At 34.6% G+C, this 72,089-nt stretch overlaps 2 protein-coding genes, 1 long non-coding RNA gene and 1 other non-coding gene across 4 annotated transcripts in view; all 4 read left to right on the top strand.

The window, feature by feature from the left end:
- Positions 1 to 12,511, top strand: part of LOC123564623 (leucine-rich repeat protein lrrA-like) — a 21,162-nt gene extending 8,651 nt beyond the window's left edge. Inside the window, exons 5-8 of the mRNA XM_045358337.2 lie at positions 2,430 to 2,570; positions 4,450 to 4,813; positions 5,370 to 5,483; positions 6,311 to 12,511. Coding sequence (XP_045214272.2) covers positions 2,430 to 2,570; positions 4,450 to 4,813; positions 5,370 to 5,483; positions 6,311 to 6,507 — 816 coding nt within the window. The 3' untranslated portion in view covers positions 6,508 to 12,511. The remainder of the gene's footprint in view (positions 1 to 2,429; positions 2,571 to 4,449; positions 4,814 to 5,369; positions 5,484 to 6,310) is intronic.
- Positions 12,512 to 26,074: 13,563 nt separating this feature from the next.
- On the top strand, positions 26,075 to 28,472 carry LOC123564622 (chemerin-like receptor 1). Its single transcript, XM_045358336.2, has 2 exons — positions 26,075 to 26,233; positions 26,544 to 28,472. The coding sequence occupies exon 2, from the start codon at positions 26,544 to 26,546 to the stop codon at positions 27,579 to 27,581; it is 1,038 nt and encodes a 345-aa protein (XP_045214271.2). The 5' UTR covers positions 26,075 to 26,233; the 3' UTR covers positions 27,582 to 28,472.
- Positions 28,473 to 40,203: 11,731 nt separating this feature from the next.
- Positions 40,204 to 43,234, top strand: LOC123564621 (uncharacterized). Its single transcript, XR_008369948.1, has 2 exons — positions 40,204 to 40,343; positions 40,666 to 43,234. It is a non-coding gene; the product is annotated as an uncharacterized LOC123564621 (long non-coding RNA).
- A 1,378-nt stretch (positions 43,235 to 44,612) lies between these two features.
- Trnag-ucc (transfer RNA glycine (anticodon UCC)) lies at positions 44,613 to 44,684 on the top strand. Its single transcript has one exon. It is a non-coding gene; the product is annotated as a tRNA-Gly (tRNA).
- The last annotated feature ends 27,405 nt before the right edge of the window (positions 44,685 to 72,089 follow it).

Below are 72,089 nucleotides of genomic sequence, written 5' to 3'. Positions count from 1 at the left end.
TAGAAAGATTATTGGCCAGTAAAATAACTTAACAGTTGGTGAATTGTCACTTGCACTGTAATATGACAAATATTTGTCAGTTATTCACTCTTCCAGTTAACAAATAGTCTTACATTGTATAATAGGAAAGGTCTTCATCATGTTTTCCTTGTTTACAGTACTTTATTATGTCTCCCACCACACAGTGGTGTGGGAGACATATTGATTTACTCCAGTCTGTGTGTGTGTGTGTGTCTGTCACAAAGCTTCTCATTGGATCTTCACCAAATTTGAACAAAATGTGTTTGACCATAAGTTCTAGCCAAATCCGCTTCGGCACTTCTGAATTATGGCCCTTGAATTACTAATTGGATCCATTCGTCTAGACCATCCAGAGAAACTAGTCATTTTTAGCTCGACTTTTCGAAGAAAATGTAGAGCTATTGCACTCGCCCCGGCGTCGGCGTCGCCGTTGGTTTAAGTTTTTGATAAAGTCAAATATCTCTGTTACTATCAAAGCTATTGACCTGAAACTTAAAATAGTTATTTACTATCAAAGTCTACACCAGGAGAAACAATCCCAATAACTCTGATTTGAATTTTGGCAGAATTATGCCCCTTTTTAACTTAGAATTTTTGGTTAAAGTTTTTGATAAAGTCAAAGATCTCTGTTACTATCAAAGATATTGATTTGAAACTTAAAATACTTATTTACCATCAAAGTCTACACCAGGAGAAACAATCCCAATACTTCTGATTTGAATTTTGACAGAATTATGCCCCCTTTTAACTTATAATTTTTTGTTAAAATGTTTGATAAAGTCAAATTCTCTGTTACTATTAAAGCTTTTGACTTGAAACTTAAAATAGTTATTTACTGTCAAAGTCTGCACCAGAAGGCACAATTCCTATAACTCTGATTTGAATTTTGACAGAATTATGCCCCTTTTTAACTTAGAATTTTTGGTTAAAGTTTTTGATAAAGTCAAATATCTCTGTTACTATCAAAGCGTTTGACTTGAAACTTAAAATACTTATTTACCATCAAAGTCTTCACCAGGAGAAACAATCCACATAACTCTGATTTGAATTTTGACAGAATTATGCCCCTTTTTAACATAGAATTTTTTGTTAAATTTTTTTGAAAAAGTCAAGTATCTCTGTTACTATTAAAACTTTTGACTAGAAACTCAACATAGTTATTAACTATCAAAGTCTACACCAGGAGACACAATTCCCATAACTCTGATTTGAATTTTGACGGGCTTAGGTATTATGTCCTATTTCAAGTCACACTGGAAATTTTTATGACTGCAAGCTCAATTCAGAGGTTCATCAAGCACTCTGAGAATTAGTTCTAGCTGCTCTGATAGTCTATATGACAGCGTCTTGTCAGTGCGGCCCGTTTTGGAACAGGTTTGTCATGCAAAGCATCTCAGTAACTGTAATGATTATATTTTCAGCTCGACTATTCATTGAAATGAGCTACTTGCACACGCCCATAACTCTAGGCGTTCCATTTGCCCTTCCGAATTTTGGTTAAGGTTTTGTATGTAAGCTGGTATCTCAGTAACACTATGGGAATGGATTGAAACTTCACACACTTTTCACTGTCAATGATTACATGCACAGAAGTCCATAACTCTATTTTGCTTTTTTTACAAAATTATGCCCCTTTTTCGACTTAGCAGATTTTTGGTGTAAAGTTTTTGTATGTAAGCTGTATCTCAGTACTTACTAATGGGAATGGATTGAAACTTCACATACTTGTTCACTATCATGATCTGACATGCACTAAGCAAGTCCCATAACTCTACTCTCTTTTTTTTTTCAAAATTATGCCCCTTTTTCGACTTAGCAGTTTTTGGTTAAATTTTTGTATGTAATCTGATATCTCAGTATCCACTGATTGGAATGGATTGAAACTTCACACACTTGTTCACTGTCATGATCTAACATGCACTGTGAAGGTCCCATAACTCTACTTGGCATTTTTACAAAATTATGCCCCTTTGACTTAGCACTTTTTTGTTAAGTTTTTGTATGTAAGCTGGTATCTCAGTATCCACAAATTGGAAAGGATTGAAACTTCACACACTTGTTCACTGTCATGATATGACATGCAGTACAGAGGTTCAATACCTCTACTTTGCATTTTACAAAATTATGCCCCTTTTTCAACTTTTGTATTCATTCAATGACAAGGCTGTTGAATAGTCAAGCGTTGCTGTCCTCCGACAGCTCTTGTTGTTTGATACAGATATGCACCAATGAGGATATATAAAATTCCGACTGAACGCATTGACAATTAATACTGAGAAAGGGTCATTTTCAATCTTTATTAGCTGATAACTGCCCCCGTTGTTGGAAGAAATACATGTTGATAGCAGTATTAGAATTACACTGTCCTGTGATGAAAGTTCAGTTTTGTATGTTATCTGTTGCAACAGAATGATTTTCAAGTACCACTAAGTGATGTACCACAGATTGTGACAAAGTCCAAGTACCCTGAGAGAGATCCTAACTTGAAGGACAACTGGAGAGGGAGACCGAGGCAGGATCTCTCAAACCTCGACAATAAAATCATCAAAGTAAATTTTTTTTGTAATATTGCCTCCTGTATTGCGGTAAAGGTCAGATGCCAGGGGTTGCGAGTCTTTATACATGTACAGTTGAATATCGTTACCTCGATATCGGTTAGCTCGATACTACGGTTAGCACGATGTGTTTTAGTCGGTCCCGAAATTTCCCTATATATTTTAATGTAATTATTTATCATTACCTCGATATGATTAGCTCGATATTTTGTTTAGCTCGATGAGATTTTTCAGTCCCGTAAATTTACTTGTACTGTTTTTACACCTGGTTTTGTCGATATCACAGCTTGTCAAAAATATTCATGTTATTTGTAAGGTGTGAAAATCAACCTATTGTTGTCCGGCGATTTATTAATCATAATCAATTAGTTTGTGTGTTTGTTTTGTTTGTTATTTTAATCTTTAATCCAGTTTAAATGTCAGGAAGTTTGCATTTAATTCCCAATAATTAGTCTTATAAGCGGGCAAGCTGTTTTCCAATATAACAACTAATTTGGATGAAACATTTTCCTGTTTGACGGAGTAAAAATCTGCCATTAAGGGTTGAGTAACAATATGCGTATTTAACTGACAAATTTACATTAGCACAGTCAAAATGATTAAAAATGTCAGTGTTAACACGTATATTTTGAAATATTAAAAAGTTGTATGTATGTACGTACTAATTTATTCAGATTTTTATTTGTCAATAAAATTAAAATCGTATTTACGTTTAATAGTATTTCTTTCCCCTTTCAAACCCTCTGAAAAATGCATTAGATATAATTACAATATAGACGTCCGACACAAGTACAAAGTAGTCCCAGACAGTCGATATTGTTACGTCGAACTTCGGATACGTCATGCAATGTTTACAGTCCCTTGAATATCGAGGTAACGGTATTCGACTGTATATGTGTTCAGTACACTTTGTTTCGGTTGGGAAAATGGCTTGATAGATTATTAACATACAATGTACTGTGCAGTTATATATCTATGCTACAGGTGTTGAGCAGAAATCATGTAGCACCAACTTTTCACTAGTGCCAACATGCAACTGTGTTTTAACAGTGTTAGGTTTCGGGAAGTAACACATTGATTGAATAGTGTTTTCTTTACTTTATTTGTGAAAGTTTGTAATGTATCAAATTTTGATCTTCTTTTGACCATTTTGTTGCATAAGCATCAAGTATTTCTTATGAAAAAAGAGAGAACATAAAATCAAAACAGATCCTATGATATATCTTAGTAGATTTACTGTAACTTTTTTTTCCTGAACAAAAGTTGTATTCCTGTGCCTTTTAAAGACGTGTTTAGGTAGAATTAGAGTAGTAAGTCTATAGTCGAGGATATTATTATGTAAACCCGCCCGCTTAGCTCAGTAGGTAAGAGCGTCGGTCTACGGATCGCGGGGTCGCGATTTCGATCCTCAGGCGGGGCGCATGTTCTCTGTGACTATTTGATAAACGACATTGTGTCTGAAATCATTAGTCCTCCACCTCTGATTCATGTGGGGAAGTTGGCAGTTACTTGCGGAGAACAAGTTTGTACTGGTACAGAATCCAGGAGCACTGGTTAGGTTAACTGCCCGCCGTTACATGACTGAAATACTGTTGAAAAACGGCGTTAAACCCAAAACAAACAAACAAACAAAATTATTATGTAAGAATGTTAAATGTTCATTAGCAGGCAAATTATTCTTTGTGCTGTTTTAAATAATCTTTTATGTTGAATTTCATTATCTCTCTAACTCTAGAAATTTCCAATTTATATAAATTAGTAAATAAAGGTTAGCAATGTTTAAAGGCAACTGTTTGATATATGTCACATATGGTTGAAAATAATTCTAACCAAATATAATTTAACAAAGTACTTTTGTTATACTACCCCTCAGGCTCCAGACTATGGTCCTCTTGACGATTTCGAACCACCGCCACCTGATCTTAACTTAAGCGAGGATTGCCTTGTTATGGCGATGAAAAGGAACATGTCTATATGGAAGAGTCATTCAGACACAAGTAACTCACAGCGTCGGCCTTACAGGCGAAAACATAGAACGAGAATTCAATATGACTCTGACTCTGATAGAAACAATGAGGATGGTGAAATCAACCATCATAATCTTGATATTGATAATGAATGTGATGGTGGTTATGATGATAGTGGAACAGACTATGATAATGCCAGTGATGATGATGATGATGATGTTGATGATGACTTTGAGCCTCCAATTTATGTGCAACCTACAGAGTGGAGTGGTATGTATTGTCTGTTCTTACATTGCTATGTTTCAATTCTTGTGATTTTTACAGAAAAACTATGGAATAAAATTTTTGTGAATTTTAAAGAAATAATGCCTTCTGTTGATGTAGATTCTCCATTTTTCAAAGGTAGAAACACACTGAAGTCTAGGAATTGACATTTAAGTCTTTCAAATAACCAAAAGTTATATTGCAAATGTAAAATTTATGAACATTTTGTTCATATATTAAAAATAATTTAAATTTTGTGTTTTTTTTTTGTGTGTTTCATAAATCCCATGTCATTTACACATATAACAAATCTGGAGTTGTAAAACATGTATAACAGATCTTCAGTTGTGTCAACTAACAACAAAATTCTGAGTTGTTCACAGAGGCAATAAATCCTAACAAGTTTAAACTGTTATAAGATATTTACCATGTGTAGTGTGTTCTTTCTTGTTATTTGGTATCTGTATTCACTGATATTATCTTGTATCAGGAATTTTACAAAGGTACACTCTATACAGGATTGAAGTGATTTGATCACAGTGTAAAATCACATTTGTTTTAGGTATGAAGAAGTCATCATGTGAGCCAAATGAAGGAACACATGTAAATGTTCGAGCCATGTTGGAGGAAACAGAATGTTGGGATGAAGAAGTTGACGCAAATGCTCAGCAGTTTGGTATTGGCCTTTTATATCATATTAAGTTAGTTCTGCTTGTTGAGATAAAGAAATTTTCAGCAATGTAGAATTTGATTAAACCCTGATTTTATGTCAAGCCCAGTTGCAGAAAGCAAAGACAGAGTCGTCCAAATGACTGTTCGATGTATGTGTGTTAGTTAGTGCATGCGTGCGTCTGTCCAGATTTTTTTGTCCGCACAATAAGTTTGACATGCTGGAGCAGTCTTGTTAATATTTGGCATGAATGTTAACCTCAATGAGAAGGAATGTCGTGCACAAACCCCAGGTTCCTATCTCAAAGGTCAAGGTCACACTTTGATATCATAGGTCATTTCAGGTCTTGTCCGGGCCATAAAATCTTTTTTAGGAAGTTTATGAGTTTTAGTGAAATTATTTTGCATATATTTTGTTGTGGGTGCTTTTCTACCAGATTTGTGAAAGTACTGTACATTATTGAAATTGGTGCTGTTGCAGGGGCACAAAGGTATATGAAAAAAACAAAAAAACTTTGTACCAAGATAATTGGCTTCAGGCAATGCCATGTGGTTTGTAGGTGACTAAATTTTGTGGATTTTGGGGTTGAGTCAATCCATTTACATTGTATTAAAATTGCAACAAGGAAATAAAACTATTCATTTAATGTTCAAGAGTTCGAAGTCCGCAAATTTGTATTTATGGCCAAAAGCACAAAATTCTGTATTAACAAACTATATCACAGTATTTTTTAGGTTGAAAATTGTGACAAAATAGGTTTTGATGTTACTAGTAAAACACTTATTTAGTCTAGTACTTTAAATTTAGCTGATAACAGAATTTTGTTTTTTCAGATGAAACTCCAGTATATGTGCATCCCACGAAGCTGTACTACACACCTATTGATAATGGGAAGTTTACATTTACTCCGTTTGACCTTCATGAACAGAGTTATGTGAAGAGACCAGAAAGATACATAGTGGAAGATGGTCAGTTTGAGAACTGTGATATAGATGATACCGAGGATATTCACGTAGATCCACTATTCTGAAGGAAAATGGGAAACTGGAGGTGTTGTCTATCAAGTTGGAACACATCATTGTGTGCTGTTTGGTTTCTTTCCACTATCCTGTGCAAATAATGAATATAAAGATGCTTGTGAACAATATAAATGTGCTTTATGGTCCGCTCTATTAATTTATTCAGCATAGAGAAGAAGAGCTAATGTATCATCAACCAAGCATGTAAGCATAATGTTCTCCATGTTGCTCACAATAAGACTGGTATACCTCGACATATGGTGCTCCGTTCAGTCGTAGCAAAATGTATTTATTATTATTAAGCATGTCAATGCTTCACATTGCTCTTATCAAGAACCAGTATGTCAAGTGTAAGATGTTACGTCATGTAAGTACCATTGGCAGAATAGCAGTAGAGATGCAATATTACCTAGAGCTATGTTTTCTTATGTGTAAAAAGTAGTCCTGAAATTATATAACAGTATTTCCAGCGGATGTATTTCAAGCCACTGGCCCAGGTTGAAGTTTGAAAGTACTTTCTTGTTTAAATACTTACCTCTACAAGTTAGTGATACAGATATTTTGCTCATAAGGTTCTCTGAACTTCAGTCTTGTGATTTATATTGATTTTTAGCTCATCTGATTTTTTGAAAAAAAATGATGAGTTATTGTCATCACTTGAGCGGTTGTCGGCGTCGGCGTCGGCGTCGGCGTCTGCGTCGGCGTTGCCTGGTTAAGTTTTATGTTTAGGTCAGCTTTTCTCCTAAACTATCAAAGCTATTGCTTTGAAACTTGGAATACTTGTTCACCATCATAAGCTGACCCTGTATAGCAAGAAACATAACTCCATCTTGCTTTTTGCAAGATTTATGGCCCCTTTTGTACTTAGAAAATATCAGATTTCTTGGTTAAGTTTTATGTTTAGGTCAACTTTTCTCCCAAACTGTCAAAGCTATTGTTTTGAAACTTGGAATACTTGTTCACCATCATAAGCTGACCCTGTACAGCAAGAAACATAACTCCATCTTGCTTTTTGCAAGATTTATTGCCCCTTTTGGACTTAGAAAATCAGTTTTCTTGGTTAAGTTTTATGTTTAGGTCAGCTTTTATCCTAAACTATCAAAGCTATTGCTTTAAAACTTGCAACACTTGTTCACCATCATAAGTTGACCCTGTACAGCAAGAAACATAACTCCATCCTGCTTTTTGCAAGATTTATGGCCCCTTTTGGACTTAGAAAATCAGTTTTCTTGGTTAAGTTTTATGTTTAGGTCAGCTTTTATCCTAAACTATCAAAGGTATTGCTTTAAAACTTGCAACACTTGTTCACCATCATAAGTTGACCCTGTACAGCAAGAAACATAACTCCATCCTGCTTTTTGCAAGATTTATGGCCCCTTTTGGACTTAGAAAATATCAGATTTCTTGGTTAAGTTTTATGTTTAGGTCAACTTTTTTTTCATAAACTATCAAAGCTATTGCTTTGAAACTTGCAACACTTGTTCACCATCATAAGCTGACCCTGTACAGCAAGCAGCGTAACTCCATCCTGATTTTTGCAATAATTATTGCCCCTTTTGGACTTAGAAAATCATTTTCTTGGTTGAGTATTATGTTTAAGTCAACTTTTCTCATAAACTATCAAAGCTATTGCTTTAAAACTTGCAACAGTTTTTCACCATCATAAGTGGACACTGTACATCAAGAAACATAACTCTATCCTGCTTTTTGCAAGAATGATGGCCCTTTTTAGACTTAGAAAATCATGGGTAGGACAATATTTCTATTACACAAAAAAAATCAAATGAGCGTCAGCACCCGCAAGGCGGTGCTCTTGTTATACTGTGTGTTGTCTTTAAGGCAACATGTTTAAATGTTTAACTTGAGGCTTTAATATTGATCTTGTTAATAGAACTTACATTTCATAGAAAAGAATGCAGTATCTATGGAAAAAACTAACCAAATTACTGTTTTAAATGTTACAGATTAGAAGTAAATGAGATCTGTTGTGACTTTATCTGAAATTAAGACATAAATTCCAACGTTTTTTTAGCATAAAACTTACTGAAGGTACATGTATCAGCAGGTTGTGTTTTATTAAAATTTAAGTATTCCTAAATTGGTTTACAAAATTAATAAAATAATGAATAGAGCAAAGAAGTATATAGTGTATTTTTCCATTCATTGAAATAAAAAAATGAAAAAATTAGGCATTTTTTAAAAACCATATAGGTTATTTGCGTTTTTATTTTAGAGTTAAAAATCTTCATTCTTGTTTACGCTAAATTATACTTTATTGTAGAATATGTAATTTTTGCTTAATGTTGCTGTCAGGCAGAAAACAGTCATTTTGCATTGTTAAGAACATGTTCTTCCTCACTGATTATACTTTTTATTATGCTTATCAATATTTAGGATGGTTTCAGAGTTTTTTTGTAGCTCTCCACAAATATTAGTGAAAACAAAATCATTGTGAATATAACTTTTTTTACAGTATTTTAAATATGATGTTAATTTGTTTTTATTTTAAATTGCATGACAGTGGCAGATTGTTTCTCACCAGAAAGACATTGGCAAGAAATGGGAAGCAAGCTGGTGGAATTGAATTTGATTTTGTGATCAAATAAATAATTCAGTTTGATTTTCTTCTTCTGTTAAGATAAAAGAATTTTATATTATGTTAATTTTGTAATTTTATGTAGTAAATAAAGAATCAGGGAAAAGGTAGGTAACTTACAAAGCTACTGAATTAAATAAAAGTCTAGTCCTGTAGGTTTTTAGAACTACTGGTAGTTGTTTTGCCTTTACACTGTTTTTTGTTCAACAATTCACAGAATATGGAGGGCTAAATTGTGCTCGCCCCAGTGTCTGTGTCAGCTTCTGTGTTGGGTTAAAGTTTTTTATGAAGTCCAATATCTTCTTCATTACTAAAGATATTCAATGTAAATTCATCTTTGTTCTATATAAGATGTTTTTATTTACATGTATATAGACTTGTTTTCCACTTTACACTCCAGATATCTTTATAGCTAATGTACTGTTAATTCTAAAATGAATGAACAACAGTTTCCTTTATTGATACAGTCTAAAACTTTTTTTTCAGATTACCTCCCTTACATTAAAATATATGAGATTTTATTGAGTTTGCTGAAGTGAATAATAACTGAACTAAATTATGCTATGGAAATCCATAAAACATAGATAAACAAACTTTTTAAATGTATAAGATACATATTTTTATGATTTGTATAAAAAATCTTTTATAAGTATTTTAACCTGTGAAAACAAAGTGTAATATGGCCTAACACAAATGTTCTCCATAATGAGTAGGGATGTGCTTTAAGTTAATGAAAATTGTCAAACCATTAATAAATGGTCCATGACATGATCATCCACAAACTATTTTTATGTATTTCATCTTTATAATGTCCCTAAAATAAACACAGTCTGATACAGTTTCCACTTTTAACTGTTAATATGCATGTACCTAAATGATTTCTAATTTGTCATGATTGTTACATCTTTGTTCACTGTGTTCAAAGTAACTATAAATACTGGAATGATGATACTGCTCAAAATTGAAAAGTATAGCTGATGCACAGGAATTTTGTCACAACTAGTTAATAATTTGACGTAGAAATTTTGACTGATTGCCAGCAATATTAATGAGTTATAATGTTGTGCTAAACACCCAGACCCACCAGGCTCAGAAAACAAGGTCACTGAGGTCAAAGGTAAACTTGGTACTAATGGGTGTGTTTCATGTCTGGTTCATAACTCTGCAATCCAAGAAGGGATTTTAATATTATTTGGCTCAGGTGTTCCCCATAATAAGAAAACATGTCATGCTCAAAGCCAGATCCCTAGCTTAAAGGTCAAGATCACACAAAGAGGCCAAAGGTCAACAAGGTTTTTTTCTGTCTGCACAATATCTCAACTCTCCATCAAGTGATTTTAATATTACGTGGCACAAATGTGTCACATAACAAGACGATATGTCTTGTGCAAAATGTCATGCACCACACTCATCCCTAGTTCAAAGATAAGTGTCAGATTAAGTGGCTTTTTTTGAGGGGTTGGGGGTGGGTGGGCAGGCCTGAACCTGGTCATTTTGTGAAAAACAGCCCACTATTTGGGAAACTTAAAAAACATATGCACTATCTTACAAAACAGACAATTCAAATAGTAATGGTAAAATGGCTTTAATTAGTAACTCATAGACTTAAATTTCTTATTCAATGAAGAAAAAAAGCACACACTGAAACACTCTGTATATCAGGAATGTTCAATAGAATCTGCCCTGGATTATATATGATTTTATCATCTGTTATTTCAGGAGAACATGTTGTATATTTGTCAGTATCTCCATATTAATTTACTTCTTGATACCAAAATCAAAATGATTATGTTGTTGTTTATCATTGTTTATTTGTGCACTTTATGGATTAGGTGTTTAGGTGAAAGGGATTGTATTGGCCATGATCATAAATATTTGCAGATATTTTGATTTTTTAGCTCACTTGAACCAAAATGTTCTGGATGAGCTATTAGTATAGATGGATGTTCGAGTTTCCATTGTCCACCACTTATATAAACATCTTCTTCTCCGAAACTGCTGGTCAGAATTGCACCAAACTTGGTCTAGCATCATGGTAAAGTCCTCTCATAAGTTTTTTTTTGTTTCAAATGGTTCTGCTTGACCTCTTTTAGGGTCACCTATAGTTAAAAATAGAAAAAAACCTTTAAACAACTTCTAATGAACCGCTTGATGGATCATCACTAAACTTGGTTTGTAGCATTATTACAAGCTCCTTTACGAAATGTATTCAAATGGGGACACTCAGCCTTTAATACCTTTATAATTTTAAACAACATCTCATAAACTGATGGATCTGCATCAAACTTGTTCTGTAGCATCATTATAAAGTATTCTTTCAGGTCTGTTAAGATTGTCCTGGGGGCCTCCGTGGCTGAGTGGTTAAGGTCCCTGACTTTAAATTACTTGCCCCTTATCGATGTGGGTTTGAGCCTCACGCTGGGTGTTGAATTCTTCAAGGAGGAAGCCATCCAGCTGGCTTACGGAAGGTTGGTGGTTTTACCCAGGTGCCCACTCGTGATGAAATAATGCACGGAGGGGCACCTGGGGTCTTCCTCCACCATCAAAGCTGGAAAGTCGCCATATGACATATAGTTATGTCCGTGTGACATTAAACCCAACAAAATAAATAAGATTGTCCTTGGCCCCTTTTAGGTGTTGAGTGCTATAAGTAGATAAAACCTTGAAATGACTTCTTCTCATGAACTACTAAGTAAACCTTCATGACACTTGGTCTGTAGCATCATTGTAAGATCCTTCCAGTTTTGTCCAAATAGTAGTACTTAGCGTTTTTAGGGCCCACTAATCTATACTAAAATCTAAACACAGTTTTTACACATGATTCAGCATGTCATACATTTATTCAAGGTCAAACAGTCAAGGTTAGAGGAGCGAACTAGGACCACTACGGCTGTCTTGTTTTCGGTATTTTGTTTATATCTTTTTATGCCCCCGAAGGGAGGCATATTAGTTTTCAACTGTCCGTCCGCCCGTCCGTTTGTTCGTTCATTCGTTCGTCACAACGTTAAGTTTTTGCATGAAAGCACTTTACTCACGAACCACTGCACCCAGGACCTTCAAACTTCATATACTGATAGTACTTATTGAGTACACGACTCCTACTGACTTTGGGGTCACCAGGTCAAAGGTCAAGGCGCTGCGGGGGCATTTGTCACCATTAGTGACAACTCTTGTTTCTGAATAATTTTGAAATGCTGGCTTTAGTTAACATCTGAATAGTGTTACATGTAAACAGATGTTTCAATAACATTTTTTTTTGTTTTGTATTTTATATGTCTCACAATGGTAAATTGCATAAAATGCTCAGGATCACGTTAATAAATTGTTTGATAGATCTTTTTATTGATTTTGACAGGTAATGATTACATTGAATAAATTTTAAAGAAGATGGGTAACATAATAAAAACTTTGAAAGCTTACCAGTAGTAATAGTCATTTGCCCCTCCCAACACTCGAATGTGTTTGCTCATGTTTATAAGTATATTGTATAGCATCATTAGCCGGTAGATCCAATTTCATGACAACAATTGGTCCTATGGCCATCGGATTTCGTAGAATGGTGGCTTGTGGTCCTATGTGGACACTTAGTTTTATAGTTCAGAACGTTAAAGGTCAAGGTCAGGACGACCTCAAGACACAACTATTTCAGATCAGTACACGGGCCATCTAACTACAGGGTATCTGAACGTATATAGTATGTAATCCAATCAGTAGGTCACGTGGGTCTTGATGACAATGAGACTGAAGATGGTTTCAGTTCAATATCTGGAAAACGTTGGACATACTGCTGCAAGATGTCATAGGTTAATTGCCTTTGGTCAGTAGTAGTAATAAGATCAAGGTCACAGAACTTGTGACTGAAAGTGGTTTTCTATTGATAAACAAATAACACCTGCATGACACTGTCCTGCCAGACTGCATAGGATTATAACATATTGGATGACTATCTATAGCCTCATGGCCGATGTCATGTTTCTTTTGTTTTATCATTTATTTTTCAAAAGCTTGGTGACTAAGATTGTTGAATGTGGTTGGTTGAATGTGTTGCCGGATTACATCAAACCCGTCTTGGCTGCTCAATACCTTACTGCATAAAAAAAAGATTTGAATCTTGGGGCTACTGGTGTCAAATTTAACATGAGCACATTCTGAACAGGGGGCTATTTTGAATGCCGAGTAGGCGGGGGTTGGTTGAATAAGAAACAATACTGAGAAAGAACAAAATGAACAAACAAAACGATTGTAATGGAGATTGCGGGTGTCCTACATGTTCAAAATGCTTCATAGAGGCTCCATACCCAGTTTGGGGATGCTGTGCGAGTTTTCTTCTCACCACCAGTGTTTTTTTAGCTCACCTGTCACAAAGTGACAAGGTGAGCTTTTGTGATCGCGCGGTGTCCGTCGTCCATCGTCCGTCCGTCCGTGCGTGCGTGCGTCCGTAAACTTTTGCTTGTGACCACTCTAGAGGTCACATTTTTCATGGGATCTTTATGAAAATTGGTCAGAATGTTCATCTTGATGATATCTAGGTCAGGTTTGAAACTGGGTCACGTGCCTTCAAAAACTAGGTCAGTAGGTCTAAAAATAGAAAAACCTTGTGACCTCTCTAGAGGCCATATATTTCACAAGATCTTCATGAAAATTGGTCAGAATGTTCACCTTGATGATATCTAGGCCAAGTTCGAAACTGGGTCACGTGCCATCAGAAACTAGGTCAGTAGGTCTAAAAATAGAAAAACCTTGTGACCTCTCTAGAGGCCATATATTTCACAAGATCTTCATGAAAATTGGTCAGAACATTCATCTTGATGATATCTAGGTCAAGTTCGAAACTGGGTCACGTGAAATCAAAAACTAGGTCAGTAGGTCAAATAATAGAAAAACCTTGTGACCTCTCTAGAGGTCACATTTTTCATGGGATCAGTATGAAAGTTGGTCTGAATGTTCATCTTGATGATATCTAGGTAAGTTCGAAACTGGGTCACGTGCGGTCAAAAACTAGGTCAGTAGGTCTAAAAATAGAAAAACCTTGTGACCTCTCTAGAGGCCATATTTTTCATGAGATCTTCATGAAAATTGGTCAGAATGTTCACCTTGATGATATCTAGGTCAAGTTCGAAAGTGGGTCACGTGCCATCAAAAACTAGGTCAGTAGGTCAAATAATAGAAAAACCTTGTGACCTCTCTAAAGGCCATATTTTTCATTGGATCTGTATGAAAGTTCGTCTGAATGTTCATCTTGATGATATCTAGATCAGTTTCGAAAGTGGGTCACGTGCCATCAAAAACTAGGTCAGTAGGTCAAAAATTAGAAAAACCTTGTGACCTCTCTAAAGGCCATATTTTTCATGGGATCTGTATGAAAGTTGGTCTGAATGTTCATCTTGATGATATCTAGGTCAAGTTCGAAACAGGGTCAAGTGCGGTGAAAAACTAGGTCAGTAGGTCTAAAAATAGAAAAACCTTGTGACCTCTCTAGAGGCCATACTTGTGAATGGATCTCCATAAAAATTGGCCAGAATGTTCACCTTGATAATATCTAGGTCAAGTTTGAAACTGGGTCACGTATCTTAAACAACTAGGTCAGTAGGTCAAATAATAAAAAAACCTTGTGACCTCTCTAGAGGCCATACTTTTCATGGGATCTGTATGAAAGTTGGTCTGAATGTTCATCTTGATGATATCTAGGTCAAGATTGAAACTTGGTCAACTGCGGTCAAAAACTAGGTCAGTAGGTCTAAAATTATTAAAATCTTTTGACCTCTCTAGAGGCCATATTTTTCAATGGATCTTCATGAAAATTGATCTGAATGTTCAACTTGATGATATCTAGGTCAGTTTCGAAACTGGGTCACATGTGGTCAAAAACTAGGCCAGTAGATATAAAAATAGAAAAACCTTGTGACCTCTCTAGAGGCCATATTTTTCATGAGATCTTCATGAAAATTAGTGAGAATGTTCACCTTGATGATATCTAGGTAAAATTCAAAACAGGGTCACGTACCTTCGAAAACTAGGTCAATAGGTCAAATAATAGAAAAACCTTGTGACCTCTCTAGAGACAATATTTTTCAATGGATCTTCTGGAAAATTGGTCAGAGTTTTTATCTTGATAATGTCTAGGTCAAGTTCAAAACTGGGTCACCTGAGCTCAAAAACTAGGTCACTATGTCAAAAAATAGAAAAAACGACGTCATACTCAAAACTTGGTCATGTGGGAAGAGGTGAGCGATTCAGGACCATCATGGTCCTCTTGTCTTATGCTTCTGTTTGAACTTTTTAACATTATTTTGTAGTTCAAGTTCAGTTATTTTTCAGAATCTGTATATATAATTTTTTAAATACATGTTTAAGAGTGAGACTCGTTTAAATAAGAGTTTCACTTTGACATATATAGAAGAAAGATTTAACCAGAAAAAACAATATTTCTGACGCAAGAGTCATTTAAACTAGAAATGACAATATTTATATTTATCAACATGTATAGTAAAACTGTTCCTAATCTCGGGAACTTTACACAATACTGGAGACTCCTTTTTGATGCGGACGTTGTGTACCATATCTTAGTACAAGAGGTCAAGGATATCATGGAACTTCAGTTTTTTTCCGTAGTTTTTTCTTTTGTATATTTTTGTCTCAGTAAGTTTACATGTCAAGACATTGTTAAACCATGCTAGTATACAAAATAGAGTAAGGAAGTAGAATTGAGGATTAATTCTCCTACTAACCTTCTAAGGACTAACAATGTTATTGCCATATCTATGGTTGGCCAGCCATTAAACTGGCTTTGTTGAACAAGTGTTTAAATCAATTGGTCATAGCTCATGCATTTTTTCTTCTAGGAAATGTTATAATAAGGCCTTGTTTAAGACTCATTCATGGGTGATTGTGATATTTGAACTGTTGATGCCTAGCAGTTGTTTAAAGATATTGGATTAGATGAGATTGAAATCATCTCATCACGATAGAACACGTTTCAAATGTTTCCGTGTGTCAGAAAATATAACATTTTGTAGTTCTACTACATGTACAGTTGAAACCCGCTTTTCTCAAACTCTGGCTATCTCCAAGACATTTTCAAGTCCAGTCCCGAAACCACGTGCATAAAATATCATTTTAAGTTGAATTTCGGTTATCTTGAAGTAAAACAATCTCTTGGAATCCGAGATACCGAGTTTCAACTGTATTTATTTATAGTTTGACAAGTATCTTCCTAAGCACAATGGATTTCTAATTCATATAGATATGTGACACTATAATAGTTACAATAACAAAGAAAGAGTTATTGCAAGGGGAGCGGTGCTCTTGTGGTAGTGTTGTCTAAACCATAATCCCGGATATACATTTTTTTGACCTTTTAATGCGAGATAACTTTAATTAATTGCTTGATATCAGCACACATGGCTTTTTAATTTTAATGGAAGACCTACAAAAGTTGATGCTACGACTGTTTCCTTGAAACCGGGGATTGGCTGTATCATTTCACAGATTCTGACACAAGTGAAATCGCGCAAAACAAATCTCATTCAGAAAATGAATGTACATATGCGGAGAGCTCGCTGTAAGAGATTATGTAAGTACAGACAGTTATATTACCATACTTAGGAATGTCGGTCGGATATGAAAAATTACTTTTTGAAGAGTCTTGGACACGTAATTCTGAGCAAAGCTTTCAGGACAACAAAGTTATGTTGGCATTTCGCAGAATTGACAAGTCTATTAAATATCTTATATTTGATGATATATTTTTATTTTGCGTAAAATGACAGAAATGTCTAAAAATTGAATAAATAATGTGAATAGAAAAATAAACAAACTGCCATGTTGTCTCTTTAGTGTCACGGATTTCGTGACGACCGATTTTTGTCTCATCCTGTTTGTCTCCATCTTTAACCGGTATCTATATATAACTTTCATAGTATGAGAGTTGCTACTGGTATATTTCCCATCGCTTGGAAGTTTGTCAGACTAATTTTGACGGCTGTTCAAAAATAACGTAGACTTTTGCTGTCAGAAGCCGTCTATTGCTTATACTGCAATGTGAAATATATGACTATTTCGCGATCTTTGTGTAATATGGTCATGCATCTTTCATAACATTTTTGTTGATTGGCGGCGCAGTCGCTTTTTCATCTGTCATGATTTCAGTTCAGCAGCTTATGTTAGCACTAATAGTCCACTTGTTTATCTGAAAATATGCCAAAGTGCACCAACACGTCAAGGCCTTATAAATGCACCGAAAGCGTGGGTGGCAGTTAAACTGAGTATAACGCATGTACTGTGGTCATCGACTGGTTAGGTAATGCAGAGATTTTGGCAAACATCAACTGAAATTTATAAACTAACGAAGCTGACACCACAAAATATTGGGTCATCTGCGTAAGTGTTCATACTGTTTTCAGTGTTCTAATCAAACAACTTATTATGACTTAGGTATTGTTTATCAAATTAATGATAGCATCTTACCTTTTGTAAAAGAAACTTACAAATATAAATAAATGCAGACTAAGTGAAAGCATCTCGATGACGTCACGACGTTGTCAACGTCGTTGAAGTATGATCAACATGCGCCGGGTTCGTGTGACTGTTTTCGAGGAAGCAAAACTTCTTACCGTATCACTATAATTATGTCAAATTTGTAGTGAAGTTAGTAAAAAGACTGAAAATTATGATGGTGCATTTTTTTGTTTATATCATTAAAGTATATAGAAGCTAGAAACGAAGTCTACGTTTTTATTTTTGAACAGCCACACGTACTCGGGATTATGGTGCCTATTCTCTTCGCGTGTACGTTAAAAGATACCCGTTACAAATCCGTATACATGTCATGTATACTTTATGGTTAAAGGTCAGTAATTCAAATCCTTCTTTGTTTCATATAAAAAACGACAACTTCAGGTCGTCTTTACGTATCTTTAGAGAACATCACTTTTTCCTACACCTATTTTTCATGGAAGTTCTATCACAAATTAACGAAAAAATGAAAAAAAAATAGGGGGTTATATAGTTCCTAGTGAAATGCCAGTCAGTTGTGGTCTGCTACCCTAAAAATGGCGCATATTTGCTCTCGTCCGCGCAATAAACACCTACTTCCGGTTTCGATCTGCAAAACTTGCCATGTGGGGTGTATGAACTTGAAAACCGTCTCATTTCATGCAGGATGTATTCTAGTAGTGAAAAATGGTGATTAAAGCACTCGTTCTACACGAATTTGCGCAAAAAATGGGAAAATTAGGATCTATTTATTATGGACTTCTTTCGACTACACCACGAAAGCACATTTTCGACCGAATTACTGACCTTATTCCTTATCTGGTACCTTACATGTGGCTTTCAAGCCGTCAACGAGTAAGATGAACTTTGAATTAAATAGGGGTAGCCGTACAAACATCCATCACATGGTATAATATCGTCAAACAACGTTTCAATTTATACACTATTGGGCATAGCTTATCTTGTTCCACACTTCAACAGATACTCCAATGTTACAAGTCAAAATCCGCAAGTAAACATTTACTAACAAGGGGAGTGGAATGGTGTAGAGATAGTACCTAAGTTTTTCAAATCATAGGTTTGAAGTTAAAAAGCTTTGAAATGAAGACAAATGTCCATATATTTCTCAAAAACAGAAATATAGACAATATTTTAACCAGAAGTGCGGAGTTATGAGCATTTAATATTTTCATGATAACGAAAATTTTGTGATCAAGGACATGTAACTCTTCTTGAACATGGAGAGCATAAACATCAAAGGGACATAATATAGACAATATTTTCTAATTGGGTGCATTTGATTTAACATTCAACTTTGATCTTGATTGCTAAATACTGATCCATGATACTGTGTGCTAAAAATTTAGAACATCTGAAACAGTCTATTAACAGAAAAACTACGCTTTAGCAGAATCTAAATAGTTAAGCTCTAACTGGGACTCGAACCCAGGACCTCTCACACCTAAGGCAGACACTCTACCACTTCCCTATAACAGCAGTAGCTAATAGCTATGCAGTTTAATTGCTGGATTACATTGCGTGAACTGAGACAATAATCGGTGAACTCCGGATTATCGGCGTATTCGCTTTGTTACCTTACGGCATTTTTTGTGTAAAGAAAAAATATAATCTAATGCTGCCAACGTCATAATTGGTCAAATCTGCCCATATTTCTCTGACGTGTTGTTCAGAGTATGAACTTACTAACTGGCAGTACCAGTGAAATATTACTTACACTGAATATTTTATATTTGCCCTTTTTGCAGCTGCCGAACGGCAAAGACGATAAGATTTGCCCAAATATAAGTAATTATTTTACCAGTTTTGAGAGAATTTCAATTAATGGGAAATTACAGTTACAAACTAAATACCTTTCTGCAACACATGGAGTCATTAGCATTCACTGTCAATCAGTATTATGACTAAGATCGACTGTCATTCATTCATTTCAAAGTTTCATAGACAGAGTCCGTTGTTTACATTTTTATCGTAACCGGTGCACTTGTAAAAATCACTTTAGTTTGAAAAATCAAAGTATGCGAAGAGCTATGGTACGGTCTCTACATAATGGTGTCTTCTGTAGCCGACTTGTGGATTTTGAAATTAAACGTGCCTTGTTTCCAAAGTTGTGACACTTTTTGTCATAACGGGCACGAAAATGGATTTTATATTTCAGTACTTGTTTGTACAGGTTATCTTGAAGCAGATCAAATCATGACACGTCGACTGGTGTGACAAAAAAATCAAAAAAATCTTAGAACACTTGCACAAATACGTACCTGAACGCCATACTAACTCACGAAATGCAAGGTCGAATGCGACAACTCCAGCTGAACGCCTTGAAAAATTACATATTGAAATACATGCATGCTTAACATAACATAACAATTTGATACATTACTTTAACACTATCTTTCAAACTGTTAATACGTTAGCTTCAGATTCTAAATGTAATGACTGGTAGTTCTGAATTCCTTTTCTGAACATGTTCATTATCTTTATATTCAATTTCATCACTGAAACAACAACTGCCAGCTTCTGCATTTGATATACAGTATGAAGAGTGTTTTGTAATTCCTTCGTTTCTGGCAATTACTGCTTGATCTAGTACCTCTTGAATAGCACTGGCGCTTCTAAAACACGTTATTATTTGATTCTCAATTCTACGGAGAATAAACTTTCAGATAAAAAATGAAAAGAAATGAAAGGAAAACTGAGGAGTTATTGCATGTTTATATTTAAATGTCTTGTAAAGCGCTGATGATGTCTGGTTACGGGAAAATCAATCTTAAATTGGTAATTTAAGCGTTTGTTACTGCAGTAAATCCGAGATAATTCTAGAAAATACGTCTTTCTGAACAATTTATGTTATGAATGCACCGAAAGATTTATTGCTAGACAAGTTGCAATTTTTTTATCATTTATATAAAACTACATTCTACGAAATTCACTCAGCAAAATGGAACCCAAATAGAAAACATATAACATGAGGGTATACTTTGATGACGATATTTTTTTCTTTGATTTGCGTAGCATTTTCATAACCAATATTTTGCCATAAGTCTTGCCATTGTATAGCAACAACAAGAACTATTATTTCAACACGGAATAAATGGATATAGATACTACAAATACAGATCTTCCTTTTATTCACCTTTATCAGCATGAGCATCGTGTGCATTGGGCAATGTGACCTTATGATGCAATATGTACACACTACAATGTACCGTATACCTTACTGCCCTGTCTGCCTGTCAATTTAACCTAAGTATACAATAATGATGTTGCTATTTTTTCATTGCAGAGATATTTACATGAAATTGACCGATCCAATTTAAAACTAGGTTTCACTGTAAAATTAATGGTACACGTTTGTCAGTAAATCCAGCATTATCTTCACGCATACATAAATCTGAATGTTGAACAAACATGCTTTGCCCTGTCACATGAAAAGCTTTAACAGCCCTTATTAGGAAATCAGCATACATTTTTATCAGTTTTGAGCGTTACAGCAATACCTGTGGGATGTTATCCTAGCTGTACCTCACACTTAGATTTACACTTGTCCATATGCCTGTCCATCGGTCCGTTCAAATTTGTATAGTGCGAATCTCAAAAAGTATTTGACCTAGAATCATCACAGGATTGTTATTCAGTATATGTATTGTCTTCATTGTACCATATATCCTTAACTAGCCAATCCATTCCTTTTTAGAAGGAAGTTTATATATAATTCAGTTCTGAATAGTGACCAAAAAAAATATGAGCCGCGTCATGGGAAAACCAACATAGTGGCTTTGCGACCAGCATCCGCGCAGTCTAGTCAGGTTCCATGCTGTTTGCTTTCAAAGCCTATTGGAATTAGAGAAACTATTAGCGAACAGCATGGATCCTGACCAGACTGCGCGGATGCGCAGGCTGGTCTGGATCCATGCTGGTCGCAGAGCCACTATCTTGGTTTTCTCATGGCACGGCTCAATATTATGCAAGTCGTTGCAGCTGTTGTGGCAAGACGTCTATGAAAAAAATAATTTGGTATGGTATGGGGCTTACTTATTTTTTTTATAAATTTACAGACCGGAATAAAATGGATTTTGTTATCATATTAACATAAGAATTCGCATGATAATGTCCGTTTCGCAACAATTTCGTAATAAAGACCCCGAAATTCCAGATTTTCCTTACTTTACGAAAAGGAAGAGTGCTCCTTGTAAGCATTTTCACTACTTACAAGTCAGCCAATTGCAATCTCGTACGTCTCTCGTTAAGTGTTTAATTGAAATCTCTGCATCTTTTCGCACTGAATATTTTAAGTTACTTCCTTGATATCGCTATATCCATTATTATCGAAACATCCATATATCAAGTTTTCTGTAGCAAAGTTGACCTAAAAGTTAAGTTTGTCATATTGTCTAGACAAGTGGGTAATTTTAGGAAAACCCAGTATTGGACAATAGCTTGAGCATAAATAGTTTCCCTGTACTTTAAAATAACTTCACTACATTCAGTGACCTGCTTCTTGACTTCTTTGTAGACAGATTGCACATGCACCTGCCATTAGTGTTCTGATAAATAAGTTAACATATCTTTATTATTTTTTTACAGTGTTTGGTACAGCAGGTAAGTAAGTAGGTAAATAAGTAATTAAATACTTTATTATAGTGATAAATGCATTAAATATATAAATATATATGCATTTGGTTAGGTTAAGAGTCACACATACACAATTTATGTCATTTAGCGACATTGCCAACTGTTTTTGTCTAGGCATTGTTTCAGACATGGGCAGATACCTTGACAGAACTATCGACCTTCTGTAAGCCACATGAAGAATTCTAAACCCCAAGTGAGGATTCGAACTCACATTGATGAGGGGCAAGTGATTCGAAATTGGACACTTTAACCAGCCCATAGACCAATATGCTTCGGTAAGCAAAATAGTGATTTAAGTAGTCACAGTGTAACTGTAAACGAGCAACCTCGAAGTTCTACAGAGGAGCATTCGCTCTAACACAGCCGGAGAGAGAAAGATTTTGTAACATGTCTTACTAGACTCCTCTGACAGTCTTTACAAACTGTAAGGTGAATAAGCCAACAATGCAAAGTAATATATCAATATATTAACAAAAACTTAACTTAACAAAAAAAAAAAAAAAAAAAAAAAAGCAACAACAACAACAAAAATAGACCACAACAACAAAAAAGAGTAATCTTCTGTGTTTTTAAAGGTTATATTATATCTGCGGGATAGTTTTAACCTTAGGAAAATCAGAGTGGGCAATACTATCCCAACTTTGCTCTTTAGCTTTTTTTTGCAGATAGATTTGGTTAGTGTCCTTTACGTTTGTTCAAACGGTATCCCTTGGACCATGGGGTCTTTGGGCCAAAACTTGAACCGCTTTAGGGATCAATGTTTACACCGAGTTACATGATTACATTATAATCTCAGACAGCACATAACAGCAAGGTACTTTACACGTAGTTTCAGCGTGTGACCCTTAATCGAACAGACCTTTTATGTAAAAAACCCAGTGGTTCTCTTCCAATGGTGTTGAAGTTTGCTTTCCTTCGACAATTTGTTTGCCATTACAGAGGTCAGTATTTTGCAGAAGAAATATTTTTACTTTTTTTTAAAGTAACTGGACTGGAATCTTACATGTAACAATATATTATGGTTCTCTCCACATATACAAATGTGTATAAACGCATTTGTACCTCGTGTGAGTTGTTTTACTTAAACGAATGGAATACTAGACTTAAATATTTCAGTTGTCCAAATAAATGTTTTACTAAATGGCGAAATTAATTATTTTATGCAGATACTGTTCAAAATCAGAACATTCCAAATTAGAAGATTGATTAAAACACTTTCCAAAGTTTTAACGTTAGTCTTCCATTGCTGACGCATCGGCGTGCTCACTCTATGGAGTAAGTTATGTTTACATAGTGTAGCATATATATTTTAGATAGAAACCTTTAGTTAGTAGGACAAATGATATCTATGTAAAATGGTGATAATTTAATATAGAGAAGGTTTGCTGCCGAGAAATAATCCAAATTAATTGAGAGGCCGTTGCTCTTTTCTAGTTTGTATTAAGGATAGTCAGAAATACCGCCTCTAACTAGACGTTAAGTTATACCAGAATGTCTTGTTGTATATATAGCAAATACATTTAATCAAATCGCAGATATTTTTGGAGTAGTGAATGACCTATAAATTATGAAAAAGTTTTTAAAATAATTTTTATGGTTTATGTCGATAAGCTTGATTAATAAGATTTATTCATTTGGCTGTCAATATTCATTTAGATTCTTGTAGTTTACTGACATTGCATTTTCAGCAGTTTATGACATTGCATTTACAGAAGTTTATGACACTGCATCTTCAGCAGTTTATGACATTGCATTTTCAGCAGTTTATGACATTGCATTTATAGTTTATGACATTGCATTTTCAGCAGTTTATGACATTGCATTTTCCGCAGTTTATGACATTGCATTTTCAGAAGTTTATGACATTGCGTTTTCAGCAATATATGACATTACATTTCCAGCAGTTGATGTTGTAAATATGATTGTGCGATTCCTTTATGTGATAAGCATTACTGCATTAAGTATTGTCCTGTCGTCTTTTTCTCGCGTTTACTCATATTTCTAGAAATTGTCCATACTTTGACGCATATACAATGCATATAGATAGCAGAGATTGTTCTGTGTCCGGCATTGGCTTTCAACATATTTTACCTTGTGAAATTCTGTGGCTTTTAACTTTTGTAAAAAAATCGTCTGCTTGTTGGCAAACTTCACTACAAAATATATCGCACTTTCCCCAGGGCATTTTGCAAATTTTTCTTTTCTAATTACTTCCCACAGTAGTAGTTATGCATGCTTTTTTTTCATACCTAGAGTTAAATGTGCATAGTTTTCAAGAGATTATAGATAACCAGTCACCTAAGCTTAAAAAAAGATATTTTATAATATATTTAGAAATATTTTACCCAGGATCATATTTACCACTCAAATAACTCTTTCGCAGAATATGATACTTTATTTTTATGGACTGAGTACTTTGATGCAGTTCACGACACATATATCTATAATCGGAAGTGAATACTTGAAGTTTGTGTTGTAGTTCAAGTGCCTACTTTGATTTGAATTTCTTGTCTCAAATGTTTAAAAATGAAAAAAAATTTAGAACGAAAAAAGATATGAGCCGTGCCATGAGAAAACCAACATAGTGGGTGTGCGACCAGCATGGATCCAATAATTTAATTTCCTTTAATATAGTGTAGTCAAAATATCTATTATCAGAATATTTCAAATGATGCTGGAAGGACGGACGGGAAAAAAAGGCTTTCGCCTCTACCAGGAAAAATGTATCGTTTTGTGGGGCTGTTAATACATACCATAAATGTTAAATGTGTAAAAAATCTGCAAAATTCAGCTGTGTCGATTCTGCGTCAATGTCATGCTGTAGGATCAATATTGAGAAGCAGTATTTTTTTATTCTCCATTACCTAACCACCTGAAAAAGGTTCAAACAACCTGAAATGAGCAGCCTACTGTCAGGTCGAATCAACGACAATGTCGGAAGGAGTGATAGTATTTTGTCATTTAACCCATTGGAAGATAATCAAGTAGACTTGAACAAGTATTTGCCATAATGAGACAACGACCAGGTCGGTCCAAGTTCAACGTTGTACGATTTGATCAAACATTTCATGTTTCTATGTGACATGACACATATTTCTGATACATTGATGGATGTCTAGATTTAGCATAAATGTTTCAAATAATGAGACAAGAGATGGGGCTACGGTAGACATGCTTTTTTTCTGGAATAATTTTAATCCGCTTGGCAACTTTAATGCGATTGGCAATTTACATATCTATTTAAATCGGGAAGAGGGGTGTTGTCAAAATGTAAATTTGAAAAACAACAAAAACAAGAAAGCAACAATCTCTGTAAGGTTTTGGCCAGATTGTAAGAAGCTGTGGTGTATGAAGTAAACATTCTAAATTGAAATTTCTAAATAAAGTCTTATATGACAACATGACGTGTATTGAAAGTGCTGTATTAAAGCTCTACTTGGGACTGTGTTATGTATACTGTTCAATGTGCCTCAGGGCTGGGATGTGAGATTTCCTACTCGGGAAATTTTTAATCGGTCAATTTCTCCCCGAAAAATGAACAATTTCAGTGTTCAATCAATATTTCTTTCCTGTATTTGAAAAGACTTTAGATAAACCTTTAAAGTATTCCGCTTAATGCTAAATTCTTAGAAGCGCTAATTGTGATAACAATGGTAACGAGAAACAAGTTACTATATTTAGAAACATCTTTTGTGTTTAGGCAGTAGCGAAATCACCGTAAGCGATTCATCAGTTACTGCCTACACGCTCCAAAAAAAAAGGAAGTACGTATTATATTACTTATCATACTAGTATCAGGAAATAAACGTCACATCTCCTTTGTCAAAGTTCAATTGTTTACGGATCTGAAAGCTATATAAATATACAATCCGTACTTTATATACGTCGCAAAACAGTAAGAGGAAAGGAAATATGTTGAATTATTAAGATGAATTGATTTTTGATCGAATATTACACATTGTTTTTGTGGAGCTAAGTTATAGAACAGATAAAAGGTAATCAAATAATACTATTAAAAAGAACAAGATTGGTTTATAAAACCTATTTAAGTGACTTCTCATTTGCAAGACATCGAACCAAAGTTTATTTCATATATGTTAAGTAATAAACATATGCCTGTAAATAGTAAGAAAAACAAATGAATGCAAAAATAAAATATGGAAAATTCTTGCAGTTACATAACTGTAAGCTAGTTTTAACGTTTTCACCTAAGCAGACATTTCACCTAGTTATTCTCTTGCGTAGTTTCCACACCATTTATTATAAAAATCTATATAAAACGTTGAGAATGTACTTCTTCTTCAGATGAGGAATATAAGTCACATAAACGAGACATTGCTTGCTCAGACACAGAGAGAGGTTTCCTCACGTCTATTGCCGGTGATCGTGTGTATGGCAGTCGTCGGCGTCGTCGGGATACTTGGAAACATATTTGCTTTCATTTTCTACACTTTCAAAGTTAAACGTACTCCCTGTACCGTGCAGATAGCTTGCCTTTCGGCTATAGACTTCTTGGTCTGCGTAATGATCATCCCTAATATTGTTGAAATGGCCGTCAATGTGAAATATGATGTACCGTTCCTCTGTAAACTTACTCACTTCTTAGGATTATGGACGATCGGAAGCTCTTGTTTTATACTGTGGCTTATAGCTTTAGACAGGCATAGAAAAATATGTAAGCCATTTGCCAAGCAGATGACGGTAAGGTCAACTGTACGCGCCATTGTAGGATTGTTGGTTTTGGTATTTTTCCTATCTGTGAGAAATTTCGCCATTTTTGACTGTATTGAAATAGATGTCCGGATATCGGGCAGCAATGAAACGGTCAGAGGCCGATACTGTACGACCAGGGCCGATTCTGGATATAAACTTAGTGTTTCGATTTTTCATGGCGTTGACTTTCTGATAAGTTTAATGATTTGGATTACAGTGATTGTTACATACACGCACGTACTTTGCACACTGTTTAGAATGAGACGTACATTTTCTCGTGACAAAACGGAGAGTGGCGAGAACACCGCGCGCAACACAACGGAGAGAAACATCACATACATGATGCTTACCGTTTCTCTCTTATTCGTATTGTGTTTCTTCCCGTACTATGCAATCAAAGTGGTAATGAGACTGGCTTTGAAATCCGGGGAGGAGTTTGAAATGGCTGTTGGGGCACAATTTGCCCTGAGGCTCGTGTATTTCAACAGTGTTTTCAATCCAATAGTGTATTGCTTCTTCAACCCACAATTCAGGCAATATCTAAAAGAACTGCTTTTCAGATGCTTTCGATGTGGAAAGAAAAATATTAGTGAAGACAAACAACAGGAAACACAGTTTTCATCGATCTGAAAATGTCCAATACGTTATTACAAAAGGCTTTTCAAGGTTTAACTCATTTAATTGGCTGTATCTGGCAGTTTTTTTTAAACTTGATCAATAGCAAGACAACATTCTTAGACTGATCTCCTAACTTGAAACTTGAATGAAATATACCAATCTTCTGATAACCAGATCTTGTCAGTGATAAGGTGCAGACAACTTCTCCACAGGAGAGGAAAGAAGACAGAACGTACGATGTATTTATTATTTAAACATTTTTCAAACTTTTCTCCCTTTTAAAATGTTGTTCGATACATGATTTCCAAAATTTCTTCTTTATTTCGAAGAAACAGATGTGAGTTATACATCTTGCAACATGTTTGTGTCAGAGACCATTACACTCCTTGAGTTTAAAACGTTTAAGTTTTACGAAAAGAAAGCATACTCATAGCAGAGCTTCAGTGTTATACTTTCGAAAAACATTTGAATTTTAAATTTTACTTAGATATGAAACTACTTCTGTGTTAACTTAGATACTTTGGTGGAAGTTTTTTAAGAATGAAATATAATTAGGTCAAATAGTTATTTACGTCCAATAACCACGTGATATTTGGACACACGCCGCGCCTATCTAGAGTTGGATGCGTAGGATGCTTTGTGTCTGGAGGGACAGGTAGATATATCAATGAAAGGAAGTTCACAAATTCTATTGGACGCAGAGCTGTTTTGACACGTGTCTTCTGATATGTTTCATCGGTCTCTTGGTAGCGTTACTCTTGTTGCGCTGCCTGCTGCGTAGTTACTTAGTACATTACTGTGGGTTTTGCTTGAAGGGCGCTGTATGTTCACAGTGTTTATATTCATTTCGTTTCATACAATTATGTAAATGCATTAATGTAAATATATAATCACATTTTACGATTTCGATTTTAGTCATTTTACAAAAGATAAATGGCCCATGGAAATAATACATTTAGTCTGCATTTCGCGTTCTTTAATGCAGGAACAGCGGTAATTCACTTAAGTTTTGTGTATTTACCTTTGTCCTTTGGATACGATGGTGACCTCGAGCTTGTGTCTCGGTCATCAACAATCCCTCGGGCTTCTGCATACGTTGATACACAAAATAACGTGTATTATCAATTTCTTACCTTTATACTTCATATTATCGACACTGCGACAACAAGATTCTGTTGCGCAATATTTATGTTGTACTGACTGCCGCGACACTACGATGCCACGAAAAACTATGCGATAACACAACCACATGATGCGACAGTGCAACAATACGATTCGATAAAATGATAGTATGATTGGCAATTAAGAATACCGTATCAATGCAATTTCACATCAGTGCGAGCTCGTAGACGTTTTATTTCAATGATCACATGAGGAGTCAATGTTCATAAATTGTAATTTCCACACAATATAGTACGGTGAAAGTTCAATGAGTATAGAAGACCGGTCCGCCATACTAATTGCCAAATGACAAATGCCAAATAGATAACGCAAAATGTTATTTGAGCCGTGCCATGAGAAAACCAACATAGTGGGTGTGCGACCAGCATGGATCCAGACCAGCCTGCGCATCCGCGCAGTCTGGTCAGGATCCATGCTGTTCGCTAACAGTTTCTTCAATTCCAATAGGCTTTAAAAGCGAACAGCATGGAGCCTGACCAGACTGCGCGGATGCGCAGGCTGGTCTGGATCCATGCTGGTCGCATACCCACTATGTTGGTTTTCTCATGGCACGGCTCATTTGTCAAATGCTAAAATACTAACTGCCAAACCGTAATTATCACATGATAAATACTAATTGTTACTTGCGAAATTTTAAAAGATAGAAGGTTATTGCTAAATGCCTAATGTGGTGTAACAGTTACTAAAGTTCACTATTCTAACTACAACAATAACAACTCTGTTCTGTATGATAACTACTATTTAATATAGTACTAAGTTCTGAGTTAATATATACATCAATGTCTTTCTTCACAATTCCCTAACATAAACTCTGTTATTTCAAATAATCTCTGAACTTCAGTACTTCATCGTTAACTGCCTCAGCCATAATCTAACTAATTCATTTTGCTAGTATCGAACATACGCATCTAACCTAACTGAGTACCCGAATGATACTAAAGCTCTGCCTCAAAGTATGCTGTATTTAAGGAAAACTGTCTATCGGATGACTAAAATGTTTTTCTCGGAGCACACACGCAAATGACCATTAGAAAATAAACATGTCATAATTCCTATTCAGTCAGCTTGTCAAAACAATTAGTAACTGAATTAAAACAACAATCATGACGTGGACAGAGGGTAGTTAACCTGGGCGAGATATCATGACCTGTCACTTTCTCATATGACCAAGTGCTGAAATTATTTTAAGTAGCATTCCGAAATTCTTTTGTGTGTGACTTATAACTTGACCGAAAAACAAGATGAATAATGCTTATCTAATAAGTAAAATGAATTCTTAAAGTCATTATACGACACTAATAAAAAGAGCTAAATGTATCAGTGGACGAAAGCATCCTTTAACCAGTAATTGGCCTAAACATTTAGTGCAAATTGAAACTGTCCCATATTCCCATGAGCGGTAGTCATTGGTCATCAACAATCCCTCGGGCTTCCGCAAAGCTGAATGAATCAGTGGATGAAACCATCCTTTAACCAGTCATTGGACTAAATATTTTAGTGTAAACAAAATATGTCGCATGTTGAAGTTCCCATGACCGGAAGTCATCGGTCATCATCAATCTCTTGGGCGTCTGAAGACGCTAATACATGATAACGTTGGTCCGAGAGCTCACGGACTTTTATTGCAACAATTGAGGCCAAAAGAAGTTTGTACCATTTTGGAAACAATATTTCATATCCTCTGTGAAAACCCATTTCTTAAGTGTCAAAGCCGTGCCTATCTATATTGTGTTCACTTATGTTTGTAATAGGGGAGGGTAAAACTCACCTGTAAAATTTAGGGGGTAGGGTAAAGTTTACGTCTACACGTTTTTTCACTGTTTAATTAAAGTAACTATCTGATTGTCAGTAAATGTATATATGTCAACCAATGTCAGAAAAAAGAAATTCATCAACAAGGAATGAAGGGCAAACTTGGTACTTAAGGTCAAAGGTCAAATTTATGTACAAATCACAAAAATTGGCATATTTGAAATTTATTTTATTCTTAAAATTTAGTTTGTTATCATAGGTCACTCAGTTTTATTTATGTAATGTGTATATATCAGCCAAAGTCAGAAATGCAAATCTTATTGCAAAACGTCAAGGTCAACCCTAATAAAGGTCAAAGTTCATTTTCATGCAAAAATGTGGAAAATGTTACCTTTACTTTTTTAAATCTGTTTAATATGTATTCACATTATTAGTCACTGAAGGTAATTCGTTTTAATGTCTGTATGTCAGGCAAAGTCAGCAGTGCAGATGTTACCCCAAAACTGCCAAATGTAAAGCTTATATCAAAGGTCAAAGGTCAAAATTGTGTGAATAATTGCATGAATAGCTTCCTGTTTGAAATATAACAGCTGTTTCTAACCATTTTTAGTAATTGCTCTTGATTTATTTTAATATAAATATGTCCCACAATGTTAGTAATAAAGATATCGTCTGAAATCAGACAAGTGCAAATGTGATATTAAGGGTCAAATGTTATTTTCATATAAAAGAATGAAAAAATAGCTCTTTAACTTTTCTTCTTGTTAATAATATCTTGTCGATATTATCAACGACATTAGTCCATTTTAATAAATAAATGTTAGGCGATGTCTGGTATGCACATATAATTTCTAAACATTCAAGGTCAACCATAATATCAAAGGTCAAAGTTCAAAAATGTGAGTAAAATGTTGCAATAATATCACCTATTTGTAATCATTTTTATTGTTTAAAAGTATTTGTTTTGTCATTTTAGTAACCGATCTTTGTTCATTTTACTGTATATATGTCAGATGATGTCATGGAAGAGAAAATAAGTCAGGGTCAAACCTGGTATTGGAGGTCAGGGGTCACTTTTGTATAAAAAAAAAATGACAAAATGTAGCAAACTTACTCATTACTTTGTTCAAAAATATTTTGTTGTTATAATTTACTGTTAGCAATTTACTTTAATGTATGCATGTCAAGCAAGGTCAGCCAGCAATGTAGGTCTTATCCCTGTAAGTCAAAGGCAAAAAACCTATTATCAAAAGTCAAAGGTCAAATTTGTGTAAGAATTCGCAAAAAAACAGAATTTTGCAATGATTTTTCTATATTGTGTAGGTTATTTTTGTCACTACTAGTAAAACTAATCATTATTCATTTTAAAGTATATATAACAGACAATATCACTGTTGAAATAATAATGAACAATTAGTCAAAGTCAAACCTGACATTAAAGGTCAAAGGTCATTTTCATGTAAAAATTCAAAATACAGCATTTTTAATTTCTTCTTCGTTAAAAATCATCTTCTCATTTTTTTTCATTGAAAATAATCCTGTCTTATGTTTATTTGTAAGCCATTTTCAACAATGCAGGTCTAATTTTAAAAACAGTGATTGGTAAAGCTTATATCAAAGGTAAAAGGTCAAATTTGCGTGAAAGATCGTATCATCGTTGTTTCATCATCGTGCCATCGCACCATTGCGTTTTCGTCATCGTACCATCGTACATCACGGTTTAGGATTCACTAAAATGTCACGATTGTCCAAATGGAACACCGTTTGAAACTATCAAGCTAACTTACGGAAAGTCAATGATTCATCCACACCACTAACGAGTGTGTACATTCTATTGTACGAAAAAGAAATGGTGCAATTCAATGTTAGAGCTCGGAAGGCTATCGTTATTTGTCACAATTTGAAAGTCTTTCGTCCTCTACCTCTGGGGGATATGTCAGTAATTTGGGGAGAATGGGGGACATATTTACATAAGATGTGTTATTCATAGAAAAGAAACACAAGAACAAAACAATGAGTTATATCCCCTTGAACACAAAACCTATAATCCGCCACTGGTATGGATTTGACTGTACTTAATTGTTTTTTATTGTATTGTCAGCCTCCACCAGTATATTAACGTTGGGTATTAAGAATTTTGTTTGTTTCAAGTATGCTGTATTAGGCCTCTGTTCCCAGGGCCTCGACATCTGCATTTTAACCATATACTTTATATCATATGCATTTGTATATTGCCATTTATGTGAAGCTGTGACCAATTTCTGCCAAACATTAATCAAAACAAAATTAGATATTAATTGTTGCTATAGTATTTTGTTAATAGTAAAAATAATGTAATCATACAACTGTCTTGAGTTGTTCTTTTATAGTATTATTATTGTTCTGTGCCATCTTCAGTAATCCTGAAATGTCTGGTTATATTCATTTGCACTACTACATTTATGTTTCCCTGATAGAGCTTAGCTCATAATTTTGGTTATTACTGTCATCAGAGATACATAGATACTTAGCTTTTAGATTCCTTGGCACATCGACGTAACTTCAGCAGTAATAAAACTGTCTTCATAAAATCAAGTTGATACATCGTTTATGTGATGAACTTACCTATATGGGACGTTTAAGTTAATATTTATATTTTTGTTCAGAAATCACAGACACTGGTAAAAATACTGTGGTATTGAAAGGATAAAATTATCTTGAGAAATATTATCTGAGTATCTCTGTTGGTTCATTATGAATATTACCGTGAAATCTTTAATTTCGTGGACATAGGATTTCATTGTTTCGGGTAAAATGGCAATTTCGTGGAGATATGAATTCTTGGCTTTCAAATTTTTAAGATAAAAATGTGTGGAAATTTTACCTATTCGGTCGAATGTAATGTTTTGGAATAATGCTACCACGAAGTCAACGAGTAGTTGTTTCCGCGAATACTAATGATTTCACAATATGCTTTTTGGAATGTGATTTAAATTGTCGTACATAATGTTAATCGTGTCTGAAAAGCAACACAGCGTGATTTTAGATATAGTTACGATTAAATGTAGGTACAAAGCAAAACGCTATTTTCGGTACTGTGTAATCGCATTCCCGCGGAATTGTCCTATAAAATATCAACACGACAATGTTACAACAAGATCAACTCGCCTTCCAACACATCCACTATGTCAATTCTACTTCTTCTAATGCCCACTTGGAGAGCCAAATTAAAATTAATGATATGTTCTTGTGAAAATTGCGAGAAGAAAGTTACATTACGATAATGCAAAGGGCTTTTTTGGTTGGAGAAAATCTTAAATGCTTTCTAAATCAATTAATTTCGTTACGCAGGTTCAGCCTAAGTACAAAGTAGGTGGGGATTTGAATTAGTATTTTAAACGCTTTGAAATAGAGAGTGAGACATTGATTATTCATTGGTATTTAATTTGGATAGCTAAATCCACAAAAGTACCCCACGAATTTTAATCATTTGACAGTATTAAGATCGTAAAAGCAGGTACCTAGTAGGTAAACGAAGGGTATTTAACATTTGAATTGGAAAACTGCAAAGTCACAATAGGACCTAAATTGTATCGGTGTGACTTCCAAAACGTTACAAAACATATTCCCTACGAAGGTCTCTTACCGGAAGACTTAAATAAAATGTTGAAACTAGTGAAAGCCAAATACAACACATAAACCGACTAACTGAGCCTCCGTCGTCTTAGAGATTACGGTCCCCCCTATTTCGAATCACTTGCACCTTACTATTATAGGTTTGAATCCTCGCTTGTGGTGTATAATTCTGAGGAAAAATATCGAGCTAGTTTACTGAGGGTCAATGGTTCTAGTTGCATGTACACGCCTGAAATAATGCTGGGGCGCTGGAAAGTCGTCATATGACCTAAATTGTGTCGGCAAGAAAAACAACAGCATCAGAAGATAAAACATGATATATTTTCATCATTGGTATCTAATTAACAAACCTAATTACTGATAGATGCAAAGACAATAGTTAAAAGCCAATATCCATTGCTGCTGCTGTTGTCATCAAATTTTATGGATAACACAAAACGAAACATGTATCTATTTTTCGTGCAAAGGGAAAGGTATATCTTGTGCCAGAAATTTCAAAGACAGTGACATTGTATATGACGGTCTATATTGAGAATGAAATGCTTTAATCGTGCACACGAGATATTGCAATATATCTCGTGTTCATTATACATGTATAGAAAAATATTTTTCAGATTTCTACTTCAGGCTTTCATAGTATTTAAAATTAAACTGTGTATTTAGATTTCTGCTTCAAAATATACAGAGGGCAAACACGTAAAACAATATTTTCGCCATTTTGTATGTTTTATTAGACAGAGTAATGACGAAAATAAATGTGAAAATATGGGATGTGCAATTAATAAACGAAATATTATAGTATGATACTATGCATGTTTATATAAGCAAATACAATAAAAACAAGGATAAATATCAAACAGGGAATGGAACGCAATCTTCCAAAAACGCAGCCTCCCCTAAACGAAACTCACAACAAGCAGATGTGCACATTACCTAACATGGACATTCACATACAAAGCAAACACACAATGACAAAACGAACAAATAAAGGAGCACAGTGGAGCACCGCCTTGGAACGGGCAGTGGCTAAACCACCACCGGGGAGCTTAAACCGGTTTATCGTGCGCACTCAACCTTAATCTTACCCCACCATGTTCTAAAGTCAGTGTAAATAAAAGTATCCCCGCCGGGTAAATCTCTAACACACACAATGGAAACAAAAGGCATGGCATGCAAAACACAAAAATGCTCCTGTATAATTATATAAAAAGCAAACGTTAAGAACCAAAAACAAAAACAAAAACAAAAACGTATGTACTCATTGCCTTTGCAGAAGACGCCACATCAAGAGAAACACTCGTAAGGGCTCGGCAAAACAGGTTAGAAAACAGAAATCAAAACAAGGCAATCCTGGCGTGATTTAAAAACTACTTATCACAGAGTCCTCCCGCTCTTCCGTCATACACAATCAAAGAGGGAAGCGTAGTGTCCAACTGCAAACGGGTTCAACATCTAATATGCGGTATGTCTCAAAACAGTTGGGCCGTAACCGCTTTTAATAATAATAATTTTACCAAATCCAGTGGGAAAAGTACCAAGACCCAAAATTTTACGAAGTTTGTAAAACACATTTCCATAAAAATCGGGATTTGAAATACCTTCTCGCAGAAGTGTCTTTAAATTACTAATGAATTTTAAAACCAAAGCAGAATTACGCTATTAAAATTTAGAGAAATACTTATTTATTTGTAACATATTGATTACGTTCATTATAAGGAGTTTTGAGTTTCTAGCATGGGGTATATATTTCTCAATTAATTCGGTTTGCCAGAGCGTGTAGTTATATTGAGGATTTCAATAAAACACTTATTGAAAGGCTTGACAGTCAATAGTCAAAACTATAATAATTGTCAATTGTTTTTGCTGATTTTGTGCCCTTTCCTGAATTTTCATGAAACTTTATTTAATTTATTACTATCTTACAATTTTAATTGGGTATTTATGCAAATACGCAGCCTACCTGTTGCTCTGGCTGACTGTGAAAATTAATATTTGATGTCATGTTTACTGAAAGTGATATTTTTATTGTAATTGTTGCGATTGTATAAAATAGAGTAATATCCCATATTTACAGTAAATAAGAGTATGTAAAACTACAAGTATTTCGAAAGATTATTTGACAGTATTTGATTGTTTTGTTGGGTTAAAAGTCACATCGAAACAATTTAGATAAGATGGCGACTTCTCAGGTTTTGACGGATAAGAACGATTCCAGGTTCCCTCAGGGAATTAGTTGAACATGGGCGAATACCTGAGTAGAACAGTCGATCTTCTGTAAGTCCACTGAATTGTTTCCTTACAGGAAACATTCTACAACCAATCAAGGTTTGGAACCCGCATATGTAAGGGGCAAGTGGTTCGAGCTCCGCGAGGAGGTTCCTTTCGTTTGTCAGTAACATGTCATAATGTATCCTAATAACATGTGGATAAAAGTACTCACAAAAGTATTACAAAAATAACGCCAGAACCACATTGGCCATAGCTTTCGCAGATGCGATGGTTCCAACGCCGCGACAGTGGTTTGATTTATCGCAGAAACGGTAGATAAATACGGCTGGGTGAATGAAATCGGTAAGTTTTCTAATGAGTTTCACCTACTTTTTCACGTTTAGCTGGAAACAACAAGTGAGACAGGAGCCCATATATGTACTTCCTGTCGCAAACACTTGTTCAGTGCAATTCCTTGCCATTAATGTAAACATTTCTGTACAGTTTGATGAGGCACTGCTGACTTTGTAGAATTTCGATTAAAGTTGTAGACCTGATTACGTTTGCATTATAGCGTAATTATGACACTATCAAACAACAACCATTTCCTCGTAATCCGGAAAATGTCAGCGCAGGCATGTGAAATAATCGACCAAAATGATTCCAACGCAGGGGCGGCGGATAGAATTGCAACGCATTACGGTGTTTCCGATTCCGTTAGTGACCGTTCTGCACTTTTCCCGGGATTTGACTGGGGTAAGACCATTACATCACTTTGATTCAAGACAAAAATAGAAAATGGATGTTTAGCAATAATGTTCTATTGATTTTTACTTCCTTTTTCAGACTGTTGAAAGTAACTTATATGTCTTGAACCGTAGGCTACTTAATCTACTGCTACAATTTAACACCTTGTTCTTATCGTAATAATTTATATAACATGCGCAGCGTTTTGTATGTTTATAATATAAACGCATAAACGTGTACTTAAATATTCATTTTCCACCAAAATATAAACAAAATTTCAATGGACAATATCGAATATTTGATTAATGTCTGACCCGATTTGATTTTTAAATCATATACCTTACCATAACGACAAATGTACAATACAAGAAATAATACGTAGACATATATCTATAGAATATCGTAACAAAGTGTTATATTTACCTGCTGCGTTATATCGGTTTAGGTTTTTTTCATAATTTAGTTGACTTATCTTTACTTCTACAATATGCTTTTCTTATTAGAATTATTCCACAGGATTTCAAAATGACAAGAAGAAAGTCAAGACTTCTTGTCTGAATATTGAAAACTAAACAAAGAGACAGATTATCAACGTCTGACAAAAGACAATTAGAAAATAAAATCTGTAAAAAGCGCCTTTGGAAGCAAAGAATCCAACCAAGAAGAATAATAGCAGACCCGGTTTGATTGATTCTGTTTATGAGAGATAATGAAATGTGCAACACCTCTCACGCACCCTAGCACCGGCTTAAGCGGAACTCTGTTACACATATGTTGAATGGACAGCATGATCCGAAAGGGCCAGAAAATATAACAACACTGAACCATGATACTTTAAAAGGCAAGAGATTCAATTACCTCTCAAAAAGGTCCCAGCGCTAATCACACATTAGAGACCTTGGGCTTTGATATCTTTTTGAGTTGGCATCGAACCAAGTTTTGACAAATATTGTTTACTAGAAAAAATAATGTAACAACGCAACAAACGAAAGGTGTATACTTCAGTAGTATGTCTTCAAACAAGTAGCCCATTTAAGGTATTAGATCACTAATAGAAAACCTCCTTTTTGAAGAGTATTCAATTCCTACCAAAAACCTACTTTTACTGCAATTCTTAGGGGGCGTAGGTTCAAGCCCTACTGGGACCAATTTTGTTTTCCTTATTTGCCTTTTTTTCTAGTAAGTTTTTACTTCTTTCAAGACTTATTATTTATTTCTTGTACAAAAATGGAAAAAGATGAATCTTATAAGCAATTTCTTGGTGTTCAAAGTAAATTTACTACTTAAACAGAAGGGGTAGAGTTACACATCTTTAAAAATATTGAGTTACACGCGGTGAAAGTTCTCAATTTTGCTTTCACTCTTAGATTATATATTGTGGAAGAAATTTAGGTAGGTGTATGTCTGCCCTAAGGTTATTTTTAAATGGAGTCAGCAAAATTCAAAACAGAAACGCAGCATTCAACCTTTTTTTTAATGTTGAAGTATGCATCCTGTCTCATTAAATCTGTTTACTTGAGGCACCATAGAAAAAATGATATTGACGTTCTTATTTTGTGTTTTATAATTGTTTACCGATAGTTTGATGTTTCTTTTATTAAAATTAATGGTAAAATGAGTTCTCTCCAAACGTTTTGGATAGTGGCTATCACTTTGAAATTTGTCTCTACTTGAGCTTGAGGAGATACCATAAGTTATACAAAATTTATAAAAAACGACACAGTAAAAGTTGTTTAAAAATTGCAAAATAGTGCAAAACACGGTTACCTTTCAAAATATACCAAGCAAAGGCCATTAACATTACAAAAACATTACTATTAGTGTAAACATTACTATTAGTGATCTAATACCTTAAGTCATTTACAAATGTCAAATATCTTAGCATAAGGCAGAAATATAAACTAAGACATCTTTATATATCGAGTAATTCACTAAAAATAATCTCCGCTATGCTCTGTGACAGAAAGAAATTTCACGAAGATTTAAAGTAAAAAAGTGTTGTTTTTTTTCTAACTATTAAGATAGTAAACAGAAATAATTTGCAAATATTTAAACAAAGCAGTAAACATATCAGTGATAACTAGTCAAAATAATTTGACGTCCCGAGTTGATATCGTTCATTCACAACCGCACATCGCTGTATTTCGACCCTTGAACAATGGCTATCAATGGAAATATATACTAGGTTGGTTCGAATAGTATCTGTCATTTAACCCATTGGCAGATAATACTAATAGACTTGAACAAATATTTGACATAATGAGAAACCGATCCGGTCGATCCAAGTTCAACGTTGTACGATTTGATCAAACGTTTCATGTCCACGTCTACATGGTATATATTTCTAATACACCGGTGAATGTCAAGATTTAGCATAAATGTTTCGAATTATAAGACAAGAGATAGAGATACGGTAGACATAATTTGTCGGGAATAATTTTAATCCGTTTGGCACTTAATGCATTTGGCAATTTAGATACCTATTTAAATCGAGAAGAGAGTTGTTGTCAAAAAGTAAATTGGAAAAACAACAAACACAAAACAGCAAAATCTATGTAAGATTTTGGCCAAATCGTAAGAAGCAGTGGTCTATGAAGTAAACATTTTATAATTGAAATTTATAAATCAAGTGTTATTGTGTTGAAAGTGTTGTATTAAAGCTCTGCTTGCGATTGTATTATGTACTTTTCAGTGTGCTTCGTGGATGGGAAGTAAAACTTCCTATTCTGAAAATTCTAAATCGGTCAATTTCTCCCCGAAAAATGGACAATTTCAGTGTTCAATAAATATTTCTAATTTTGCATATGCTCTACAATTGCTGTATCTATGTTTATTTTGTTGAATGGTAGTTCAACCACTAGGTTGTCACGGGAACCAGAATCCTATCTTTCTGTATTTATTTATACCATGATAATTATGTTTTATGTATTTATATGGCTTCTTGTACTTAATGATTATTTGATTTGGTGACTTATAGGTCCATTGGGCCGGGTGTATCATGTTGTACACATTATTATGTATTATGCTGTAATTGTTTATGTACACGTCACAATAATAAACGATTTACTAACTTACTTACTATAGCAGGAAATATACGTAACATCTCCTGTGTCAAAGTTCAGTTGTATACGGAACTGAAAGCTATATAAATATACTATCACATCCGTACTTGATATAAGTAGAAAAGGAATTATAATGATTTATTAAGATGAATTGATTTTTGATCAAATATGTCTTATTGATTTTGTGGAGTTATATAACAGATAAAAGGTAATGAAATAATATTATAATAACATACGCTTGGTTTATAAAATTTATTTAAGTGACATCATTTGCAAGACATCGAACACAATTTATTTTATATTCTATATAAAAGTTTATTTTATATATGTTAAGTAATAAACATATGCATGTAAATAGCAAGAAAACATAATGCAAAGATGTGGAAAATTCTTAGTTACATAACTGGAAGCCAGCTTTAACGTTTTCACCTTAGCAGACAATTTATTTACTTAGTTATTCTCTTGTGTAGTTTCCACACCATTTATTATAAAAATCTATATAAAACGTTGAGAATGTGCTTCTACTTCAGATGAGGAATATAAGTCATATGAACGAGACATTGCTTGCTCAGACACAGAGAGAAATTTTCGCACGTCTATTGCCGGTGATTGTGTGTATGGCAGTCGTCGGCGTCGTCGGGATACTTGGAAACATATTTGCTTTCATTTTCTACACTTTCAAAGTCAAACGTACTGCTTGTACCGTGCAGATAGCTTGCCTCTCGGCTGTGACTTCTTGGTCTGCGTAAGGATCAACCCTAACATTGTTGAAATGGCCGTCAATGTGAAATATGATGTACCTTTCCTCTGTAAACTTACTCACTTTTTAGGATTATGGACGATCGGAAGCTCTATTTTTATACTGTGGCTTATAGCATTAGACAGGCACCGAAAAGTATGTAAGCCATTTGCTAAGCAGATGACGGTTAAGTCAACTGTACGCGCTATTATAGGATTGTTTGTCTTGGCCTTTTTCCTGTCTGTTAGAAATTTTGCCATTTTTGACTGTATTGAAATAGATGTCCGGATTTCGGGCAGCAATGAAACGGTCAGAGGCCGATACTGTACGACTAGGGCCGATTCTAGATATAAACTTAGTGTTTCGATTTTTCATGGCGTTGACTTTCTTATTTGTTTAATGATTTTGCTAACAGTAGTTGTTACATATACGCACATACTTTGCACACTGTTTAGAATGAGACGCACATTTTCTCGTGGTGACAAAACGGAGAGTTGCGAGGACACCGCGCGCATCACAACGGAGAGAAACATCACATACATGATGCTTACCATTTCTCTCTTATTCGTATTGTGTTTCTTCCCATACTTTGTTATCAAAGTCATAATGAGACTGGCTTTGAAATCCGGGGAGGCGTTTGAAATGGCTGTTGGGGCACAATTTGCCCTGAGGCTCGTGTATTTTAACAGTGTTTTCAATCCAATTGTGTACTGCTTCTTCAACCCACAGCTCAGGCAATATCTAAACGACTTGCTCTTCAGATGCTTTCGATGTGGAAGAAATGATATCAGTGAAGACAAACAACAAGAAACACAGTTTTCATCAATCTAAAATTGTTAAAAGGCTTTTCAAGAGCCAGATTTAACTCTCAAAATTCCAGCATGTACTTGACTTTTGATATTGATCAATAGCAAGAACACATCCTTAGATTAGTCTCAAAACTTGTGTAAAATATACCAGACGTCTGGTGACCATATCTTGTTAGTAATAAGATGAAGACAACTTCTCCACAGGAGAGGAAACAAGACAGGTCGTACTCTGTTTTTATAAAGTAAACATTTTTCAAACTGTTCTCCCTTTTGGAACACTGTTTGATTCAAGAAGTCTTTAGCATGATTTCCGACATTGTCGTCATTATTTCGAAGAAACATCTAGCTAAAGGTTTCTTTAGTGACAATTGACATACATTGAGTTTAAAACGTTTTTATTTTACAGGTGGCAGGTCTACAATTCAGGAAGGTTAAACTTTCGAAAAATATATAGTTTCAAATTTTACAGACTTTTTACTTAGATATGAAGCTGCGTCTATGTTAACTAAGATATGCTAGGAGTTTTCGAAGAGTGAAATATATGTAAACATGTCAAATTGTAAAATTTGTTATTTACGTTTAGTAATCACGTGATATTTGGACACATGCCGCGTGCTTGGAGATCAGCCCATCTGCAGTTGGATGCTTCACTTTCCTTTTTGATTGTGACTGATTCATAGTTATTCCGTCAGTACTGAGATAGACATATCTTGTCTTTTTGTCTCAGAAAAGACTGAGCCAGACCTGTTTTGGGGGCCTCCGTGGCTGAGTGGTTAAGGTCGCTTACTTGAAATCACTTGCCCCTCATCGATGTGGGTTCGAGCCTCACTCGGGGTGTTGAATTCTTCATGTGAGGAAGCCATCCAGCTGGCATACGGAAGGTCGGTGGTTCTACCCAGGTGGCAGCTCGTGATGAAATAATGCACGGAGGGGCACCTTGGGTCTTCCTCCACCATTAAAGCTGGAAAGTCTCCAAATGACCGATCATGTCTCGGTGCGACGTTAAATAAAAAAAAACATGTTTTGCCTCTACGTAGGCAGGCCCTGTTTATTCTCCTGCGAATTCAGCGTTAGGAGATAAAAGACGGTTCACATTTCGTCGATAACCGTGAATGTATTGAATCGCATGTAACTTGTGCCATTATCTATTTTTAGGTATCATATCAACGATTTTGGGAAGTACCAATCAGTATGTTTTATTGTTTCTCTCATGTATTCGTTTATTTATTTTGTTGGGTTTAACGTCGCACCGACACAGTTATAGGTCATATGGCGACTTTCCAGCTTTGATGGTGGAGGAAGACCCGAGGCGCCCCTCCGTGCATTATTTCATCACAAGCGGGCACCTGGGTAGAACCAACGACCTTCCGTAAGCCAGCTGGATGGCTTCCTCACAAGAAGAATTCAACGCCCCGAGTAAGGTTCGAACCCACATCGATGAGGGGCAAGTGATCTTAACCACTCGGCAACGGAGGCCCCTATCTCTCATATAAGTCCTAAAATAAGTTCAACACGTTGTACTCAGAATAAAATAAAATGTATGTAGAATTATTATTCTTGAAATTGTGTTTCTGTTAACCGAATTGTTAAGTGATGTGCAAGTATACTGGTTATGTCATGTTTGTAATAACGGGAAAAGAAAATGATCGTTTAAAAACATTGAATACTTGCTTTTGGTAGTTATGTTGATTTGTGGTTATGGATATTTAAAACATGTACACCATGAACAACAGAGTGATAAATTGAAATTGTACCAGAATCGTAATTTAAAGCCACCACCCATGAGAATAATACATCTAATCTTCATTTCGTGTTCTTTAATGCAAAAAAAGGCCATAATTCACGTTTGTAGTTTGTATTTACCTCTGTAAAAGTCCTTGGGATATGGTGGTGACCTCGACCATGTGTCTTGGTCATCAACAATCCCTCGGGCTTCTGCATACGTCTATACACAAAATAACGTGTATTATCCCTTTATCAATGTCGTACCTTCATACCTCGACACTGCGACAACAAAATGCTTTTGTGCGATATTAGTGTCGTGCTGACTGCCGCGACACTACGATGACACGATACGATAGCAAGAAAAACTATGCGATAACACATGATTCGACGCGATAATATGATAGTACGGTGTACCTTTAAGAACACCGTATCCGATTGAAAGCGATTTCGTATCAGTTAGAGCTCGTGGACGTTTTATTTTAATGAACACGTGATGTGTCAATGTTCATAAATCATAATTTCTACACAATATTGTCGGAAAAGTTACGCATGGAAGCCGGTCCGCCATACTTATTACCAATGCTAAATGCCAAATAGATAATGCAAAATGTTATTTACCAAATGAAAAGTATTAACTGTCAAACGGATATTTTTAAACGATAAATACTAATCGTTAATTGCAAAATGCGAAATTATAAAAGGCAGAAGGTAATTGCTAAATGCTTATTCAAATAAAGAGATGAATTCAATAGTGGATGGAAGTTTCCTTTAACCAGTAATTGGCCTAAACAGTTAATGCAAACACAAACTGTCTCATATTCCCATGACCGGTAGTCATCGGTCATCAAAAATCCTGTGCACTTTCGTAGAACGGAATGAATCAGTGGATGAAACCATCCTTTAACCAGTAATTAACCTAAATCTTTTAGTGTAAACGAAACCTGTCGCGTGTTCCCGTAGTCATCGGTCATCAATAATCCCCCGGGCTACTGAAGACATTATTAATACATAAACTATCGTGTTTTATCTTCATATCAATGGGGTACCGTCGTACTGTTGATCTCGATACTGCGACAATGCTGTTGTGTGACATAATGTCGTACTGACGGCCTAGACACTACAATGACACAATGCGACAGCACGCGATTTCATACATGTGAGCCAATGGACATGTAGGATTTTTGTTTTGTGATGGTTATCAACTGCATCCGTGGTGTAAAGGTCAGCATGGTTGCCTTCCAAGCAATCGATCCGGGTTCGATTCCCGGCCGATGCATACAATTTTTATCGGATTTTTTTCCATGAAACATTTCACTGTTATGAAACATTATACGTCATGACAAAGATCTGATGATAAGTGATATACTTTTTTTGCCTTTAACATTTGGTTTTCGATTGTTGATCTATCACATACATGTTAACATAGAGTATTGTGTTTAAAGATTAAAGTATTAAACACTGATACAGGTATTTAAGTAAACACTGTCTATCTTCCATATAGTCAAACCCCTGCTGGGGACCTAGACTTTGCGCGTCAACTAGCAAGAATGTTAAACGAGTAAAAATGTAGTAGTAAAAAGCAAGAAGGAGAATGGTTAAAAACAGGGCAGGTGTATTTAAGGTGAGATGTGCTCAATCTGGCTTACAGCCTGACTGACACTGGCCCAGACGAGTTGACATCTGAAGGCAAGGCATTCCAATGATATACTGTACGAGAGAAGAATGAAAATTTATGATAGTTGGATGAGGGTGAAACTTGAACGAATGCCTGGGAATGAGTGGTTCTGGTTCTGGTTCTGGAAGATCTAGTGTTGGGTGTTAGGTAGTCCGGTAGTGGGATGGCGACCTGGTTATGCAAGATGTTATAAAACATAACCAGACGCTGGTCAATGCGACGGAGTGCAAGGGAAGTCAGCATGTTGTCTACACTGGATGTACGGCCGTAATCACGCTTGGCCCAGCGTGCAGCCCTGCGCTGCACAGACTCAAACTGATCAATCAGAGTATCAGAGTGGGGGGACAACACAGTGGAACTGTACTCCAGCTGGGGCCGTACAAGTGTTTTGTATGCTTGTGATTTTAACCCTTCTGAGTGCACTTTGATGTTACGTCTTAGGAATCCCAATGTTTGATTTGCTTTTTTTGGTGATGTTGTCAATGTGGTCATTCCATGTAAGGTTGTGTGATATAGTTATGTCAAGGTATTTTGCAGATGGTACTGTTTGTAAGATGGTTTTGTGTAAAAGATACTGTGTTGGTATAGGTGTTTTACGCTTAGTAATCTGTAATACTTGGCATTTAGACGGATTGAATTTCATGTCCCATTTTGTTTCCCAGAGTACCAGTTGCTGTAAGTCTTGTTTAGTGAATATAATTGGAAGTTTTTCACAAATGCAGAATTACTAAATTAACATCCTCTCTCTATTTTAAGTCACCAATTGATGTCATGTACCAGTCATTAAAATATAAACAGTCTTGTACTTCGTATTGATTGTTTATCCATGGGAAGAACAATAGTTAGAGTGGCCTAGGTCAGTGTCATCATCACCATCATCTCAGATATTAACAGCACTTGCGATAGACCAAAGAACCTTAAGATTTGTCAATAACAGAATCAAGTATAACTGATAACATGTTTTTTTCTATATATATCAGACTCTACATCCATACCACCTATTCTAGTTATTTATAAGAACTTGACCGATAGTACTTGTGATCAAGAAATGATGACCTTACTGCAAGCTCCGTTGACGTTTTGGATTGTTATACAGAGAAACTAGTAAAACTCGATGGCGTAGCAGACACACAAAGTAATGGAATCTGGCAATAGTTCTAGCGAAGATTTTCCAGCTGTGGAACGCTTTGTTAGTATACTTGATAAGAGAAGGCTGAAAGTTGAACAAGCAAGCAAAGATGAATAGAAACCGTTCGTAAAGACCGATATCGAAACCATGGCCAGTCGTATAGACAGTCTTATTAGCGAATTAAGAGACGATTAAATGAATAACAACAGGACACAAAGCATGTCATAAAATCAAATTATTTGCAGTATTCCAACGGTGTGGGCGCGTTTCTGAGATATCATGGGCACGTTTCTGAGATATCGCGAGAAACCAAGAGCTGGGATTCAATATTCAGAAAATGACGGAGACCTACAAAAAGAGGGTTTGTACTGTTGCACTCTAATATCGTCAAGGATAAAGAAAAGAAGAAACGATACGTTTAACATTCAAGAAAATTTAAACGTTTGTGCAGTGTTTCCTAGTGAAATTCAAATAACAGCTCATGAAGACAGTGGTGATCAGTTTGAAAAAGCAGTGAAGTGTAGAAAGACATTTTCCGCCAAGGAACATGCCGATATATCTGGCGATGTTACTGTTGTTGGCATTCTCAAGTCAGCTTCATTGTAGAAAAAACAAGTAAAAGGGTCAACATCATGCGGAAATAAATGTTCTCATTGGACCGTTGAAACAATCTATACTTCCTCGAATATGTTGAATGTGTATAGAGCAGCACAATAAGTATGTATAATTAATATAACACCAACGCTAAATCCCAACCCGTTCAATTACTCTTCGTATATCTCAAGCATTTCCCGCCACTCGACCCCCACCTAAGGTCCTGTAATTTCTTTTTACTTTCTGTAAAGTATCTTGATATTTTAGCACCCCTTTCCAATATTCTAGATCCCACCACTGCTCCCCTCTGCTTTTCTTTTACTTTACAGATCTAATGTCCTCTTCCCTCGCCGTCATCCCCCACTTTTGCCTACAGTATCTTGTTGCACCATTAAAGGGCCCCTCCTTTCCCACCAACATGCATGCCTACAAAGTAATTGCTATTTTATGGCGTTTTTTTGTGTGTGCCCGTTTTGACTGTATTGTCCTATTTTGCTTTCGAACGGAATACCGGTATTATTCACAGTTAGGCGGAGCTTTTGTTATTTAATGTAATGAAACTATCAAGCTAAATTACAAGAAGTCAATGATTCATCCACACTACTAAAAAGAAAAAAGGTGCAATTCAATAATAGAGCTCGGAAGGCTATCGTTATTTGTCACAATTTAAAAGTCTTTCGTCCTGTACCTCTGGAGGATATGTCAGTAATCTGGGGAGAATGGGGGACATATTTACATAAGGTGTGTTATTCATAGAAAAAAAATACAAGAACAAAAAAATAAGTTATATCCCCTTGAACACAAAACCTATAATCCGCCTCTGGTATGGATTTGACTGTACTTAATTGTTTTCATTGTGTTGTCAGCCTCCACCAGTATATCTTAACGTTGGGTAATAATTGTTTTTTCAAGTATACTGTATTAGGCCTCTGTTCCCAGGGCCTCGACATGTGCACTTTAACCATATACTTTATATCAATGTATTTTATATTGCCATTTATGTGAAACTGTGACCAATTTCTGCCAAGCATTAATCAAAACAAAATTAGATATTAATTGCTATAGTGCTTTGTTAATAGTAAAAATAATGCTATCTTCATTAATCCAGAAATGTCTGGTTATATTCATTTGCTCTACTACATTTATGTTTCTCTGATAGAGCTTAGCTCATAATTTTGGTTATTACTGTCATCAGAGATATATAGATACTTAGCTTTTAGAATCCTTGGCACATCCACGTAATAAAACTGTCTTCATAAAATCAAGTTGATACATCGTTTATGTTATTAACTTACCTATATGGGACGTTTAAGTTAATATTTATATTTTTGTTCAGGAATCACAGACACTGGTAAAAATACTGTTGTATGGAAATGATAAAATTATCTTGAGAAATATTATCTGAGTATCTCTGTTGGTTCATTATGAAAGTTACCGTGAAATAATTCAGTTTCGTGGACATGGGATTTTATTGTTTTGGGCAAAATGGCAATTTCGTTGAGATATGAATTCCTGGCTTTCAACTTTTCAAGATAAAAATGGGTGGAAATTTTACCTGTTCGGTCTAATGTAATTTTTTGGAATAACGCTACCACGAAATCAACGAGAAGTTGTTTCCATTAATATTAATGATTTCACAATATGCTTTTTGGAATGTGAGTTAAATTGTCGTACATAATATGAATGTATGTCTGAAAAGCAACACAACATTTTAGATAAAGTTACGATTAAATACGGTACTGTGTCAGCGCATTCCCGTGGAATTGTCCTATAAAATATCAACACGACAATGTTAAACAAGATCAACTCGTCTTCAAACACATCCACACTGTCAATTCTACTTCTTTGAATACCCACTGAGAGAGCCAAATTAAAATTAATGATATTTTCACGACAAGAAAGTTAAATTACGATAATGCAAAGGGCTTTTTCGGCTGGAGTTTCTAAATTAATTCATTTCGTTAAGCAGCTTCGGCCTAAGTACAAAGTAGGTGGGAATTTGAATTAATTGTTCATTATTGGCATTTAATTTTGCAGATTGATGGAATTGCTAAATCCACAAAAATACCCCCGCGAATTTTAATCATTTTACAGTATTAAGATCGTAAAAGCAGGTATTTCGCAGGTCATTTGTTGTCGAGAAGTAGTATACAATTGTTGGTATCGGACCACTCATACTTCTGTAGGTTCAGGGTCCCAGCTTTTAATGTAAAATCGTTGCGTGTGAGGAGGTTATCGGTGGTTCAACATTCAAACTTCCAAAACCCTACAAAACATATTCCATACGAAAGTATCTTACTGCACGATTTAAATAAAATGTTAAAACTAGTGTAAGCTAAATAACACACTTAAACCGACAAACTGAGAGCCTGCATGGCTTAGAGGTTATGATCGCGGACTTCAAATCACTTACTCCTTATTGTTATAGGTTTGAAACCTCGCTTGTGGTGGAGAATTCTCTCATGTGAGGAAAATATCGAGCTGGTTTACTGAGGGTCGAGGGTTCTACTTAGTTGCATGCACATGCCTGGAATAATGCCTGGACGGAGGAAATTCGCCAAACGAACTAAATTGTGCCGGGAAAAAAGCAGCATCAGAAGATAAAACATGAAATATTTTGCTAATTGGTATCTAATTAACCTAATTACTGAATAAAAGAAAGGCAGTAGTTTGAAGCCATAAAGCATTGCTGCTGTTGTGAATTTTATGGATAACAGGAAACGACACAAACGGTATATCATGAGCCCGAAATTGCAAAGACAGGGCCATTGTACATGACAGTTTATATTGAGATTGACATGCTTTAATCGTGCATATGAGATGTTGTAATATATCTCGTGTTCATTATATAGAGTGTTCTTTTCAGATTTCTACTTCAGGCTTTCATAGTCTTTCAAATTAAATTAAACCGTGCATTTAGATTTTTTGCTTCAAGATATACAGATGGTAAACACGTAAAACAATATTTTCGCCATTTTGCATGTTTTATTAGAAATAAATGTGAAAATATGGAATTTACAATTAGTAAACTAAATATTATAATGATACCATATGCAAATACAATAAAAACACATTTGTCATAGTCATAAAATGTTGGTTCTAAACCAGTTGAAGATAAATAACCGAAGTATGCATCTTTCGTTTATTGTGTTGGCACATCATTGTTCTAGTAAACAATTATGTGTCAAGACTTGGTTCGGTGAAAAAGTAGATAAAACTTTATAAACTATATTCTCTTTGGTCTTAGTAATGCACCTTTAATTTTGACTGATTATGTGCATACTGGAGGTTTCACAATTTAGCGAATAAAAGAAGGTATGTATATCGCTTCCAGCAATTAATTATTCAATGATTACATTCAAAACGAAACTTAAGAAATATAAGTAATTATCTGCAAGTATTTGATTTCATAACCATGTAACTTTTGCTTATTGTCCCGGGTTGCACTGTTTTCCATGTTTGGGTAAAGAAATAAAGGGCGTTCAGGAAATGATGTAGAGCATATGAAAAATCAGAACTAAAACAGAAAGAACCGTACTAGTACGCTTACTTAGTTTACTTATAGACAGAAAAGAAAGGGATGCACATTAATGAAACAGCATGTAAAGATAGTAAACAGGATTAATATGTAAATATTTAAACTAAGCGGTAATCAGTGATAACTAGTCAAAATGATTTGACGTCCAGAGTTGATTCTGCTAGGTCAATATTCACTTTTCACCTTTCACACCGCATCATTTCGACCCACGAACAATTTATAGCCTGCCAATGGACATAAATACACGGTGGTTTGGGCAAGCTGTGGAAAATTCCGTTTCTTGCAAACGAGGTATGCAATCGGGAGGAAGTTTACTTTCCATTTTTCTGTCGACGATAATTTTCTTAAAACATATAAATTGAAATCATTTTATTTTTTGGTATCAAAACTTATAATTACCCTCTGTTTAGCATGTGTCATGTTATTTAAATAAATATTATTAAACACTTACTAAGAAATGGATAATCTTTTCAACACTTTCATATTTCCGTGGTATCAGTGTTCTAGAACAGGTCAAAATCCGTTATAGAGCTACGCCGAAAAAGAATAATTTATATTGTCTCCTACAGAAAACAAATATTTTCTCCTATATGCTTCGGAATCATTGCAACGGCTGTCACAATTGATACAGATCATTACAGGTTTTTTTCTTTCTTCCGAATTTCGCTCACATACACTATAGAGGTCATTGCAAAATATCTAGTCAATATATAATAACCCGTCTAAACATTCAGTGAAAAGATGTCGACGTCAGCATATTTGCTGAATGAACAACAATTCTCCCAATTACATATTTTCTGTGTTTGAAAGACATAATTACACATCACTTTAACCGTAACTGCCACGGGTGACGGGTTTTATTTTTTTATCAACAAGACGGACTTCTAATAAAAATAAAATTATAATAAAGTAAAATAAGAGTCTTATACTTTTGGTCGTAAGACAGAATCTGCTACTTTAATGCAGATAAACGCATAAAGTGTTCATAGGATGAGGCGCGTCAGACGTAAAGAAAAAACAAAAACCCAATGCCTGTCAAATTAATTTCATGTTAAGAACCTGCATTTGATATAGTTAGAGTTACCGCTATTGCCTGATCTTAAATTATAAATTTATTTTCCTACGTCGCTTAAGGTAGGAGCATTGTATAGTTATTTTTAAAGAATTACACTAAATACTACTAAAATCTGTAAGAAGATCTTTTTGAAGTATATAACGCAACAAGCAAAATGATAGCAGACTCGGTTTTATTGTGTCTGTTCATAAGATGCAACAACTCACACGCCCTCTAGCACCGGCGTAACCGAATCCTGTTACGAGGATATTGAATGAACTTCTTGTCCTCAAAAGGACCAGAAAATATAACAACACTGAATCGAAGTACCGCCACACGGCACTTGAAGATTGCTGTGTGATATTTAATAAAATCGAATGTAAATTGTTTCATTTGGTGCCTAAAGATACAATCAGAAGAAATTTTGTTTAATGCCTTTAAATACCATAGCTTTAAAATTGTTTCGCATTGTCTAACATAGAATAATAGTTACAAAAAGGTAACATGAAGCCTCACCTACCTCGTGCAGTCATTTCAATAAAATTAAAGGGTTTCGCCTAGATGACAGGCTTCGTCTACAGCTGTATCTGTGAAAAATAGTAGCACCGAAATAGCTCGCCATATTACTACAAAATGCCGTGGAAATAGTGTATACAGAGCCGCAAAAAACAAACAAAACGATTCTTGTATCATTTGATGTATGCATCTATAAAATATACTTCCCCTAAATCATATTGTATCAGACATGGCCGACATCCTGAAATAACCTCTCGTCCAAATATAGTGTGAGGGTAGTTAACAAAGTAAAGACATTACTGTTACATAGACTTGAAGGAAAATAACTTTTTGCCAAATCTTTACACGTGGAACAGTTCTTTAAAACTGACTTATTTACTGTTTGATCCAACAAACACCTAACATGTTTTTATGTGAATCTTGTGAGTTTAATTTGCAACATACATAATTCTACAGGTCTCCATCTGATGGCAGTGGGATATTTGGTAATGTTTAAGGTATCATATTATGTCCATAAACGTATACTTCCGTGTAAACTTCTAGCCCATGAACATTTTTCTGGGTCTAAAATGACTAGACTCCATAATAAAAATATTAATAATTGTTTTGATTATGAATGCAAAACTAATGAAAATACTTGGAGGTGCTTCCTATCTGTTATGGTTACTAACTCAGTATTTGCTGCATGGTCCTTCTGTGGGTACATGAGGAGTAAATAATAAGAGAAGATTTAAGCTTTTTTTCTACTTATTACTGAACTCTACTTAGGGTTCGTTCCGAATCACAACAAAGTGCAGACATATTCGACAATGCCGAATGGCAATAAGTGAGCTTGAAGTATAATCCCCAACTACGATATATCTAATGATATGTAAACAGAATGTGTATACCGGAAATTATAGTTTACTAGTATTTCTGTAATGGAAATAGAAACAACATGTTCCTACTAAGTTTGCTATAATAAACATACTGAAAAACTTACATTTATGTTCACCGTTTTATCTCTTCATAAATCCGACAGACGATAGCGAAGAAAAAGCTGGCAGAAAATTAATTGCTTTTTGGTGACAAAGCTGATTTAGTTGCTATTAGGGGGCGGAAAAAAGCTGTGTTGGAGAGCTGGTTTACTTAATAGAATAACAGAAAAAGGCACATATTTATACATACAAAAGATTCGTTTTGTATAATCTTATCTTTGGACAGATGGTTTTAATATCAAGACGTATGACCGTTTCTTAAAAGACACAATCGAATACTAGGATATATTGTAAAATTTCAATATCAATGATTACTTCAAGTTATTCATTGGCAACTTGGAAACTACGACTGATTGTAAATAGTAACATGCAAAGCTGATTGCGGAAGTTCGGTAGATCAACTTAGATGTCTACGCATGCCTGACATAATGTTTTGATGGGCATTCGGATTTTATGACTTGCTGACTACCGCTCCTTAACATTCGTAATATTATGGGACCATGCAAGCTTTACTTATGGTGTATTTGGACCACAATGTCCCAGAAACATAAAAAGATCAGTTGTCCTTAATGCTATGCGAATAGTTCCCTTGATGATTTTGCAATATCTAAAGACATTTGTCTTCCATCCCTTTATTTGTCTCGGAGGGCTCTGGGCGCAAGAGCTGTCAGTTACTTGTGGGGAACAGAATGGCATGTGAACAAAGCTGTTAACTAAACTAATTACTGACAAAAATGGCGTGCACTCATATTAAACAAGTACAGATAAACTAAACGGAAAACAATGGAACTGACTCGGGCAGAATTTAGGTTTTTATCCCAGACATGTCTGTTTATATTGCATTTCTTTACTACGTCGGTATTCCCAAAGGTAGAGTTAAACATACTTTTGGTTATTGCTATCACTGAAAGATTTATAGGTACTTAAGAATTTTGGCTCCTTGGCACTAAGAATTGACTTTAGGAGTAATGATAAACAGTGATATATCGTTTGTGTAAGTATTTTGTCTACAGAGATAGGCAGAGATGGTATTGATATTTGTATTCAGGATGTAACAAATACAGGCCAAAACTCTTGACAAACAGCTGATAAGAATATGATAATAATATAGTAGCTCTGACCGTTAATACATTTCAATATTATGATTTTTTTTATTGTATTTGAAATGTGAGTTAATTGTCACATATTTCCTTTTCTGTATAACAAGCAACACAACATTTTAAATATGATGCCAATTTAAAGCAGATATAAAGCATCACACTGTTTCTGGTATTGTTTCAATGAAATTTGATCACTTTAACGCTATTTTTTGGTCGAAGAAAAATATATATGTCCTAATCAGAAAAATAATTTTATTTTGTTGGTAAAAATACTCAATAGAATGTAGGAAATCTTAAGATATTTGTTTGGATTAATCGTTTTAGATACTAAATCTTCCAAAATAATTCTCCCAAAATTTTTAATGATATCACAGCATTTACACTTAAACAAAACTGTACGCAGCTGCTTGACATCGTGATGTCAAATATTTTAGGGTGCTCTAGTGGTTAAAACCGTTGACCTCGAATCACTCAAACTTTTGTGGATCCACAATCCCAACTTGAAATGTATAGAATTGTATTATTTTCGGAAGCTATCCGCAACATAGCCAAAACGCGGTGCGTGCCCAGCATAGTTCAAGGTCGGCTTATTGCGGAATAGATTTTGCTCTACAAGTATGTAGGTTATTAGCTATTCATGTTAGAATACCGTGAATTAAAATCAGAAGACTAACATGCGTTGTCGTATTAGTCTGAGCTCACTCCACCTATTTGCTACCTCGATTAATGTCCAAAACTAAAGTGCCTGCATTCTGCTATTATACAAAAATATCCAATATAATATCAAAGATGAATACGTTTCCTTTTAAAGCATCGGTAATATGTAACAAAGTCATAACTCAAAATTCTGTTAAGGGAATACAAAATGAAAATATAGGTATTTTATAGCATTTATTGTTTTATTTAGTTTATATGTAGAGATGGGCGCGTGATTTACCAGTGTACAATTTCTAGATACACAAATGCGTCCAAGAAATAGAAGTAACGACACAGATAAGAAAGTCAATTCTTTTTTCGAGCAGTAACATTTTACAGCTTTGCATACTTCTCTCATAAAAAGCCAATGTCAGACAATTATAATTCTGTACCATGCAATGTGATCTGACTTCGAAGTAAGATACATGACGCTTAGATATTGCGCGGCTAGTCACGTTGGTTGGCCATCCTGTGCACTAGCTTTCTTAAATTTCATGACCTAGCAACGCCTGAATGCATGTCTGACCGCATAACATTCAGAAAACCCCTCTAAAATGTTATTATTTTTTTCAGTTCAGGCGGCAGATCATTTTACAAATGAGTATAACGTCATTGACAAAAGTAAAAAATAAGAAGTAAATAGCGTTGATTCTATACACTACTAAATAAATTTATCACACTCTGCCTAAAGATGTGTTGTTTAAATTGTCAAAAAGACGTTTTTTAGACTTAAATGCTGTCATTTTTCATAGATTACGGGACGCTATTTACTTCTTATTTTTTACTTTTCAGATATTTCAGAGTGAATACTGTTGTATGAACGCCGGTTGCAATTATGTACTTAAAGAATTCAAGGGCTTTGTCTAGATTTACAGCAATTTCGAGTCTTTTCTCACTCAGACTTTTGTCAATAATACAAAAAAAAACGTTTCAGTTATTTTAGGATCGTCTGGTATTATGCCAGGATCTCCTATGATGACGTGTTTTGATATGCGCGGAAAGCACCTACACCAGATCGTTAAACAAAGCGGGATACCATTATTCTAGCGACTGTGTGAACAAGTAAGAGAAGGTACAATTTATGAACTCATCAAAGTACGAGGTACCTTAATAATGTAGATATCAGAATATACTCTATGGTGTATTTGATACATCCATGTCTGATGCAACAAATAATAAAGTGTCTCTTAATCCTTACCCTGCTATATTTTTAAAATGGACTAGAACATCATTCAATTTGGGCAGTAACCATTTATTATTCAAATGGGTATTCACCTTAAATTTAATGACTGAATAGCGAACAGTACAGACCATGATCAGACTGAACATCCACGCAGTCTGATCATGGTCTGCACTGGTTGCAAAGGCAGAAACATTTGCCGCCAGAAGGCTAAAGGCTAATAAAGTAATGGAACAAGTATTGATAAAACAATTCATAATTAGAACACCAGAACTTCTTGGCAAATATATACACTAAGTCCGAGACAGCGATATCCTCATATCTACCGGCATTGTAGAGGGCCAAATTTGCTTTATTTAATTTTGATACCAATATTTGCTTATCAAGTCTTGATTTCAATTTTTATCCAATAAGATTGTGATTATGTGTAATGTTATTTGAAATTGCGGATGTATTCTTTTCAAACTTTAAGTTCTTCAAAATTCCTCCTGCTTGGTTACAATAATATGTTTCTATGTAGAAGCAAACTTCTTTTTATTACTTTAGTAGTGTATAGAATCAACTGCACATTCTGCAATTATATTTAGTTTTTGTATTTTTGTAGTACTTAGAGACATTTTTTCTACATGCTCAAACATATTTATTAGCAACTAAGGAAGATGTGAAGTTATATTTATACCAACACTATAATGGTTTGTTTTCCAAGTGTTTTAGTTTAATATGCAGATCGACAACTGCTTTTCCTAGGAATGCTGCTTGACAAATCGAAAATCTGGCTTTACTCATGTGCGTTCTGTTTGCATTTAAAACTTTTGTTTCAGATAGCAAAAATAAAACGACGTATACAAAATTTATATTTCGTATGTAGGTTTGCCAGATTTGGCGACAGAACAAACAAATACGAATTGATTTTGCCGTTGGGCAATTACATCGGATTCGTTAGTTTTATCATCATAGCCAACCGACTGCCACAGAAAATAACATGAAGTTGAGAAACATCCCAGTGCTTTTGCCTCTACAGTACATAGGTTGAAATACATTAAATTTTATACTTGAAATGTACAGTGCTCAGCGTTGTCACATATATATATATATATAAAAACAAAGACAAATATCAAACAGGGAATGCCACGTACCAAAAACGCAGCCTCCCCAAAATGAAACCCACAACGCAAGACGTGCACCACACACACACACACACACACACAAACACACACGCACACACACACGCGCACACAAAGCCAACACACGAGGACAAAACGAACAAAGGAACACAGTGGGGCACCGCCATGGAACGGTCAGTGACAAAAACACCACTGGGGAGCTTAAACCGATTTATGGTACGCACCAACCCTCACTCTTACCTCCACCATGTTCCAAAGACACGGGACATTGTAAGTAAAAGTAATCCCCTCATTTTAGATTACAAATCCTACATCATTTCATGAATTACATCAAAAGACATCAGATACGTAACAGTCAAATGAACAGCAACAAAGTATTGATTTTTTTCTGAATCTTTTGAAATATAGTTTATTTGATAATACCGCAACATCTAGCATTCCTAAAAGTTTTCTTCAAAGTTTATCATTATTACTTATTATTTGAAACATACAAACCTTGTTATTTACAGAACGCAACGCTTTTGTTGTTTGTTTAATTTTGTTTAGATTTATTAGTATCTTGAGATTAGATTCTGTTTAAGCACGCCAACCTTCTCACGAGAACGTTCAAGAACTTCGTCAAAGGGGTATTCAAGTGTTGAATGATATTTTACATGCCTGGATTAAAAATGTTTCATGTGCGTACACGAATTACAACATGCTGATTTTAAGAATTGCTGAAATTTACTGAAAAAAAAAAATTGGTATGCCTCATCAACATGAAGTGGACAAGCGTATATTAGCGAAAATTTTATGTCCGATTATTATTTTATTAGTTATGACCCTTTTGTGGTCTTTGAAATATTACAACTACATTTTGTATTTAACTCTTCCTACAGATTCAGCCCCATTGAAATGAAACTTAGAATATACCATCATAGAAGTGGACTTGCATATACGGACGGTACTTTCAACCGATTATCATTATTTAGGTATGGCCCTTTTCTAGAGCTTTAAGTTCAAAACTCCGCCTACAGTTTCAAACCAATAAAAAAAATGAAATAAACAGAAAAGAAGCCGTTATGCATCTTCTAAGAGAGATTTATCTTGTCACAATTTGTTTATAGAAGAATCGCAGCAAAACTACACTGTTATGACCTGGTGTTACTATTCTACCATACATTTTTTCTCTCATTTTATTTCTCTCAAACGGCAAAATTACATCCACAATGAAATATAACCAAAAACTGGACTTTACTTGGACCCTTGTGGCCATTCGAAATAAATATATAGTGTTCCAATTAACATGTTCGCCATTACGTTTTCTGCAATACATGTATGCAAAATTGCAAAAGTCTTTCCCTCCTTGTAACAACGTTCCACTCATTTTGAATCAGTTGCTTTAACACTAATAAAGTGTCATTTTACCTTCAGTCACTTTGTATAAGTTCAATTAAATTATCAATTAAAGTCTCGTTCACCACAGAAGTAAAATATCTCTCCGACAATTAACTGCTCCATCTGTAAGTCTCTTTTGATTTCGTTCGTCTTTTGTTTTGTTTCATCTCTTATGATAGAATATGAATATATGTATGAGGCGGGAATAGGACATAACTCTATTAAAGAAATATTGTATTTTGGCGGACTGGAACAAATAAAGTAGTTACTTAGGCACTTTGCGTTTTTGTGATTTATTTTGCATACACAACAACTTTCTTCGAAAATAATTTCTTACAACGTTACACATTATTCACTGCCATTTTAACATATTATTCATATTGATGTATTTTGACTCTTACAGAAAAAGTCACACGGTTTTGCAGGCATCTCTCCACTGTCGTAAGTCTGCAGAAAATATTGTTTTTCTAAATATTGATAGAACTGTGATTTGGGAAAGTAAATCATATTAGTTTTATAAACTGCATTTATAATTTAAAAAAACAACAACAACAAAACAAATCTGTCACATCCCATTCTTTTAATAAAAACAACGCAGTCTAAATTAGGATTTATGTTTCTTACGTGACAAAATATCTAAATAATGGATAACTTTTAAAAATGCTGCAGTGATGCTTTGAATATTGAACATCTATAAAATGATTTGCTTTTCTTCATAATGAAATTATGCGATTACAAATGTGAATGTACTGGTACTCAAGAACATGTTCACTTGAAAGCAGTTATTGTATTTTGTAGTTTTTCCGTAACCGTTATTTACGAACGAACAACGAAAACATCAAACTTTTCTGGAGGTTAAAAGTAGTGTGATCCAAATGGTCATGATCATCAATTTCACATAAAACAACATTGATAAACAATTCCTCACTGAGCTGAGAACGAAACTTAGCGCAGAAATACACAGTTTCATAAAACGAAAAATACAAATAGGGTCAATCCAAAGTAGAAGTACATAGAGTATTACGAGGTCCCAAAGTGGTGCCATACTGTGCTCCATTGTATGTTTGTTTAGCTTAGTTGTTGTCGTTTTACTTTGTCTGTGTATTTTGACAAAATATATTTGTGAATATCACCGTTATATACACACCCATACATACACTGCTACCATGTTTTGCTTTAACTCTTACCCTGCTAAATTTCTATAAACTGCTTAAAGGGGTGGGTGCTAACCAAAATGATATTGACAGAATGGCGAACAGTGCAGACCATGATCAGACTGCACGGATGTGCAGGCTGATCTTGGTCTGCACTGGTCGCAAAGGCTGAATCAATTGCCGCCAGCAGGCCAAGTGTTTAAGGGTACTTGGGTCGTGGGTATTCATTTTTATCTTTGCCTTTCTTCTTTTCCACTTATTAGTCAGTGTCCCATAAAATGGCCGTGTACGTTTGATTGAATTTGAATAAAATGTTAGTGGACAAACATGTAAGTTAGAGGTTGCAATTATCATTCATTGGTACAGTCAGGTTGTGCTTAGCATTACCATTTTATTGTTTCACAATCACAATGGACAGGATTTTATTCTCTCTGATTTATAAATTTGTCTGAAAAATAATCATGATAAGAACAGGATCATAGCAATTTCTAAAATCATCTCAAATCGTATTATCTTAATATGGGCAAGACAGTCTAAATGAGAATTTATGTTCCTTACGTGACAAGCAATATAAATAATGTATGTGGTCATGTAACAATGCAGCGCTGCTTTGGTAGAGGTGCATTTGCTTTAAATTTTACAGTTTATGTCGGTAACATTCTCATTTTTAACTTACTTACGAATATTAGAACAAAATTAGATTGTTGTGAAAACAAAATCAATAATAAACTTTTTAAACTTCTGCATACGCCAGACTGGGAGTTAGATATTTTCATTGTTTCTTTGCAAAGGTGCAGGTATGCACACCAACAAGCTTCACGTTAATTAAACGCCTGTTCAAGTTGCTAACGTTTTGTGAAAAGTCCTTGATAAGCTTCAATTAACATACATTATTTTTACTAAAAAGAATTTATTACACAAAACGTGCCATAGAAAAAGAACCATTTGAGTAGTTTTTGAGTTCGGTTATTTATTGAAGGTATTTCCTATTTCATATTGAATGATTGGTGTCATATATATTTTATATCAAATTTATATAAATAACTCTACGTATTTCAACATTCTATCAATTTAAACGGCTATATTTAAAGAGTACTAGAATTATTAGGTAATTAATCAATAAGAGGGTGATGGGGATACACTGTAGATAGTTTTGACTTTTTCATTTCAGAAATTGTTCCTAATTATAAGTATTTTAGGTCTTTTACTGCAAACAACTTAGATCTATAAGAGGGTCATTAGTGGACGAGTGGTAATTTCCAGCTTTCCAACGCCCATTTCACAGCGCGTATTGCCTTTCTAAACTGTCAAATTTTAAATGGCTATGTATGCGGTGATGTGTAAGCCGTACCCTTTTGTCTTGAAGAAAGTTTGATCTAGTATATATCAATTAAACATTTTATCAACCTAGATTATCTTCACTTTAGTAAAGAATACATCGTGAGCTATTCCGTCACATGATTATTATAAAACTTACACAAATCTGATATCTGCAGAACTGTTAAGAGCTCATTTATAACAGTAAGTTTTCTAACGAGGCAGGTTGGAGTGCAAAACCTGATCTATCTTTGGATATATGACAATGTTTTGCCGCCGTTAATCTGTATAAAGTCGCATTTCTTAATATTATTTTTCATGAGAAAAAATACATCATACAGGGAAGGGGTGAAAAATCTTTTTCTTTTGAATTTAGACTGAACAAGACATCATGGTATGAACCATCTAGAGAGAGTTTGTATTTTATTCCAGCGTTTTGTATTCATCAAATATAGAAAAAGAAAATAAATTAGATAACGACAATTACATGCTGATATGTAGAGGACATTTGTTTATACGCAGGGGTTTCGAAAGATTAAAAATCAATTGTTTGCTAAACTGGAATATCAGAACATCTATCTTGATTTGGAGTTTCTCTTGCGAACAATATTTGACATAATAATTGTTTTAGAGGGTCCATGGCAGACAGTTATGGGCTTATGTTGTAGACAACCTTCTATATTTACTGTCTCTCTGATATAAACCAGATACACAAATACCCTTACAATCATAAATATTGATATAGATATAGGATATAAGGTTAATATAAGTTGGTGCAATTTTTTATTCTGCTTGTGCATTCTATTGTTACTTTCTTAACTCTTCGTATTCCTTTCAAATATTTCAGTCCATGCCTAATTAATTTGTCAGTTTATAGTTCGCACTTGAAAAATAAATAACATTAAGAAAGCGTGTATGGTATGTCCTTGGCGAGTTTTATTTACAGAAATTACGTCATTGGCTGTAGCAACTAAAATAAAGGGATGTTAAAATCAGTTTGCAGTGTTCTGAACAACATCTCAAGTAAATATATTGTGCCATGCGTGTCTATGTCATACATAAGTCAAAGATGCAGACAGACGATTTATAGTGACAGTTTTAGCGATATGCAGCTGATTTACCAGTTTTGTAGTCTGTAAATACTGTTACGAAAAATGAACAAATTAGGAGATTGGTGTGTTATCAAGGCAAATAAAGTATTTACTACTAAACGAAGAATAAATATTTGCACACTCATCATATATAAACAGAACAGATCGACGGAAATTTCGAACTCTTCCTTGATATGTGAACCTATTTCAGTATTGACCTTGAGAATGAGCTGTAGTTGTGTCATGTGAATATAAGAAAGAACAAATATTTAAGTTAATTGACTCTCCTTTCTTTATGCACTTTGTTTTGATAATATTTTTATTGTTCCTTCTCTTGAGAAGGAACACTTCTTGTCAACATTTTACACTTGACTGAGCAGGCAATGGATGCACGGATTCTGTCAAAGGCATCCGAATACCAGTAGGGCGCCGCCATCTTGGACTCATGCATATTCATTACAAATAGCCTCCATGCCAATGTATGTTCGTACGTGTTTACGTAAACCTATTGTGAAATGCAGGTTATTAAGGAACAATAATTCGTACAGAGTATTAACCCGTGCATTGAATATTTGATACTGTAAAATAGAGATTAATATAATGAATATACATAATCTAAAGACTCCTGCCAAATAATCATGTTATGAAATAAATGATCTAAAAATAGAATCCTGCCAAATAATCAAGTTATGAAACGTGATGTTTTATATATCAATAGGCAAATGCTGTAGTCCAGGTTTGCAAATACTTTTTTCAATTTTTGTAACCTGTCTAGATCCTTTTCTCGCGTTTCGTAAATGAATATGTGAAAACCTTTTGTGTATACAATATGCAGGTGCTCGCTTGTGTAAATCGCGAAAACATACGGGGAGTGCTACTTCTGCACAGAATTTGGAAGATTTTAATACTGAACATAAAGTAAACTAACAGACATTTATCACTGTTATTGTTCCTTCTCTTGAGAAGGAACACTTAGATTCGGTAAGTCACACTTGACTGAGCAACTGATCTCGAAAGCTGTTGTCATTACAAGCTGGCCAATCAAACTCCGTGACCTTAGCAATAACCTCTGACATTAGAATTATTCTTCCCTAATTGAGGCGACTCTCTGGCTGAACGCGCTCGGCGGATTACACATTACTAAACCCGAGGAAGGAAAAGTGGTGTTGGTGAAACATGCCAAACATCTCATTTGTCACAAAGGTTAAAATATGTCGTTACCTTCGAATGCATGTTTAATATGTTATGATAAACCCCATTGTGACCCTCTCATTGTGTGCAACAAATTCACGATTTGAATGCCCGGATGTCAAATTCATGAGATTTAGAACAGATACTACTAAATCACAGCCGTGAATAACTTGATCAATGACCACTTAGTTTGTTGTGTGCGAGGCCGTAACCTGTTAGCGCATCAGATTACTAGTGCATTAGGAGCCCACCATATATGTAGCACAAAAATGACTTACCAGCTTTGAAGGGGTGAAGCAGTCAGGAAAAAAGTAACTGATTAAAATCAAACACTTCCGTGAAATATCCATTTTACATGTTAGTTAAAAAAACAAGTTCCGGAAAATGTCCACTATTTACTTTTAATGTCCCCTACTGTCATAGTCTGCTATCAACTCTATAAACTTCTCAAAACACTTTACCAGTAACACATGGACATTTTTGGACTGAGTTTAATCGGGTCAATGTGTACAGCCAGTGTTTCTTAATTGCCGTATTTACTCAACTGAAAGTGGTAACGGATTTAATTTGTTGTTGGATTTAACGTTAGCGTACATACTGTGGAAATAGCGGACTTGACATTTTTCAGGCAATAGAAAACAACATAGATCTTTTTCAAAATTTTAGTGTTTTCTTTTGTATTTTGGTGCAGAAATAAACGCCCCCTTGGTGCAAAATGTATCACCCCCTCGCCTTGGGCGCTTAAACGGGTGATACGGAATGTCAATAAGGTAGAATGGTCTTGTCATTGTGTCCTATCCTAGGGTTCCACATATTTAAAACAGACATTGCAACCAAAATTTTACAAGATGATCATTATATATTTATATAGATGTGCCCTAGAAGGAACTCTTTGCATATGCGCTAGAAGGAACATTTTGGTCAGCTAAATCTTGTTTATTTACATAAGCTCAATTTTCAAGAACATTAACTCAATCTTTAATATAAGCCTACTTCCTTAGAAAAGCAAATTATGGTATGTATTGTAAACATAATGGCTAAATTTGGTTTGAAGAGTGCGCTTTAGGTTGGAGAGCACCAATTGTTTTCCCAAAGACATCCATGATAAAATTATGGCGTGTACGGCTTTCTATAAATCGAAGTCTTATCTTTTTTTCAAGAACTATCATACGAATAGTAAATACTTTGTTTAAGTAATTTTAGCCTGAATGAGATGACCCCTGTTTACATCGTTGGAATGGCGGAAAAATCGTTTGATAAAACTTTTTTCAACACACATAAAATGTAGCAAGTTTGGTCAAACTGTATGTTATACTACTGTAAATGAGGTTAAAAAATTCAATTTGAAAACAAAATCACTTCTTAGGTTTGTTTACATGACTGACCAATCAGAACGTACAAACATTACCTTATTGCCAGGTATACACTTACCTTATTCCCAGTAAGTTCCCTGTACTTTTCTGAATTGGTGGTCTCTGACCTATTGATGAATGTTCCGTATCATATTTTCCCATTTTACAGTGTTATTATCAAACACGGGTCAATACCAAATGTTTTACAAAGTTACATTAAGAAATGTTTAAAGTTTTAAGAAAGATATGGACAGTTTACTTAGGTCACCTGCCCAGATTCAGACTCTGTCGTCATTTTATTACCTTCAAGCTGAAATATGATTTATTCGGTAGGAAATATAAATAATGTCTATTAGATTTGATCAGTTCCAGACATTACAGAGATAAAAATAAGCCTTTTTGGTAAAACAACTCTGATAAAAATAGGCACCCCTCTCAAAAGAAGAGGCCAATATTAAAAAAAACAAACTCTAATTTTTGCATGAGAACGTCTTTTAACATCATTTGCAACAGATGTGTGACCATGAACATTACCTGTGATGGCTTCCAACGAAGTAATGTTTTAGCTCTAATATAGGTTAGAGAACACCAAGTGTTTTCCAATAGACTTCCATTATAACATTATGGCGTGCACAGCCTTCCATTAATCGAAACATGTATATCTAATCACATTTTTTTACAAGAACTGTCTTAGTTCCATCAAAATATCGGACGAAAATCATACTGACAGTTATACTTCATTTAAGTAATTTTCGTCTGAAAGAGATGACCCCTGTTTTCATCGTTGGCATGCCGGAGAAATTCGTTTGATAAAACTTTGTTTTCAGTTCACATAAAATGTAGCAAATTTTACCAAAATGTACGATAAAATTCTGTAAATGTGGTTAAAAATATTCAATTTCGAAAAAGAAAATCACTTCTTGGGTTTGTTTACATGACTGACCAGTCAGAACGGGCAAACATTTTCTATTTAACTTAAGCAGATGTTTTTATTTTAGTTTATACAGTCTTAGAGATAAATACTTTGCGTGCTATACAAGTGTTTCATTACATATTTAGTATACGTGACTAAAGATAGTTTGTCTTTCTTCATGTCCTCCATTTCTTCTTTTCCTCAGTTTTCTTTTCCTTTCATTCATTGTACCGTATAACGGGTTATTTTTACTGCTGTAAAAGTTCATGGATTTGGGGTAAAAACACATGATTTTATTTTATACGATTTTAAAATTTCCGAAGTCACAAGGTCTTCAAGTTTATTTGACCCTATGTGGCGAATTTATACGAGGCCAATATTTACGAATCTGATTTGGTCGCAAAAAATAGTAAAAATTAGCAGCATGTATAAAATACCCGTTATACGGTATTACATTCAGACTTTGTAATTATATGTAAATAAATTTGTACATATTAAACGGAGATGTTGATACGGTTCCGCTTTGCTGTTGTTTTCTATCTGCCCGTTCGTCGGCCGTCATATGACAGTTTGTAACAATCAGAAGACTTCAAACAGTCTGCTGCGAGTACTATTACGAAACAATTTTGATGTATTATTCTAATCTATGAATTTCACTGGAGTAAGAAATAAGATGGGCGTTCATTATTTTCCATTAGATGTTCAACAATGACTTGCTGGGAACCATGGCAGACCCGAGGAATGCAAAAATGCCAATATAAATGAAAGTATCTGTAATAATCTGTCAATACAGCAATAAGACGACTTTCTCTATTTTCCTTTCTCACGTACTTCCCCAAATAAATAACACATGCACGTTTTATAATGTTGCCATGACAGCATTAAGCGCAATATAATTTAATTGAAATGTTTCAGTACTCTTGCGAACTACATCACGTTAGATTTGACTCTAGAATTTATGTTCGTCAAACAGTGTTTAAGTACTGTACAAAGACATTTCATTGTAATTTTCCCTTCCACACGTTAAGACCTCTAATTTGATTTGAATTTATAGTTTACTATCTTCTCATGTTATCTTTGCAGATTTCTTATCTAAAAGAAAGATACCGCAATTTTAGAAAATCACAAAAGTCGTCAGAATATACGAGTCTCATTACACAATATTTGACTGTATTGTAATGTTAAGATGTAATTTCATTCTAAGATCATCCCTTTAGAGTTGTAGTGTCGTTTTCATTGGTTTTTGGTCTTATTTTATGCGAAGAGTAATATAAGTTTGTCTGCTAAATTTAACATTCCCTTAGGTGATATTGTGTGCGAGGAGAGACAGGCTCGCACGAAAGCGATGTGATAGAAAGCGTCGTTAAAATGATTTAACACAGCTAGAACAAAGTTTTAGAACAATCTTTGAAATATTTCAAATTTATTCAAATGTTTCCAGTATTAGAAACATATTTACTGCTTTTTGGATGTTGTTAGCCATGTACAGTGACAGGAAAGTAGGGGAGGGGGAGGGGGAGGGGAGGGGAGGGCACCAGTGTCCTATAGACATCTAGTTATTCTAAAAATTATATGAATGTTTAAAATGTGTTAATGTATATATTTTCTCAATCATAAATGACATCTTACAGTTGAGATGAATATTTCGAACACAACAAACTAAAGTAAATTTATATCTGACAATAAAAAAAAATCAATTGAATTTAATATTTGCATCAGCCCATGCAAAATAGTGACTGACAATGAAAAAGCAAAATTAAGTTTCAACCAGTTTTTTTCGATTAAAAACAAGTGAAAAATGATGTAACTGTTTGGAGGCAAATCAACTTCTTTCAGCTTACGTTTTGGTATGATTTAGATAAGATAATAGTACGGGCATCTCAGGCATCTTTTAGCTTAGGTTGAATTTCCAACTGATCAAAATCCAATAGACTTTCACTGTATGCTGTTTCAGGTTGATGATTTAAGCTTATTGTATTTCTTTTGAATGTACTTTCCTTTGCTCTTTCGATGTCAGCTATAAACTGGTGAAATTCCAAATATTTTTTCGAAAAGTCATTAAAGAATTATGCCTTTTTACATTATTTTTTATAATAACTTCTTTAAAACGCGACTAATAATTTCAAGTTTATGTTGTTTAACACTCTTTGTCTTGGGAATATATTATTAGTGTTTAACATGATTATTCCAGATAGAACTATAAAGTATGGAACTGTAAATTGCAAATGTATACAATATGGGACTTTCATTGAACATAGCACTTTATAAATGACTTCAGGCTTTTTTGTACAACCCCCACCCTTTGATTTTTTTTTGGGGTGGGGGGGGGGATGTTCGTTGTTTTTCTTTCGGGGGCACTTAGAATTGCCCTTGAGCATCCCTCTATACGTCCTTCCGTACGAATTTGAGTCGTGCATATCCCAAAATGTTTTTGACCCAGTCAGCAAACCACACAGGATTGTCATTCAGCATGTGAAGTTGTGCAACTTGAGTACAAATGGGGGGGGGGGGGGGGGGGGGGGGAATGTCGAACAGCTAGATCAGAATTTATTTACAGCCCTTTACTTGTTAAAAGATATGCATTTAAGGGCCTAAAAGGATGTGTCGCATGTATTTCAGTAAGTTTTTAACTTATGGTTATGAAACATTATAGGAATATTATTTAGTATGTGAAGTCATGAACCTAGGGATTTATCTGAGATTCTGAGATATGGAAGACCCCAGTTCGGCCATGACTTAGTATTAGATAAGTATAAAAGGGTATAAAAGTTTGTGTTGGATGAATCTTTAAACGTATTTGAACGGGCGTCATGAAACATAATAGGAATATTTTTCAGCATAGGAAGTTGTGCACCTGGGGTGTTGTTTGGGACTCTGTCGTCAGACTAGAGTTATGGCCCTTGATTAATTAAAAAATGCATAAAAGGTATACAAGCTTGTATCGCATGTATCTCGAGTAGCGTTTGACTTTGAGTCATTAAACCTTAAAGGATTGTTTATAGCAAGTGAGATTTTGCACTTCTTGTTTTATTTTCTATTTATTCATTTAATCCAGAGTCATACTACGTATGGTCTTTGACTTAGTGGAAAATGTAAATAAAGTGCCTAAAAGTCATTAATGCATATACACATGTATATGTCATTCTATGCCTTTTTCAGGACTTGAATCATTCGGCACATTTATCTCTATTTAGAATTGATTTTACAATGCTAATAATTTTGTCAAAACTCATTTCCTAAATTGTACGAAAATGGATTCAAATAAGGACAAATGTCTCCCTAGAGAAACCTGAAACAATGTTAAAATACAAAACATATTGTTCTTTCTTTATGCTCGATTACTCAATTTGCGTTAGACACTTGAAACTTAAGAGAAAATCTGTTTCAGAAAGATTAGAAAGATATGTAAATAATTTAGTAAAAGAAGTATTCGATTAATAATTGAACACTGTAAGATCTAATATTCTGATAGACATATATGAAAATTGCAAATAATAGTGCATTGTTAAAATTTCTAATTGACAAAAGTTCTTTGTTCAGAGAAATTGTTAGTCTAACCCGCAAAAATAAGCGACAAATTAGACTGTATAGTGTGTGGGTTTTGATATTTACCCTTTCATTTAACAAATGTATGTACGTTTTAGAGTATGGAAAACGTGGTAAATAAGCGCGAATACATTTTTTTTATTCTGATCACAATATACATATAAAAGTGCAATCTAAATATCAGGAAAAGTTTCAAGACCGACCTACTACGACAACACGTACTGTTATTGAGCCAAACGTTCATATGATACCAAGAGTTAGTTTACCTAAAAAGCTAAGTAATAAGTTCCTCCCGAAACTTTTTTCCGATTTTGTTCTAAAATTGTGGAGCAAAGCTAAAGAAAAATGCAGGTTTCATCAGCTGCGAACTGCACAATTCAACAAAAAGAGACAAGTTCCTAGATGCTGTATAAGAAAACGTGCAGACTGATACGGGAAAACTTAGTTATTTTCTTAAGAGGCTTTGTTCTATATAAGTTAAACGTATGGAGATCGATGATTGTACTAAATCAGAAAGTGTGATAATAGTCGATTGAAACGGAAAAGTACTTTGGTTCTTTTGCAGAATGTGTCGTGGCTTAAGCTGGATTAAAGTTTCAAGGCTGTACCGAAATTCGAATTGTCAACAAATGTACTACCGAAACAGTGAACTAACACACTATATAGAAAAGGTTACGATACAATTTCAACATTTTATCAATAAACGTTTGAATAATCTGTCAGAAGTTTAAGCATAATATTTGATATTTCATCCAAAAACTGCATGCATCTAGCCATTTATCTATACAAACATTTGATTATTTAAGTAAAATTATAATTTAATGACTCTCGAGGCAGGTAGTTTGTTGTCTCTGTACCCAGCAGTGATAGCATAAGGTATATTGTGAACCTTGAAAAGACGACTGCAGAAGCGCAATATCAAAACCTTACAATGACATATAATTAATCTTAGGACGAAACCGAAGTAACTGTACTAATAATATATAAAAAAAGTCTAGGTCTCTACATTGTCAATTATTTTTTACTATTAACACGGATCTCTGACAAAACATTAATTACGATGAATAACAGATCATTGAACATTTGTATATGTTTGTAAAGGGTATAAGTTCAACTCTCGTACATGTACCAAAATGGCTCAAAGCAGCAGTTAAAGGCTGGCACTTAGTAAAGGATATCTGTCTTCATTAGCACAGTTTGAGGCTACAAGCTTATACAATATGGTTCCAATAAACGGGTGTCAAACTTATAACTGTATTAATAAGTGAAAAAAGGAAACAGTGAATTTTATTATATTCATTTTTATAACTAAATATGTTATAATTATATTAAAATAATATTTTACCTTTATAGATGTATATAATACTCTACACATCTACAATATGGAAATGGTTGGCATTTTAATGAAATGCATAGAAACATCACTTGGGATTTTAAATAGATAACTGCGCAAAATACCTCACTTTTCACTAAACTAAGTTCCAAAGTTACAAAAAAGTTTTAATTGAAATTATCCTCGCAAAATGAATCCATAACACAAGCCACGGTATCGAATTGATAATAACCTAACTAACAATAAGCGTATGCACTATAATGCCTATGCAGAAGGCAGCACACCAAGAGAAACACCACTAACTGTCTGCAGAAACTTGCAATAAGACACATACCAAATCAGTCGAGTTCCTGGTTGCTTTACGGTAGTGGACCCAAAATAAAAATCGACAAATTACCTATTCTCTATATGCGATTTCGACATTCTTTGGGTTTTTTTATGGAAAGCTATGTGCGCGTCCGCAAAATGCCGAATTGCTTAACGGGAGTACGGAAATTGCTGAGTATCATAACGAGTACAATTCTCTTCTATAATGGAGTGATCTGTTACAGGTACAGGAAGAAGCCATTACATCAATATCATATGCTGCTGTTTTATTTGAAAGATAAAATTTCATGTATAAAACAGAAGTACCCAACATAAGTAGACGTTCTTCATTAATTAGACTAATTGATACTGATAGCCAGGATCACAATCGCTATACTGTAGGTCATGATTTAAGAAAAGTGAAACGGAAAAGATTCTCAGTGGCAAAGGAAATTAAAAATGTTTAAAGTATATAACGTATTACAACGATGTTATGGACTGTGCAGTCAAAACAAATATACTATATTTCGTTCTTGGAGAACAGTATTATACTTACACTGCTATTTCAACATTGTGCGAATTACATTTGAGATAATGTTGATCTTAAAAATTGAGCCAATAAATTAATGTTACCATCACCCGGTTACATTTGTAATTAGTTTCCTCAGACGAACTTCTATAGTAACTTATCAACGGGATTAAATTCATTCTATTGAAAAACTTCAAATCTCCAAGAAAATGAATACAGCAAGATATAAAAAAAAAATCAAAGAATGCCAAATTATCAAGTTTAATGAAACATACTCACTTATTACATCTAAAATGAACATTCCAACACTTAATTGTACGTAAATAAGCAATCAATTATTTTACACTATTGCCTGGTTTATAGGGCTTCATGACAAAGTTTTCTTTTTTCTTGTGAATAGAATTAAGGTAAACTGAAAAGATAAAATATTAATCACACTTAAACCTTCAAATCAACAACGAAACTTTTTATTAATAAGGATATATTTATTGAGACGTACAAAAAAGGACAAAATTGGCGATTATAATAGCTTTTGAATAGTTTAACCCTTACCCTGCTAAATTTCTATAATGCACTTGTCCCACTTTCAGTTTGGCAGTCCCATTAGCTTTTACAAGGGTGCTTACTTAAAAGATACTGACTGAATGGTGAACAGTGCAGATCTTAATCATACTGTACAGATTTGCAGGCTGATCATGATCTACTCTGGCCGCAAAGGCAGAATCAGCCGTGTCCAGCCGTGTCCAGCATGATAAGGCTTAACAACCAATGCAATACATTACATAGTTTTTATACATTCTTTGTCAAAATATGAAACAAGTATTTTGCTAAAGTAAGAGATTATTTGAAGCGTTAATACCTGACTTAGATTTTTTGCTGTCTTTAGAGTCTTACCGACAAACTGTATGTCATATGACTTCTTTTCCCGTTTTTGTTTGCGGAGAAAGACCACCATGTTCCCCTCCGGGATTTATTTTTGACACAGGCTG

This window comes from Mercenaria mercenaria, chromosome 2 (genome assembly GCF_021730395.1).
Source record: "Mercenaria mercenaria strain notata chromosome 2, MADL_Memer_1, whole genome shotgun sequence".
NCBI lineage: Eukaryota > Metazoa > Mollusca > Bivalvia > Venerida > Veneridae > Mercenaria > Mercenaria mercenaria.
The sequence above is the reverse complement of the archived record's forward strand: the minus strand, read 5'-3'. Positions and strand labels throughout refer to the sequence as shown.

Bases quoted from the DNA above. Each gene is read 5' to 3' on its own strand.
- LOC123564622 (XM_045358336.2), top strand. From the start codon at position 26,544: ATGAGGAATATAAGTCACATAAACGAGACATTGCTTGCTCAGACACAG.